This window comes from Phoenix dactylifera, unplaced genomic scaffold, assembly GCF_009389715.1.
Source record: "Phoenix dactylifera cultivar Barhee BC4 unplaced genomic scaffold, palm_55x_up_171113_PBpolish2nd_filt_p 000715F, whole genome shotgun sequence".
Classification (NCBI taxonomy): domain Eukaryota; kingdom Viridiplantae; phylum Streptophyta; class Magnoliopsida; order Arecales; family Arecaceae; genus Phoenix; species Phoenix dactylifera.
The window spans coordinates 173,911-245,275 of record NW_024068094.1 but is presented as its reverse complement, the minus strand read 5'-3'; the positions used below and the strand labels follow the sequence as shown (position 1 = coordinate 245,275).

At 39.6% G+C, this 71,365-nt stretch overlaps 6 protein-coding genes and 1 non-coding gene across 9 annotated transcripts; 3 read left to right on the top strand and 4 right to left on the bottom strand.

Annotated features, from left to right (window-relative positions):
* The first annotated feature begins 8,447 nt into the window (after positions 1–8,447).
* LOC103721683 (ethylene-responsive transcription factor ERF071-like) lies at positions 8,448–9,579 on the top strand. The gene is made up of 2 exons (XM_008811986.4): positions 8,448–8,712; positions 8,817–9,579. Exons 1-2 carry the CDS (start codon positions 8,601–8,603, stop codon positions 9,311–9,313), a joined length of 609 nt encoding a protein of 202 aa, XP_008810208.1. The 5' UTR covers positions 8,448–8,600; the 3' UTR covers positions 9,314–9,579.
* Positions 9,580–13,318: 3,739 nt separating this feature from the next.
* Positions 13,319–16,460, top strand: LOC120106980 (subtilisin-like protease SBT1.5). The gene has a single exon (XM_039120122.1). The coding sequence runs from the start codon at positions 13,341–13,343 to the stop codon at positions 15,726–15,728; it is 2,388 nt and encodes a 795-aa protein (XP_038976050.1). The 5' UTR covers positions 13,319–13,340; the 3' UTR covers positions 15,729–16,460.
* On the bottom strand, positions 16,336–22,122 carry LOC103721684 (probable acylpyruvase FAHD1, mitochondrial). Of its 2 annotated transcripts, XM_039120123.1 has the most exons (7): positions 21,820–22,106; positions 21,519–21,684; positions 20,447–20,499; positions 19,257–19,319; positions 18,756–18,806; positions 18,511–18,628; positions 16,336–16,703 (listed from the first exon to the last, which is right to left on the bottom strand). In XM_039120123.1, exons 1-7 carry the CDS (start codon positions 21,940–21,942, stop codon positions 16,588–16,590), a joined length of 690 nt encoding a protein of 229 aa, XP_038976051.1. In that variant the 5' UTR covers positions 21,943–22,106; the 3' UTR covers positions 16,336–16,587. The 2 variants fall into 2 exon arrangements, with proteins under 2 accessions (XP_038976051.1, XP_026666055.2); XM_026810254.2 differs by lacking the exon at positions 19,257–19,319 and having other exon boundaries at positions 21,820–22,122.
* A 1,320-nt stretch (positions 22,123–23,442) lies between these two features.
* Positions 23,443–29,372, bottom strand: LOC120106974 (60S ribosomal protein L18-2-like). Its single transcript, XM_039120108.1, has 5 exons — positions 29,306–29,372; positions 29,131–29,220; positions 28,868–28,996; positions 28,575–28,757; positions 23,443–23,873 (listed from the first exon to the last, which is right to left on the bottom strand). Exons 1-5 carry the CDS (start codon positions 29,306–29,308, stop codon positions 23,715–23,717), a joined length of 564 nt encoding a protein of 187 aa, XP_038976036.1. The 5' UTR covers positions 29,309–29,372; the 3' UTR covers positions 23,443–23,714.
* On the bottom strand, positions 26,910–26,990 carry LOC120106981. Its single transcript, XR_005508959.1, has one exon. It is a non-coding gene; the product is annotated as a small nucleolar RNA snoR53Y (small nucleolar RNA).
* Positions 29,373–37,060: 7,688 nt separating the features above from the next.
* Positions 37,061–38,521, bottom strand: LOC103721694. The gene is made up of 2 exons (XM_008811999.2): positions 37,587–38,521; positions 37,061–37,523 (listed from the first exon to the last, which is right to left on the bottom strand). The coding sequence occupies exons 1-2, from the start codon at positions 38,519–38,521 to the stop codon at positions 37,061–37,063; spliced, it is 1,398 nt and encodes a 465-aa protein (XP_008810221.2).
* A 2,972-nt stretch (positions 38,522–41,493) lies between these two features.
* LOC120103819 (FCS-Like Zinc finger 5-like) lies at positions 41,494–42,515 on the top strand. Of its 2 annotated transcripts, none has more exons than XM_039120117.1 (2): positions 41,494–41,768; positions 41,895–42,515. In XM_039120117.1, the coding sequence occupies exons 1-2, from the start codon at positions 41,551–41,553 to the stop codon at positions 42,091–42,093; spliced, it is 417 nt and encodes a 138-aa protein (XP_038976045.1). In that variant the 5' UTR covers positions 41,494–41,550; the 3' UTR covers positions 42,094–42,515. The 2 variants fall into 2 exon arrangements, with proteins under 2 accessions (XP_038976045.1, XP_038976044.1); XM_039120116.1 differs by having other exon boundaries at positions 41,498–41,768; positions 41,886–42,515.
* The last annotated feature ends 28,850 nt before the right edge of the window (positions 42,516–71,365 follow it).

Here is a 71,365-nt window from a genome sequence, read left to right as displayed (position 1 = left end):
GTTGGGGTCGGCCCTCTCAGTAAATTCCAGAGACTTATTTTCTTGAGGCTTGAGCTCGGGTCGACTCAAAGCATACTTGGGGTCGACTCCACTACTGTTCATCGCATCCGAGCCATTTCGCAGAGGTGTGCCTGATGGTTTCATGATGTGCCAGGGTCGACTCATTCCACACTTTGCTGCATCTTAAGGTTAGACTCATCCATACAGTCAACGAAATATATTTCAAGCAATTTTGAATGTATGCCATGGTAGTGCTACATACTCTTAACAATAAAAATTACTATTTTGCCCTTAAGAGTATGTTTCACTTGAAACTTTGCTGAATTAGAATTTAGAATTCACTATCCCTTTTCTATTACAAATTTATATCTCATTATTAATTATTAAAAGACATCTTGATCTCATTCTTCTAATGTATCGAGAGTGTCAACTCAGTAATGATGTATCATGTTAACTTGTAGTACTTAATTAGATATTTCCTCAATGGTTGCGTTAATCATCAAAATAACACTATCATCCTCATTATTTAATAAAATTATAAATATCACTGTGCATTTATATGGAACTAATGGGAAGACAACTTATGAAATATTTAGAGTTAATAAGAAAACAATTATCTTCATGGTATCTGATCATATATAGTAAGATTTTTCTATTTTGTGAGAAAGAACAATGTTATTAAAGCATCATATCAGAATCTCATATCTCAATTTTCTTAGTTTCTTATGATTTTCTGATGGATCACTTTTATTTCTTCTCAAAAATAAGTTCAAAGTATTATATGAGCTGGCTGTTATCAAATTCCCCAATTATATATTTTCTGGCTTGTCTTTTCATGTGAGTGATTGCAATCTGTATGAGAATGGGCTTCCGCATAGGCCTCAGTAGAGGCCTACCAAAAATCTTAAAAAATGGTTGGCCCAAGCTATTAGAATCAGGCCAACTAGGTCTAACTTGGTCCAAAGTCAGCAGGGCCCAGCTGGCTTTAACTCAAATTTTGAAAAAAAAAAAGAAGAAAAGATTGAAATAGAGGATGCAATCGCGATCCTCTTGCTTCCTCCCTCTTCTGTTGAGCCGATAAGCACAGTAAACGTAGTTGTTGTAGACTTATGGGGTTGTTGAACCTGTCATTGGTTGTTGGATTGTGCACAACCGCCGTTAGGATCTATGGATGGAAAGCAACGACCGTTAAGTTTATCCCTCCCAAACCTCCTATAAATTCCTCCTCTTTTCCTCTTCTTAATCCACCATCTGGCTTCCTTTCTTCTTCTTCGTTGTCTCCAATGGCCAGCATGCCACCTCGATCAACCACAGCTGGCCCAAAACACCTTTCCCTCCTCTCTTTAGATCTCGGTTGCTTGCCTCCTCTATTTCGAGCGCCATGTTCCTCTCTTTTAGCCAAGACTGCCAAAATCGCCACTGTCGCCGAAATCCACCGCCGGCCAAAATCCACTGCCTCCACCCCCTCGCTGGTGAATTCTCCACCCTTATCACCATCTTTGGTCCGTGAGGGTTGCTACCAAGGCAGTTAGGGGCGTTGCCCTTTTTCTTACTCTCTCTTTTTGGCCGAGCACGACTGTTCCCTTTGGTTGTCGCCGCTTGCTTTCCGCCGCCACCACCACCTCTGGTTCCACCCGTCGGATCTTGACCACGACAGCCACCATGAACTACCCTCTCATCCTTTCCCGACTCACCAAGAAAAGAAGAAAAAGGAAAGAAAGAGAGGAAAGAGAAGGAAGAAGAAAGGAAGGGAGGAGAGAGAGAAACCGTATCTCTCTCTTCCTCTCTCTTCTCTCTCTAATCTCCCTATTAAGAGAGGTCCCATCCTTGGTTTGTCCTTTCCTCTCTCTATTTGATTTGTAGATCCTAGACTGATTTACCCTAGTCAAGACTTGAAGCCTGCTCAAGTCCATTTTGGATTGCTTAAAGCTTTTTAATATGTATTTAGATTTCCTAAAATAATGGAATAGCAAGTAATTTATTCTTCTTAAAGGATTTTGATAGGTGCAGCAGATTTTTCCAACTAAACATTGTGATTTTTGGAGCGAACATAAGTAAGTGATCTAGCACAAACCTTACTAATTTTTGGATTATTGGGTTAATTTAATATATATGGAATATAAAAATATAAACTATATTGATATGATTGGCTTTGCAACGGGATTAAGTATACGATTGTTTTTGCTATTCATATTTTTATAGCATTGTCTCATAGATGAATGATTTCCAAAATTATAAAAAAGTGTAATTTCCTATGAAGGTGATACATATAGGTCTAATTATGAATTATGAATTTTTATAAACATAGTGGATTTATGGGAAAATAATTTCATAATAGTTTTATTATCAAAGATTTTTAGTATTTTATTCATGTATGATTGAAGAAAATATATTTTACGAAAATATGAAATGTTTTATAAGCTCTTAGATTGCTATGACCACTTCCAAAAATGGAAGCCAATCAACACTTTGGAGCTAGCATCCAATGAAAACGACCCTCTGCCAATGGATTAAAATTGGTAACAAATACGAACTATGATATCTTGTCGATTACGAAAATGGCCCTATCATGGATTATAGGGATCGTAACGTAAAAAATCTACGAGCACTATTTTAATTAAAGTATGGATAAATGACAAATATTTGATAATTATGAATATTTTAAGTTGCACTTTCAGCTTTACGAACTTGTATGATTTATGCATAAATGATTAGTTTGCTAGAGCACTGCTTATTATTATGATTATGAAATATGTTATTTTGCAGTATAAATTTACTTTCCAAATGACGCATTGAATCATGTAAAGAAATTTATGCTCGATCCAGTAAGGTAGTACATGGTTATTTACTAAGCTGCAAATCTCTTTTTTTTTAGATAATTAAGGTTGTTAGGAGCAAAAAAAGAATAAATGAATGAAGAATGAAGGATGAAGGAATAAAGCTCGAAGCATTGATGCAAGTTATCAATAAATGCAACTACGACTATAAAGTTTTGGTTATGTAGTATTGAATATACAAATATTAGATTTAGATGCTCTGTACCTGCTTCTCTTTGATTAACAAATGAAATTGGGCTAAATTTATTATTCTATAAATTTTTATGAAGAATTTTTTTATTGTGGGCAATACCTAAGGTAGCACGGCTATGTCATGCTCCGATTTTGGGGCATGACATAGGCTGAGTTCCGACTCCATGGATAGCTTGTAACAATATCAAAGAGCTTTGTTGGAAATTGAATATGCGAGTATGGTGCACAAAGAAATATTAATAGGAAAACTTTTTTTGGAGGAGTTTTACCATCTTTTCCTCTCCCTCAATTTTTCATTCTTGATTATTCTGTACATCAAAAAAAAAATTAAATTACAAAAACATCCCGAGATTAGAAATAAATTATACTTACACCACATAGTTGTAAAAAAATCTATCTATATATCCTTGAGTTTTATTTTTATCGAGCACTTTAACCTATAAGTTAACAAAATATTTATCAAACCATTAATCTTAAATAGGATCCAAATACCACATCAGAAAAACTTCAAAAATGATCAAAAAAAAATTTAAGTAATATAGCAACCACATAAGGATATAAGAAAATATATGTATTCTTCTGTCTACTTACAGGTTCAACCTTTTATATGAAGTAAACATTCAATTTTATAAATTATTAGATATAAGTGGCATAAATATAAATTACTGGAATGTGTTTGTAATTTACTAAAAAAAAATCAGCACACTAAACTACCACCATACAGATAAAGAAGAATATTTTTTTTTTTTAAGTCTCTCATGTTGTCCCTACGAGGGTCTTATCCACCTGGGAGTAGTACCGGCAGTTTTGGGCCCATCTAACGATATGGCTAAGTCAAATGACTTGGACATCTTCTTTCAAGAACCAAGCTTCCTAGAAAGCGATCAGCAAATCTTCCTCCTTTATTCTCATGGACTTATGGTTAATTTAGATTATGGTTAGTCAGGTCCCAGTCAATGAAATGTCCTGCGAGTTGGCAAAAATCTTGTCCAATCGCTACCATTTGGGCCCCATGGTTTTGACTCTTGGTGTTTGACCTATCCATTCCAAGATTCCATGCAGCATGTTTAAGTCCAAAAATCCAGTCATTCTTCATCGAATCTAAGGTGATTCATGCCGTTTGTAGAACCTAGGCATCTCCATTGTGAATGAAACTTGGCTGTAGGGGCTGAACCTATTTAGGCCATGGGGCAGACCTTATCAAAAATATTAGATAATCCTTGGCTTGGATCCTAATAATCCATTGGAATGTCTACCTACCGAGTTAGAGCACGTTGGAAACCAGTTGCTGATTTTGGTTTATAAGATTTGGCTACTCGATTACCACTGCATGCATGCATGGATTGGCCTAATAAAAAAACCCTCGATATTCTTTGGCTAGTCTCTGCCCATTAGCATCCCTATCTTCTCCATTTTTTTTCTTTTTTTTTGGCAGCTTAGTGACTCAGACACCAAAGATACCTGAATGATAGAGTGAAGTTGTATATTTTATTTTATAATGTCTTACAATTGTAGCTAAGGCTTACTCCGTTCGAAATAAGTAAACTAATTGGTAAACAGAAATAAAATAAGAAAGATAGCTTGTGTAACTCTCATGAACTTCGTATTCCCTGATGGCCTAGATTCAAATGTAGTCTCGTGGGATTGGGCCAACAAGCCAATAGTTTGAACCTAGGCTCTAAGACTTGACTAGACTATTTATGTCATAAAGTTGGGTCAGCATGAAAGATTGCTTGAGTAATGAAAATGAACGCTCAATTGAGGATTAGAATATTGTAAAGATTTGAATACGGACACAAAAAGTAACAATAAATTAATGTTAATGCTAAATTAGTAAAATCATAAGTAGGAAATATCATGCCACCTATATACATACATATATATATATATATATATAGGATCTTAACATCAAGATCCTAAACACATCTTTGCCTATTTGTTAGCCAAGAAATGTTTTATTGACAAAAAATAGGCAAAGATGTGTATAAATGTATATGTCTCTCTCTCTGTGTATAAGTTGTTTTTTTTATTTAAAAAAATGAACAGTAAAATTGAATACTTCCTTGCTACGGAAGGAAGCATTAACATTGATTTTTCATGCAACTTACTGATCTCCTTGGGATGTCATTTCCTTGTTCTGCATTTTCTGGAAACATAAGAATGTCAATCCCTCCATTTCTTTATTTTAATCTATGTCAAAATCTTTGCAAAGTAGAAGTAAAAAACAAAAGATCACATAAACAAAGGTAAATGGTTACAAGATTCTAGTGCAAAATGAATGTAGCATTGGTTACTCTCGCTATATCTCTCACATGAAATGGAAAGAGGACACTTCAAGGGAATTATATCCATATCCAAATTTTTAGAAAACACTCTTTAAATCTTAGAACTTTGCAACTCCTCCAAATGGAGGAATGCGACTGCTGAGCAATCATCCAATTTTAAAATGAATTTATCTTTACATGGCCATATTAGGATCCTTAATTCAGGTGTGCTAATTAATGTTCTTGCTCCATGCATGATAGAACTATTATCGTGCCACAGTATGCTACTTAGAGTGTTTAAATAGATGATAAAAAACTTATGTAGTGACATTATGGTAATGGATTATTTCTACATCAAATTTTGGCATAAACAAAACGTACAGCTGATTAAAAATGCAAGATCTAATTTTTTAACAAGTCCAATATTGGGTTAAAGCAATCAATGCCAAGTTACAACCACGTCTATATATGCTTTATAGCTGTCTAACCACCTTCACCTAACATGCATTATTGTCAAAGCAATACCAATTAAACAATACTTTCTTTACTTTGAAGGCCTCCACAATTATTTGAATTATTTTCTTCTAGTGATAGAAGAATTCTTCTCCTTGACATTACACTGGTCATGCATAAATATTTGCGTATAACTGTACGGTCTCATAGATTTGGTCTAATTAGCGCACACATAGAGAGCTAGTATTGGGTCAAGAAGTAGAATAAACCTCGGGCCGATCAGTGAAAGCTAGCCGCCCTTCTCCTTGCCGTCACAAACCCACGGCAGCTGCGTAATACCACGTGCTCTTATACCTCGGAGAAAGTTGTCATATCTACTGCACGAAGAAATTATATAGTACACCATATGATGGTGCACCATATCAATCACAGACATTCATTTGTATGATGATGTACCGAGATAAGTGCTTGATGAATGAGGCTCACTGTCCGTTATTGGCATGGTGCACCGCCATATAGTGCTTATGATGTGGGGTATAATTTCTCTTCTAAGACATTATCCTATAGAAAATAATGCCTTAAGAACCTCCTAGCAGCACCAATTACAACATTTGTGAGGGTCTCCAATAATGTCCATATTATATATATATATACACACACACATATTTATGAATATGGACATTTATAAATTATAAATAGCAGTCCTTGCTGAACAAGTTTATTATTTATTAAATATAACATTACTAAGTCTTCATGTGACCCTGCCAAATTTGAATTTGTTATGGAGTGATAACTTTCTTTAGGCGCAGAATCCGTTGAGCCTTAGGTAATTGCTTAACTGGACTTTTTTCACTGAAAAAATAAAACAAAATAAGAAATAATTGGGTTTTAACAGCTTAAGGCTATTTGCTTTGTAATATACCACTCCATAATTACAATCGCCTAATTCCCACAAATTCTGCCACAGTTACTACCATCAAGCAGCAGATACTCTACAGGAAGTGGATTTTTTTACAACCTTAGGAGCAGGATATTCCTAAACATATTTAGGGAAATATGACAAATTTTAACAAATCAATGAAATAATTGATGAGAAATTTCAACACTACTTTTAAGTATCAACCTCCCTAAAGGACTGGATGCAGACAAAAAAAAAGCCAATAAAATTATAAAACGAAAACTTTGATTGTTGGATTTTCTCTTGCTAGGACTAGAGTAATAAATGTAATAACATTAATGCAATGAGGCATGATGTTGACACAAAATGACTCTAAAAGCTATTAAATTATATTCCCCTAAGCCTACATGACTATGGCCAACTGCAAAATTCTTCCCTCGATCACACATAAAAATTGAGTTGTCAAGTAACGTCTCTCATGATAACGGGAACGGGGAAGGCTGCATATAATTTTCTTCGCGTCATCCATGCAAAGCTTCTTGATTGTATGGTAGCTTCATGGATCTCTCCATCTTCACAAGCTCTTCTCATTTCTACCATACAATTCACTATAGTTTACTCTTTTTTTTTAAGAGAAAAAACAAAATAAATAGTTAAAATTCAAATAATTTATCGAATTAGTTGAATAACAAAAGCTATCTTTTTAATCAAATTAATTTCAAGAACAATGAATAATCTAATCACAATCATCTTCAAATATTTTTTTCGCTTAAATATCCATTCGATATGAGATAATGAGTAATACTGCAGTAGTGGACTGTAGCGTCATCAGCAAAGTCTAATATTAATGCATGCAAAAGGCTTTGCATTCGACCATGCATGCAAGACTGTGAAAGTTTTACGTGCATTGAGACCAGGTGGCCGAGTAAAGCCAACCACAAAATCGGTTCCTCCACAACACATGGCCATGAAAGCTATCAAGCCATATTGTATCTCACAATCTCATGCTCAGATCGAATGAGGCCAAACTTCCAGTCTTCTATGTCTCGAATCACCCTACTCTCTATCTCTAATATATATGCATGCCTCAGTTCACTTCTTAATTTTTTTGTTTTTGGAAAAAAAAAAAAACAAAGAGAGTGTATTTTCCGAAACCCTAAATATATCTATCAAATTAGATGGTTAATAAAATTAATCATAGAGGTGAAAGTAGATAGGATCTGTTTATGAATAGAATTTAAAGCATCCGACTAATATTTATATTATTTTTTAAAAATATAAATAATTGTCTAAATATTTAATTCTATTTATAATTCTATTTAGTTTTATATAATACTCAAAATTTTTTGAGAAAAATAAACAGCCACAATAATATACTATTAATTTGATTTATATTCACCTATCCGACTTAGTAATATTTTTTATTTTATAATCATAAAATTTAATTAGTCAATTAATATTAATATTTATATTTATATTTGGATTTTTTTTTTCTGAAGGAGCAGCTGAAATTTAAACTCTCTCTCAAGCTCACGTGCATGGCAGGTGATATAGAGAAGGAGGGCAGCGGCCAGCTGGGGCCGGTCGGGGACAAGACGGCATCCACGCGCCAACCATCTCCAGTCCACCTGCGACGCCATGCAAAAAATACGACGCGGATCCCAGAAGTTTCCGCCACCGATCTCCTTGTCCCTCTCTCCTTTTATTAATTAATGGCCGAAAAGATTCACCTACCCCTAGTGTTAATGAATAAAAAGACGAGAGAAAAAGTGAAACAGAGCACCACGATATAAACCCCCCCAGTGCCGTTTCTTTTTGCCATTGCGTACTTCTCCCATCTCTCTCTCTCTCTCAACTCTGTTCCTCCCCTCTGAGCCCACTCCCCTCCTTTCTCCCCTGTTCTTTGTCTTGGCTTCTCCATCAGTAGTCTGAGGAGCGGCGAAGAACAAAGGAACCATGTGTGGCGGCGCCATCATCTCCGACCTCCTCCCTCCACGGAGCCAACAGCACCACCTCGCCGCTGCCGCCGACCTCTGGCCTTCTCCCTGCGCCGATTCAACCCAAAAAGGTGACATCTTTATCCAATTTCCGCTTCTTTTTCTTCCCATTTTCTTCCTTCTGCCGTTTTCCAGAGGAGTCGAGTACTGATGGTGGGCTCTTGGGGTGGTTCAGAGACGAAGAAGAGGGAAAGGAAGAACCTTTACCGCGGGATCCGCCGGCGGCCGTGGGGGAAGTGGGCGGCGGAGATCCGTGATCCGGCGAAGGGGGTCCGGGTCTGGCTGGGGACCTTCAGCACCGCCGAGGAGGCCGCCCGGGCCTACGACCGGGCGGCCCGCCGGATCCGCGGCAGCAAGGCCAAGGTCAACTTCCCCAACGAGGACCCGCCGCCGCCGCCCGCGAAGGCGGCACGCCAGCGCTACCGCCCTCACTGCGTCGGCGGGGAGGCTTGTTCCTCCGCCATGGTAGCGGTAGGCGGCGGTTTGGAGACCGGGAGGCTGAGGGAGGAGGCGATGGCTTCCGGATCGTGGGCTGATCCCTTTGAGATGCCGTTCATCGAGGGGAGCGCGGCGGCGGCGGCGGCGCAGTCCGGTGCTAACGCCGGGGTTCAGATGGGCGGCCCTTCTTCCAATGAAGAGCTATTCTGGAATTTTGAGGACCTTCTTTTCTAAGCTCAAGCGCTCTCTCTCTCTCTCTCTCTCTGATGCTTGTAATTTGAAATTTTCCTCTTTTCTTCTTATTAAGGTTTATTTAGGTCTGGTAATATAAGTACTTAAGTAGTGGCGCAGGTAAAGTACCAGCTATAGTGTAGTTCTTTTCATTTTGCTTCCTGCCCTGTTGCTGTAATCTCTCAACATTTGCTTATGAGATGTGGACTTATGTGTTTGTGATTTTATTAGAATAAATTTATGGACTCCATAAGTTGGTGATGCATTCATTGGAAATTTTTATATTGGATCCAGGAGCTCGAGCATTCCTTCTGTTTAATTTTCTCTTTTATCTTTGCCAAGCTTAGATTAATGGATGACAAATGAAGTATAATAGTCAGAGTCATTACAAAACTCAGTTATATGATGGCAGGTGGGTGACAAGCCATTTTAAAAGATTAATAGTCTAGTTAAGCCTATTTTGGACCTCATGTAGTAGTTTGGTCACAGAGAAACTTCCTGACCCTGGTGCTTAAATTCAGATACAATCAGAATTTCTCACCTTTCCTACAGAACTTTGTTGTTAAGTTGGTACGGTAGAAGAAAATTCCATTATGTTAATTTTAGAAACATTGAACAAAAATATCAGCAGTTAGAATGGTTTCTCAGGGCAATTCCCAGCCAAAGATCTGAAGCTGAATTCTATCAAACTACACAAATCATCTCAGAGCTAAAACCTAATCACAAAAAGAACAACCATCTTTTAATTTTAAACAGGTCTTAATCAGGATCGATATGCCATTTTGCACCACAAGAGTTGTATTATTTGGCATAATGGCAATTCCATTAATGCAACCGCACCTATGGAATCTTGAATTACTGCTCTCTCTGAAGCCAGACGCATGGAAGTAATGGCTTATAGCAATTATAATATTACTGCTATAAAAAAAAAAAAAAAAAAATCCCAGAGGCACAGACTAATAAAGGCTCAAGGAAAGCAAGAAACTATGACCTAAAGAGGCCATTACATCAGTAGAGCTAGATCAATGTCAAACTGCACCTTAAACCAAATCAGACTACGACACACTGAACTAGACTGCATTCAAAGGTCATGTGGGGTTACACCAAATATAGCTCCAAGGAACATGGAGTACAAGAAGTATCTATGCCTATTCAGTAGAATTCTCATTTTGAAGATGAATTTCCAGTCCATCTACCCATGAAGCCTGATGAATTAACTTGCCAGATTTCACAGACTGCAGGTCTAAAATCAATAAGTTTTTACTTATGGGAGAAAGGGATGAGGAGAAAGGGATGAGGAGGTTACAGAAAGTGATACAGTACAAAATCAACAACAATGCTCATCTATATTTGAAAGAATGACCAATTATACTTTGATTTTAAATGGAAAAAAAAAAACATGCTGTAGTGAGGTTTGAGGAAATGCATTGATTCTTGAATAAACTAGACAAATAAGAGTACAGAAAATGCTAGAAGAAAAGAAAGAGAGCACTATAAAATCCAACTAAGGATTACATGAATCTAACTGAGAAAATAATGACTAGGGTAATACATTGTGATTGACTTCTGCAAGTGTTGCTTCAATTGCACCAGCAAGTGATTACTATTACTTCATCAAATTCAGAAACTAGCATGTCCATAACTTCCCTAAAAGAATGCAGCATTCGGTATACGGTATAGCATACATGATACAGTGTATACGGTATAGGATATATGGTATAAGGTATACGGGAAGAAGAATGATCTATACGGTATACGGTTTAGGGTATATTGTATACTGTTTAATGATAACATGGGTATTTCATATTGGGAAGAAGAATGACCAATATTTTTCATTTTTATGTTATAGCCTATGGTCAAAAAAATTCTACTTTAATTTCGGTCATATAGTTGGTCCCAAATTAGATGGCTAAGATTTGATACTCTCAGCAATCTAATAGACTAGAAAGATCTTGGCAAGAGGTCTTGTTGTGGTTCAAATCTGGCCCGAGGGTGACCATGCCAGTGGAGCCGATGGAGCCTCCGGTGTTGAAAAGAGGAAGACGGAAGCCACCTCCTGCGCAACGGCCGTGCACCTGCACAAAGCCTTACTGGTGTTTCCGATAAGGACCCTCCGACGATCAAGTTAAAGTGGGTAACTTTGGTCCAGTCAAAGGTTCCTTAGAAATTATCTGAACGAGCTATTTATAGTCTCGGTGGAGTGGCCCAAGTGGCGGAGGTACTGTCGGCTCTCATCATGAGGGGGGTGTAGCTCTGAGCCGGATGGCGCGCAGCTCAGGCTGGCTGGTGACGCGCGGTACAGCCCGTTCTCGAGAACGGTAGGGTGTTGACAGTCACAGCAGGGTATGGCCGGAGTAGTTAAGGTGTCGTCTGACTCCTGTTGGAAGGTTATGGAGATATGACACGATAGTATGGCGAAGTACAGCCATTTAGGTGGGCGTAGGCCCGCACATGGGTGTGGCCGTTGGCGAGGCCGAGCTCGTTAAGTAGTCGCGTCATGTGTTTGATGAGGTCGGCTTGGCGGGTACTAGAAGTAGCTCGGTTTTCCGGATTCCGAGATGTGTTTGGTGGAGCGCCTCGAGTTCAAAGGTTGGAGTGTATCGCTGGGTTGGCGCCCCGAGCTTAGCCGGGGCGGGTCGGCGATTGTCTAGAGTTGGTGGAGCTTTCGGCGGAGTTTCGAGGACAAGCTGGCCCTGTGCCGAAGTAAAGATTCAATCGATTGTCGTTGATGTTTACTGGGCCGAAACTAGGCGGTTTTTTAGTTGTGGGCTGGACGATCCTTTTTTCCCCCTATCAGATCTCTTTAGTCATCACCCGAGATTAAGACCTCCCTCACATAGGCCTAGCTGAGCGTGGAACAAATGACCTACGTGGCCAAATTTACTGGACTTGACCGTTGTCTCTTGCGCGATATCAACCATAATTTACAACGTCCGTTTGGTGCGAGCGACGAAGACAACCAAGTCTTGCTCACGAGGCCAATGTAAGCACACTCCGATACCCGCCATTAGGTTTTCAGCTTGCCTGCAGCTCTCCATGCGTGCGTTGCAAACTCTTTTGATTCTTGCGACTTGCATGAACCTACACGAAATAAATAGATCTGGCTCGAGAATTTTTGTACTCGGATTGGTTCTTGGTCGATCAAAAAGTAACCTGATTATATATAGATAGGTTTTGGTTTAGCCCTCCAACTTGGTGGGTCACTCGGAACGATCCAGATCTAATAACTCCTTTAAAAGATTTATTTTATTTTAAAAAAAAAGTTACAGAAGGTGATCGATAAGATCGGCCACAGAATTTTAGGATACAAGATTGTATTTTATTTAATTTTATCATGTCATACTAAATTTTTTAGTTTGGTACGATTGTAATGGCATATTTAAGGCTATCTTTGATTTTTATTATTTGACATTTTCAATAGTATATTTTGCTTTATGTTTTAGTTATATATGATTAATAGATAAAAATTTAAATATGTTGATGAGTTGTATAGATTTATATAAAATAAATAAAATTAAAAAAAATAAAACAAGTAAAATGAAAGAAGAAAATACTTTTGTTCACGTAATTTTTTTTAAATAATGGGCAGTAAAAGAGGCAATCTAATTAGCAGCTTTATTTGTCATCTAAAATGTATGTACAAGTCCGGAAAACATCACACTCTGGCTGTAACCATGGGACGCCCTCTAAAAGTGAATGGTCGAAAGCCCACGACCTTCACGTAGAATCTACTTAACCACATGCACTGAGTCGGCGCCTCCCGGATGATGCACCGGGAATCCCAACCTTTTCAGAACCCCCAGTTTACACCTCTCTTTCTTCTCCTCCTCGTCTAGTATTGCAGCCATTTCATCACATTCCGCCAAAAAAAACCCGCCACCTTTCTTATTGTAACGTCTGAGATCCACCAAAGACCTCCGCCATGTCATGCATCACCTCTTCTGCCGACCACCTTTACTACTATAAAAAGAACAACCAACTCTTCCCTCTCTCCGTAAATTGCTCCCCAGCTCTCTCTTTACTCACTTAAATGGCCTTCTCTCCTCCCTTCCTTCTCCTCATCTTCTTAGCCTTCTTCCTCTCCCTCTCTTCCGCTCTCGGTGATGCTGCTGCCGACACTAGTACTCCGAAGACTTACATCATCTCTGTCCGGAATGACCTCAAACCCTCTGTGTTTTCCGACGCCGAGAACTGGTACACCTCCTCCATTCTCCATGCCCTCTCCTCTTCCACCGACTCTCTTGAGAGTTCCTCCCGACGGACACATGGCATACGTAAGCCCCTCCACGTGTATCGCACCGTCTTCGTCGGCTTCTCCGCCGTGCTATCGTCGGCCGAGGCCGACCTCCTCCGGTCCGATCCGGCGGTCCTTGCCGTCCTGCCCGACCGTCCCCGCCAACTCCACACCACCCGCTCCCCCCTCTTCCTCGGCCTCGTCTCCGCCGACTCCAAGCCCAACCGCCTCCTCGCTGCTGCCGACTCCGGCTCCTCCGTGGTCATTGCCCTCGTCGACACTGGCATCCGCCCCGATCATCCGAGCTTCGCCGACGACGGCCGCCTCCCCCCTCCTCCCGCCCGCTGGAACGGCTCCTGCGACCACGGTCCCCACTTCCCCGCCACCTCATGCAACCGAAAGTTGGTCGGCGCCCGCTTCTTCGATCACGGTTACCTCGCCAATACGCAAGGCGGCATCGGCAAGGGCTGGGACGTGTTCTCTCCCATGGACTCCCAAGGCCACGGCACCCACACCGCCTCCACCGCAGCTGGCGGCGCCGTCCCCAATGCCTCCCTTCGAGGCTACGCTGCCGGGGTCGCCTCCGGCATTGCCCCCCGTGCCCGCATTGCTGTCTACAAGGCCTGCTGGGCCTCGGGGTGCTACGACTCAGACATCATCGCCGCCATCGATGCGGCGGTCACCGACGGCGCCCACGTCATCTCCATCTCCCTCGGCGCCGGCGTCGTTCCTCTCCAAGTTGACCCAGTCGCCATCAGCACCCTGGGCGCAGCCGAGCGCGGTGTCTTCGTTGCTGCCTCCGCCGGCAATGAAGGCCCCCTCGAGTCGACAGTAGGCAACGTCGCCCCTTGGGTCACCACCGTCGGCGCCGGCGCCATCGACCGCCGGTTCCCCGCCGACATCATTCTCGGCGATGGCACCGTCGTGTCCGGCTTTTCCATCCACATCGGCCGGCGTTTTTCTCCAAAGCGTTCATTCCCGCTCGTGTACGCGGCGAACGCGTCCCAGTCCGACTGGGAGGCGCCCATGGCCGCCTTCTGCGGGCACGGGTACTTGGACCCCAGCAAGGTGCGCGGCAAAATCGTGCTCTGCGATCGCGGCGAGCTGTCGCGCGTCGAGAAGGGATGGGTCGTGAAGCACGCCGGCGGAGTCGCGATGATCCTCGCCAACGATCCTACGGACGGGGAGGGCGCGACCCCGGACGCCCACATCCTCCCCGCCGTGTCAGTCGGCTACAAGGCCGGGAGGGCCATCAAGGCGTACATCAGCGCCAACGACGCTCCACGTGTCCGTTTATCCTTCCATGGGACCCAGGTCGGGGTCAAGCCCGCGCCGGCGGTTGCCGGGTTCTCCGCGCGCGGGCCCAGCTTGCACACCCCGCACCTCATCAAGCCGGACCTGATCGCGCCAGGCGTCAGCATCCTGGCGGCCTGGCCGGACCGGGCGAGCCCCACGGGCTTAAAGGCCGACCGGCGCCGGACGGAGTTCAACATCATCTCCGGCACGTCCATGTCGTGCCCCCATATCGCCGGGGGGGCGGCGCTGCTGAAGGACGCGCACCCGGACTGGTCGCCGGCGGCCATCCGGTCGGCGATGATGACGACGGCCTATGCCACGGATAGCATGGGCCAAGACTTGGTCGACGAGAGCACGGGAAACAGGTCCACCGAATGGGCCTATGGTTCCGGTCACGTGGACCCAGAGAAGGCCGTCGATCCTGGCCTGGTCTATGATCTGACGGTGGACGATTACTTGGACTTCATGTGCAGCTCCAGTTACAGCAGCGCGACCATCGAGATGATAGCCAGGAGACAGGTGAATTGCTCGGAAAAGATCGGACGGCCTTGGGATCTCAATTACCCATCAATTGCTGTGACGCTGGAGCAATCTGATACCGGTAAGCTTGAAGCCGTGGTTCATCGGACGGTGATGAATGTGGGAGAGGACAAGGCAGAGTACACTGTAAGCATCAAAGAGCCGAAAGGGGTGCTACTGGCGGTGGAGCCTCGGAAGCTGGTGTTCGGAGGCAGAGGTCGGAAGCAGGAGTTTGTCGTCAAGGTTTCGACGGAGCCCATGGAGCTGCAGCCATGGAATTCATGGACAGAGTTTGGATCGGTGACGTGGAGCGACGGGAAGCATAAGGTGAGGAGTCCAATCGCAGTGACATGGCAAAGGAAAGATTAGGCAATATAAATATAAATATTTAATAAGCATGTCCCACCTGGAAGTGGAACGGTTGTATTGATATATTGCTTGCTAGATTTGTTTCGAATCTTGTGTTTCTTGCCTAGATTTTGAGTTTTATACATTTGTCGAGAGGAAAACCACGCTGGTGATTGAAGCAGGAGTTCTTTTTGTCTAAATAAATGTCATACTATTGCGGCAGGAACCTGGAGCTGTGGAGTCTGAATTTACTTGGCTTGGAACTGCAACAGTCCTAATCAGCATATTGCATTGCCTTCTTGGTTCTCAAAAGAAGACATCAGCTATTTTATGAGCAAATTTGAGAAGTCTGGTTATACCGGACAGATCGATTATTACTAATTTTTTGACTTGTAAGTTCTCTGCAGCAAGGTTTGGAAACTCTGTTTTGGCTCGGTTTATGGAGGTTTTGTTTCGGCGGTTTTGAAATTATTATTGGAGCCGTAGTCAAAAGATCACTAATCACATCTATGATTTTATCCAGGTTCTGATTTGATTTGGTGCGTTGTTTCCCAAGTTTTGTAATGGTGAAATCATCTTTAGTGTTTCCACAAAAACTTTATTTCGAAGAGAGAAATGTTTTTTGTGTGGGAGAAAATCCAATAGAAAAGAAAAAAACAGCAAATGAATGGAAAGAAGACATCTCTTCCAATGCCACTCAATTCAAGCTTTATACACTCCCTGGTCCTCACTTCAAATTCCATTTAACAGGAATCCAAGAAAAATCAAAGTTTTGTTCTTGTAGATATGTTGCGCTAACTAATGTACTCAAGCATAAAATCCAGCTCAAATCATTGAGAACAGGAAATTTATTTGTAAATCTTCTTATCATACTACAGCCTCAACCACTGAATGGTATTCGGCGCCTCTGGACATCAAAGTGGACATCTATTAGACCTGTTATTCCAGCCGTAATCTTTTGCTCTGCTCTAACGGGGCCGACGCCCTGAGGAGTACCTGCATAGAAAGCATCGGTGGCATGGCAAGGCAAAGAAATAGTAATGTACAAACTGCTAAAATGCCGACAGTTTAATATGGTGATTCTAACATTAATTTGACAGCATAATAGAGTGAACTCTGAAGAATTAGAGTGCTAAAGAGTAAGGAAACATATATAGCAGTAGTATTTACTGAATCAATGAAGAGACGGTGCATATTTTTGGTATACTTTAAAGACGTACCAAGAATATGGATCCAGAACTAGTCAGATGAAAGAAGATAACTAATTACCATGTGCATAGCCGCATGCAAGCAAACTTTTTGAAGATATTCAGGCTGGTATAATTGCATGAGTTGAAAGATTTTCAGGAATACTGATACATACAGATTAAGGGAAGGGGGATGAGATAATGTCACTCACAGATTAGTGTTGTGGGAGATTTTAGAAGACAATTATAACTAAGGTCATCATAATTATGAGGAAATGTAAACTATTAAAAAAAAATTGAGGTTGCCTATAAACAAAATGGACTTAGCAAAAGAGGACCACATTGAAGTGGGGGTGTAATAAAAACAAAGGAATGAATCATATTGGTCAGAATGGAAAATAAACTTTTAGCAGTAATCATAATATAAACCTGCATAAACAAAATATGCATGCAGTCAGCCAGGGTCTCCCATCCAATTCAATTGCTTATATATCCACTCCTACATGATGTGGAAGGAATCTGACACAGTACAGGCACTAGAGGGACCCATTTTAAAAGTTTATGGAAGATCCTCGACACACGCAAGGACCATTTGGATATGATCAGTCTTATTTTCGAGAGGAATTACATATTTTCTGCATAGGCCAAACTGAAGGAACAGAAGATCAAAGAAAAAACAAGACTTGAGAGAGAATTGCTAATTGACAACCTAATTCTATAGTGAAAAAATGCGGAAAAATGATCCATAAAGACCATCCAAATTGATAGATAAATTTGCTGGCTATGTGATGGCTATGGTAAGGTCAGCTTCTTTGTCTAGTTGGTTACGTGATGTTGTACAACTGTTGGGCACAAGATGCAAGCAAGCTATAAGCACTGGAGCATTTATACATCATGGTCATACATCTCTGGGGGGCCACATTCATATGAGACTATATTAAGACTTGGTACCATATTGGGCACTAGATCATGACATGTGTGATGCACTAGTGAGGAAGAATGGATGGCTGTGATCCCTCCCCATGTTTCAAAAGATTAGTAAAGGGAGAGAGAGTCCATCGAGATGACAATTCATTTAGATGTGGGAATTCTAGTTTCTTCTTCTTCTTGAGATGACAATTTCTTTGGATGTGGGAATTCTCGTTTCTTCTTCTGATTCTATGGGTCTCCCTTCTCACGTAACTGCAATAGATCGTTGAACACATGACTGACAACCATCGCGAAAGAGTTTGCTATATGTAGTAGTATAGATTAGTAAAAAGTACCCTTTTAAAACAACTGTATATTTAGTTGTTTGAATTGCCCATGGCATTTTCAACACATATAACCAAATATGTCAATTTATATCTTCCGATGGATGCCAATAATAACATATGCAACTGAATTTTAAACCAGCCTCTCTTTTTTGCATGCTATAGGCATCATAGACGCAGCAAACACATCTTTAAGTCTTTTGAATGGTAACTCATGCTGATACCTCTAGCTTGTTTCTTCTACTTTGAATAATCCATTGATCTCAAAGTTGATTCACATGCAACTGCTTCTGGCTTCTAATAAGTCTAAGAAACTACAGAATTTGAGTGCAAAAGGGTCTCTGAATAGAAAAGTGAAGTTACCAGTTAAAATCACATCTCCTTCCATAAGTGTCATAATTGAACTGATATGACTGATGAGAAATGGAATCTTGAAGATCATATCTTTAGTTGAGCCTTTCTGCCTAAGTTCATCATCTACCTGGGTAAAGAATGCTGGCAAGTTATTACTTCATAGAAAAACTATGAAAAGCATTAATAACTAATTATCAGATACTACCACATCATGCGGGATAATGAAATTCTGAGCAGACAATTCAAACAAGTACCTTTAACCATAACTCCAGATTGTCAGGATCCATCACAGTTGACTTGGGCAGCTGCATTCAAATAGGTAAGTAAGTGGGTAAAATAACCACCTTGAACTTTCAAATGTCCTTGTCGAATGCTTAGCAGTGAACCATGTCTCACAAGCAGAGAGGTGCAGATGATCACAAACCTCATGAAAGCTAAGGAAAATTCAAAAATTTGAATAAATGAGTGTGTGTTCGCAATCTCAATAAACCGCTTGTCTACCTTGGGCCATAACTGTTGAGAAGGTTATATTAACATCAACTTTTTCTGTTACGTTTTTGAAGAGAAACTTCTCCTCTCCAAAATACCGCAATTGGGTTTAATATGATTGCTGCTTCAAGATGTACCCAGATATGAAGTGTTCATTGAACTTTGAGATCTCACCCTTGTGAGTAAGATCCAGCTACAATTTGATTAGAGGAAAAGATGCCCTTCTTAAGAAGATAATTACAGACTAAAAGTACAGGGTTGCTTACAACTGCACTGATTGGAGTGAACGTGTCCTGCCCTTTGGCCACTGTCCATGGGAGACCTGCTGACTGCAAATAACACGATACTTTCTCAGCTATTGGAAACATCAGTTTCTCATAAGCACAATATACAAACGTGCACAACTATGTCGTTATTCCAGAAATTTAAACAATGAAGTTATCATATTGTACAACACAAAATACTTTTTCAACTCGATAACATTAATACATCATTATTTCATCACTCTAACAAAAAAAAAAATGTAGAACAAAAAAAGAGTATAATATCATGACAAAAAATCCAGAAAAGTGTATCCTTGCTTTACTTCCCCCTGGAATCTTTATCCATAAAGTTGCTAGAAAAAAGAGAGGCACATATATTTGTAATTATTTTTTTAAAATCTCAGGTATAAGGAAAAAAATTAAGGCTGGCAATTGCCCAGGCCACCATGGAGCCCACTGTTCTTGGTATGGTGATCAACAAACGAAATTTAGCATACAGCAAGCTTAGATTTCGATCCCCAATAGAACAGTTCCATCTTTCATAGTAAATATCAAGTGAACTATATCCCAATTCCTAAATCCGTAACCTAGTCATATAACTTAAGTTGATCTTATATAATGATAAAGGTTATATCTCTTGAAACCAATCAAGATAGTGGTGACATTATGCTTTGCATGACATTATCCCTCCATTACTATATTACGAGAATTTATGATCCTTACATTGCAACAAACTCATACTTGTGCATAATTAAAGAGTATGTTGAGCCCAAAATGATTGCAATAATATGATCCCATTTTTGAGACCTTTAGAGGCAATCAGCAAGGAGATTGTGGATTGGAATTTTCCGTTCTTAGTGAAATAGTAGATCAGCAAGGAACTCAAATTAGATTTTAGATAAGATAATCTAGGTAGCTGCATATTCAACAATAGATGGCCCCCCCGAACAAAGCTTGATGTGTACTTGCAATTTTCTGATCCCCTATTACACCTCACCTAATCTTTAAGATATTAGGCAATTGATGTGGATATTTGTATGACAAATTATGAGATTATCAAAAACAAGGAAAACAAAGAGAGGTTAGTGGACACATGTAGAGACCTATATATAGAAATGTATATATAGTGACTGTACAGAAGATATCGCCACCTAATTATTTTTACTAGAAAAAATAATGCTGAATCTTTGCACCTTTGCAGAAGATTGGATTTCTCTGGCAGTCATATCCAAAGCAAGTGCATAGCCTGCAATTGTTCACAAGCAATTAACTTGGTTATCTAGAATCAAGTATCTGTTTCAGTTCAGCTAATAGCATTTAATTTAGAACCAGAGAAGAGAAGCACAATCCCATATATTATGGACATAGTCTCCCTATTGGGTAGATCCTAGACAGTACAGAATGACTGTAACCACTGTTCTTCTAAGGAATCATGATGAGCAAACACTTTTATATACAAAGTTCCACAGGCACAGTTAGTGCATGTTGTTCCATGTCAAAATGAATATATGCTAAATTTCCGCTCAAAAAAAAAGAAGATGTCACACAAATCATGGTGAATGCTATCAAAACATACAAACATTCAGCAGTACACAGTCCATATCACATCAACACATGGATTAAGCAAATGTCGCTTGCTTTACATACTAAGAAGAACTATAATGACCATTATAACTTAAAAGAGAAAAAGAACGATTATATTCAAAAAGAAATTGCTGAACACGTGCAAGATATTAGCAATAAAATAAAAACATCTCTTGTCATTTCCCATTAAGTAGAAATATTATGTAAGAGTACTTTAGTAAGCCAATGCTTCAACACATAAGCTAATCCAAAGTGCACTATAACACTGAAACAATTCCTTGAAGAGTTCCTATGATAAAATAAACAAATAACGACAATAATATCATAATTATTTGCCTACTTGCAGCTTTCATGGAGCTGCCAAGTGCAACCTATCATTGCATTGCAATGAAAAATTGAATTATATCCAAGCATTCCAGTCCGGGTGAAGGATTAATTTTACCAATTATCAATACAATATTTGCATGGTAACCAACACACACACACCCAGAGAGAGAGAGAGATGCCACTTCAGAGTAAGCTGACAACTGGTATTAAGGCCTAGCCTTAACTACTACTACTATTATATCCAAGATATCACCTTTAGTACGCCGAAATTCTCAGAAATCCAGCATCACCAGCATGTATTAAGATTCAAAATTAACTTCGACAAGGAGTACTAATGTTGGAGTTGATGAATACCTCCAACGTAGTCCATGGCGGTGGACTCCGCAACGTCGCGAGCTTTCTTCCCGATGACGACGGCCAGCTCCACCTCATGATCGAGCGATTCCAGTGGGTGCGGGATCTCGATGGTCCCTCCATTCTGGAGGTAGGACGAGGTGGGCTTCAAGAACAACACCGGCGCCTAAGTAAAAACAAAGGAAAAATCAAACAAGCAAACAAACAAACATGACATCGGTTGACGGAAAGAAGAAAGAAAAAGAAAAAGTAAGAATACAAGATATGTGACTCGAATTTGAATCAGAAAAAAATATATAACCTTGGGGACGGCGTTGCAGAGTTCCTTTGCGTGGGCGGCGTAGTTGCGGCCGACGCCGACGATCTTAGTCCCGATGCTGAGGAGCTTCTGAGATGCCGCAGCCGCCGCCGCCGCCGCCGCCATGGCTACACGTCAAGCCTCTGCAACCCTAATTTCCCGATCGATCCAGGAAAGATGGGGAAGGAATAAGGTGACGACTGTAGTTAGGCTAACGGATTAAGGGTGTTTCAGTAAGCTCGTACAACGTTCTTGCACGTGCCATGCACTTGATTCCCATCTACTCTTTGTTGTATTGTCGCCTGCCTGCTTCGGTGGAACCGGAAGCAGGGTCTCCATTCATGAAACATATTAATAATGATAATTGTTTTAGCCAGCTTAGCATATAACAAAAACAAAATCATTATTTAGCATTGGCACCAAGGCTTGCAGAACCATTTCGAACTGTTCGATTCGGAGCGTCCAAGACCATACCGGGCAATCAGAACGGTTCCGCCTATGAAACCTAGATGGCCTCTCTCTCTCTCTCTCTCTCTCTCTCTCTCTCTCTCTCTCTCTCTCTCTCGTTCTCCTTCTTCTCCATTTCTTCATGTAGGCTTGGCACAGCAAAGCATGGGCTTATACTGACCCATCCCACCGAACAACCGATACAGTGCCCGTACTGATTCTGCCAATATTGACCGGCACCACTGTTTTTAATAAAATAGTATTTCAGAATTGGAACCTGTGTGTCAATCGGAAAGGATTATTTTTTTTTATACCAGGTGAGTAGAGGATTGAGCAGATGGTATCATTATTTTTCTGCTATTATATTTTGGTGCAAGAGCAAACAACAATTGCTATACTAGTATACCACTAATTATTTTGTTCCCAAATGAAGCGGATAATAGAATTAAGTAATAAACAACGGCCGCAAATCTCATCATAACAATGATGCAACATTGCCCTTTGGTTTCTACTAGACAAGCTTAACTTATGGTGATTTCCTATTGTTAATAAAAAAGACTAGTCTTTTGAAAAGGTGCTTACGTGGCATCATTTATTAACATTAGCCCGCAATATCTTGCTTGATTTTAAACTTAGTGATTCCAATCAGTTTGACCGTCTGAACAATAATGGCATTCTCCAGCCTTTAGGTAAACAAATCCCACAGGATTCCATCAGGCGAGAACCCTATGTTCCACTTTGGAGTATTTACCTGTTAATGGGAATGGAGTGATGATCATGAAGACAGCACCTTCTCTCAAATTACCATTGAAGAACTCATTTGCTGAAACAGATTTCACCCTAAATTCATGATGCATTCCCAAAACTGAAGATCAGAATCTAATTTATGTCTACCATTTAAACAAATCAAGCAAGTTCAAAAATCATCAGCACATCTTTTCAGCAAGTTTAACCCCTAACTTTATCAGATGCATATCAGAAGTATTACATCTTAACAAGAACCTGACAAATCTGTTGCGGTGCTCTTAAACCAAAGTAATCAATCACAACTGAAATTGGTACCAGAAATCTGCTCACTAGAGAAAAAAAAATTATATTATCGGCTCAGCTTCATCTGATGATCCATCAATGAATTAAGCTTACCATGTCGAGAAATTAAGTAGCATTTCATATTGCCACTTTCAAGCACCTATATCAGTTTAGAAACCCAAAGTCGCAACATATCCCTTGACCAACTTGACTCCAAAGCAGACCATCAAATATTTCTAATTAAATAACAGGAATGTAAATGGTTCGAGTGCGGAATCAAATGGACAAAAAAGCTGAGGGTCGCTTCACTTTCCCATGTTCTAACATCTGGAACATAACAAGATATTCCAAAGGAAGAAAGAAGATCCTCGCTACTCAAACAGTAGAGTTTAGGTCTGCCCTTGGAATAACTAGGATGAGACTCAAACCCTAAATCCCCTGCTGTTCCTTCTTCCTCTGGCCCTCTCAAATTTCCTTCCCTTGGAACGGACATAAGGCTTTGTGTGGCTGTGTGGCACACCAGGGGCCAGGCCAAAGTGTTTCACAGCTTCCCTGGCATTCTTCGGACCCCTCAAGAGAACCTGTGCAAACAAAAGTTTTATTTGAATTAGAAAATGGCACATTGTTTAGGAGAATAACACATTTTTTGAAATCATAATAGACAACCATAGCATACAGATGATAAATGTTCAAGTATCATTAAATGCTATCTATATATCTGATAAAACCAATCCAGTGAAGATATGTGCTTCCATCAGAAAATTTTAACACGGTGCTCAACGCTAAAGCAACAGACAGGCCTTGTATTGTTCAGTAATAGCTGAAACAGATAAAAATAAAGAAGCATAACCTGCCTCACATAACCATATGAATACTTTCTATCCACCATATATAGAATTTTCCTTACAAATTTTAATTTGCCAACAAAATGTAAAATGTGAGTTGCATAAGGACAGAATATGGAAGCAGGGTATTCAACAAACCAGTGAAAGATACTTAATTTGCCAACAATAAAACAATGGCATCAAAGGTTCTGAAGTCTCCAGACAAGCAATTTCATTGTGGAGGGTGGACCAAGTTGTTTTTCATGGATAGGTATCGACTTGTTATCATTAACAACATGACAGTCAAAAAAGAAGATGAGATAACAGACCAATGCAGCAACTTATTTTAAGGAAGAAAGTCTTCGCTTCATCTTAGAAATTTTGACAAATTAAGCTTAATTTAAGATAATTGATATGATTTACAGAGCTTGGATGAAATAGGTGAAGAGTTTACTATGAGTTAACAGCCTGTTGAATAAATAATGTTAATGAGATGAGGAGTTGCATGTCAAACTAAAGAACAAAGGAAAGCCAAAAACGAAATACAGGATCAAAAAACAATAGGATAAAAATAGAGTATAGAAAAAACTAGTCAATTACAGCATAATAAAAAGAATAACTTGAAGATATTCTCAAAATTGATGGCTAAAATATAGCAAGGATAAAAACTTTTATTGTTGTGGATCTATTATGTTAAAGAACTGCAAGAGGTGAAGACATACATAATACAATTGAATATTTTACGTGTTGAATTCAATTTGGTCAGAATCAACAAAATGGCACAGCGTATATGAAATGAGGACTTGAGTGACTGGTAAATAAAAGAATCCAAAAATGTTTTGCTAGGCAAGATGGAGGAGGGAATTCGAAGATGAGATGAATGTAAGTTGTGAAAAGGAATTTGATAAAGGAAGTATACCTTGATAGAAAAGCAAAAAATGGAACCAACTGCAAACCCAAGCTAAGACAGTTGGGATCAACATTGTTAAGATCTGAAGCGGTTGTAAATCATAGAGGGGGCTAGATCAGATCAGTTCGTGGATTGGAACATAGGTCGTAAGATTGTTTCCAATTTCTTTCCAATTTTTTTAAAAAACAAAAGAATTGTGAAAATTGAAATGAGTAAACTATAAAGTAGAAGAATATAGAATTAAAAAGCCATACATAAAACAGAAGTCTAAAGAAACAAATATTTTGTTTGGCTATTCAAGAATATTATAAATTATCTATCAATATACTTATCCTTTTAGGTGGAATGTTTCAAGAATAGTTGGATAAGTAATTTCAAAACCACATAGTCACATAAATTATGGAAAATGGACGTGCTTATGATTCACATGTAATCAACATAATCAACTTGGATCTCAGTATCCAAAGGAATGTATCATCCATCATATAGATCTAAATGTTGTGATCCTACACAGATCAATCAAAGGATGGGATTCAGATCATTTACGGCCATTTTGATCTGGACCTTAAGATCCAGATCGTGAACCATAAACTTTTAGCAATATTGGCTGGGGTAATATCTGATGTTTATTATTATCTTTACAGGTTATTTAGTATTAAATGGATAAATTTTCAGTTCAAGTAGCATACTACTGATCCGAAGGAGATATTTTAGATACAATGAATATAAATTTTGCTTCTTAGGTTCAAAAATGAATTAATCTAAAACACCAAAGCATACATGCAACTATCTGGCAAATATTATAGTACTTATGAGTAAATATAGTGGTTTTGGATGAAATTTGCCAACACAGCCCTACATCTTCAGAACTCTTGGTTGTCAAATCTTTTATAAACAAAAAAAAAATTGTTTAATTGAAGAATTTATGTACTCCATCAAATATCAACAAGCTTTCAACACGTGGCAATGCTAACAATAATTGAATGCTTGGAATTGGAAGAAAATAAAGAAAAACCAAACTTATTCTTAATGATTTTCACCAATATTACCTCTCAGCATGATTTCCGACCATACCTATCTAGATTGATTGATTGATTATACAGCCAGATTGTAGCCGCATTGTTCTTTAACATATACCAGATCAGCAATGATCATGTAATCAAGCACAAAAAAAATAAAAAATGAGAAGCAAAAACTGTAATATTCCTTTAGAATATAACAATGTACACCATCAACCAGCACACCAACAAAGAACAGTTTGCAGAGAAATTTGAACGGCGAGTAACAAGACCTACCAATTAAGATTGTTAAAAACATGCACCTATGCATAGGTACATGGTTTCCTCACATATATACACACCAATAAAGAGGAGAGAAATAAGACAACAATTCGAGTATTAACACACCTAGGCACTAGAAGACATCAAAAATAATCAAAATTTGAATGCACAAGACGATACAGAACAACAAAAGATCAATAATAAAATTTTGCTCAGATAATGTCGTGGTATTTATTCCTTGATGTTCCATACAATGGAAGGTCTCATAATGAGCTGGGTTAAAGACAATATCATCACAGCCTTAAATCATCATAACAAAAGAAATTCATAATCAAATACTAGACGTGCAAGCCTGAAAATTGAGGTTGCAAATATGAGAAGAACAAATCGAACTATTGTCAAACTCTAAATTGTCTAAGACACGAGGCAAGTTAATGCTATGCCTATAGCACTGCAAGCCTTGATCACATGAAAATCAACAGTATTTTCAAAGCCCAGACTCAAATAATAGTGGTATTCAAGTTTTTAAATAAAACAAACATTGGATCCCAAACTAGATAAACAGTATTATATCATCAAAACAAAAAAAAAAAAGAGTGAAAAAGTTCCCTCAAAAAAAACATAATGAGTTCTTCAGCAAATGACCTCAGCATTAGCATGGTTGGTATACGCATCATTGGGAACCAAGATTGGATCAAAATTTACATATATATAAAAGGAAAAGAATGAATTGGTATTATCTTTTATAGCTAAACAACACAGAGATGCAGAGTCGACCTAGAACTTACAATTGGTGAAAACTCTAATATAATACTATGTGTATTTAACTATATATATATATATATATATATATATATATATATATGCAAAAACAAAAGTTGAACTAGAATCCTTTTAATAAAATAGAAGGCTCGTTCTTATCAGTGTAAAATGAATGATGGAACATAACAAATTAAAAATCTGTATTGTCGGATGTGAATAACAGTGCCAAAAATACTGAGAAACCAAAAAATCATATATTTTCAGGTTTTCCTACTTCATGCACTTCGATTGGTCACAAAACGTGACATACAAGTGGCATGACATAATGTCTAATCTGTTTCAAGTGTTCTAAAACATTTAAAGCATGATGAACAGTTTGGATTCTAAACTAATATAACTTTTCAATTATCCCAAAACACTTTTTGGTACAACGCATTTTATATCCACTTGATGGACAGGTAAGAGACATTAGAAGGATTTTTTTAGCTGTTGATAATTAAAAATATTGTAGATCAGGAAAGACAAAATGAACTCTCAGTTTATAAGGCTTAAAATCTATCCTTCAGAAACAATAGATCCTTCAATCCCAGTTGTTTGGTTCAAGCTCATCTCCCCCTCTTTGTCTCTCTAGCACCCTCCCAAGACACCCCCATCTTCCCTTTACCATTCTCCACCCGTACATAAACTATATTGCAAAGCAAAAGTTGGGGCTTGGGTAATCAAACTTGCCCTTACGTAGACCATCAGTGGGGCATAAAGGGAGAAATATTGCAATAGAGTTTGAGGAACATGGGATGTCAAGGGAGAAATGTTAAAATAAACTTGGAGAGAGGGAGAGAGATTTTGGAAGTTTATGGGCATAAGGGAGAAGAAAAGATATACTTTATCTATTTGTGACAAATCAAGTCTTGACAATAATTATCATATAATGAAATTAGACATGCCAATCCATATATTTCTTACCTAGGGAAACATTGACAAACCCAAATCCTCCTTAACTCATGCCCTCTAAATATAGTATAGGTCAGTGAAATGAACAAGTGATTAGCACAAAGACTTACTAAACAAAGATATACTAAGTGTTGCACAAGAACCTTGTTTAATTTATGAAAAATCCACAACTGTGCATATGCACAGTGCCGTCCAAAATTCAAGCTAGTTAAATCATCAAGATACCATGAACCACCAATAAACCTATCATTCTCCACAGTTAACAATGTAGACATTCTCATGTCTCGTGTCTAATTGTAAAATTGGTTATATGTTGCAGTAGTCTATCTTCTGAATGATGCACTGTTTAAAATTAGCCATATAGCAGACAGACTGTGGTGATTGCTAACAGTTCCAAACTATCATACCATTTACAGAACCTCACAAGGCAAAATATAACGCGGTTGCAATTTTCGGCATCATCAAACTAAGAATGACTACACCCAATCCATGACATTGGCGAATAAGAAGAAATGGAATCAACTCAGGATGATTTTGAGATAGCTCAATCCATACCGTGTTCTGCCCAAGGGGAGCACGGAGAGCGAGCTGGTCAAAGGTCAAGCACTCTCCACCAGCATTCAGAATTCTAGCCCTCGCCGTCTCCGTGAACCTCAGAGCCGTCACCTTCATTGCCGGGACCTCATACACCCTCTTATCATCTGTCACAGTCCCCACTATGACCACAATCTTGTCCTCCTGATTCAAAACAAAAGAAAATCGATACACAAATACAGAAACCAAATCCTACAAACGAAGATTCTGAGAACCAGGAAGGATTACAGAAACGAACGGTGGAAAAATCGAACCTTTCCTTCCATGAATCTTATGAGCCTCTTGAGGGAGATCGGGGGCCTGTTGATTTTGCTCATAAAAAGCCGTTTGAGGATCACGGCATTGAACTTGCTCCCGGTCCTCCGCACCAAAAACCGGTAGAGCTGATCAAAGAACACGACCCAATAGATCATTCATCAGTTCACGAAATAGACCAAAAACCCCAACATATGAACGAAATACAAAAAGAGAGGACAAGAAGAATGATCAAATCGGCTGGGATCTGATTGGCCCCGACCTTGACGAGGAGCTTGAGGTAGACATCGTCGGATTTGGGCGCGGTGCGCCTGGCCTTCTTGCTCCGGCCGCCAGCGACGAGATCAATACCCTGCCAAAGAAAGAGACATTAGGATTTAGCCAGGTATCCGATCGCAAGAGAGATGGAAGAGGAGAAGCAGGGAGATGAGGGTTACCATGGCCGCTAAGGTTTGCTCGACCCCGCGGCGGGCTTCGGTTTTGTAAGAGGGATTGGGGACTAGGGTTTAGTCGCTCTTGCTCTCTAGCGCTTTTTTTAAGAGATGATAATATCTGAGCCGTCCAATAATTGGACCCAAATCATAATACATATGTGATAATTGGAGAAGTTTGATGAAATTTTTTAGCACAAATACTTGATTGCTCCATTTGTACATTTAACATTAAAAAAAATAATAACAAATAAACAAATTTAATTATGCAAATTGAAAGAGGATATGTTTATTTAAGATAAAATAATTATAGCAGTTATATGAAAAGGGATAGGGATGGAATTGGACTCTCATATTTTGCAAAGATTTTCATTATGTAAGTGGTACTTATTTTGCTAAAAAAGCTTAAGTTGTTCTTCGACATGCTGAAACTTTTCTTTACTTCCATCCCTACCAATTTACTATCAACTATATTGAATTCAACAATGGCACAACTACATCCTTATGCATGCAAGCACTCATTCAGTACTCTCTTCAGGAATTTGGAACATTTGCATAGAGATATGGTGCATTGCTAATTCAAAGTAAAAAATAGTAATAGTACAATTCCATGCATAGTGGTAAAATCTCTTCCTTCATCTTTTGTATGGGATATGAATTAGGCTCTCAGAAGCAATTCATGCTTTCAAAATGAAAAGCCATGATGTAGAGAAACTCATTAGGTTCCATCCAAGAATGTCTCATCACCCCATTCTCATTCTCAAACTTATACTTCTTATGACTTGGAGGTGGGGATAGGTCTGAATCTCAAGAGTGAATAAATTTAGTATAAACATATATAAAAGTTTGATGAGCTGCCATACGTCCAAAATTTGTCCAATTTAAGCGAGCTTTCAAATCTCCCATAGTGCTACTACCATTTTCTTTTGATATATAACTCATGGGATGGACTCAATGTCCGGATCTATGGATGTTAGTATAGAAATAGCAGAATGGAAACAAATAATACCATATTGATATGAGATATTCAGGTTTGATGTTAGTGAGGAACACATGACTTTGATACTAAGAAAAAGGCCAATATTCAGTGATGGTGCTCACAGAATACCATGTGTTTTTTTTTATTTTCATTCATCTCTACTTTTATACCTTTCGATATGATAGAGAGATTGGCCATGTGATTTTTTTTTTTACACCATTTATTTTTTTTGGTAAAATTTTTCAACGTTTGTTTAATAATTAACCCTTGAAGCACAAACGATAATCCTTGCGATCATTATTTTTATAAGAGACAACAACTTTGATATAATCAATTTTTCCTCAAATTTTTAGTTAGTCAATGATGTATTTTTAGATCATAAATTATTTATAACCATGATGCAATAGTGATTAATAATTCAAAATTATTTGCTAATAATATTGTAGTCGGAATATATAAGTTTATGTCGAGCACAATTATTTTGCTAACAATTTAGAAATTTAAATTCTGCAGAATTACAAAGAAAATATAGGTTTAAATATACTTTCTGAAAGTGCATGCACTTTAAAAACTGGTCATTTTTGCTCTTTAGTTTATCGAGAAAGAAAGATTATTTTAATTACATTTCCATCACTTTGGATATTCAATTGTTAGGTAAAAAAGTCTTCTAACACATAATAAATGAAATTTTTTTCTAATTTGTATTATTATTTATTTTATTGATATTTAGATATTATTATATATTATATCATATAACCACATGCTGATTGAATAAAATAATATAGATTTTAATAGTAGTAATTTTCAATTGATAATAGTAATAATGCTTCCAATAGTAATTAAATCAAAAATAAAATACTGTTAAAATATAATCAATGACAATAACTAATTTTGATTAATAATAGTGAAATTTGAAGAGGTTGAAGCTTCCTTTCTCCTACCTGTTTAACAGATATATAGAGGTATCCCTAAAGAAGGATACAAATAGAGTGGTTGCAGTGAAGTTTCAGAGGTTAAAAGCTTGCACCCCAGCAAATTAGCCTTCAAACATTTGAGAAATTTAAGCAATCCTGGGGCTCCTTTGGGTTTTTTCTGACTATAATATTTAGACAGTGGAGGTGGTGGAGGAGATCTCAAGACTAATCGAATGGCTCAACAGAGGAGGGTCAATTCTCTCTTTATTAGGAGTTTCCATGGAGTCAGGGGGGCCCTGGTCGTATGTGATGCACATAAGTATATCAGAAACCATATGTTTTGATGTATCATTATACGATCCAAGAGCTTGCTCTCTACATTGGACCATCAAATGAACCAAGAAGTGCCTAGACCAACTCTTTTCCAATCTTGATATGACATTAACACCTGCATCAAAGAAAAAAAATGACACTAACATCAAATTGTAAGATTTGGATTCCAAATTTAGACTCCAAAGCTTCAATTGAAGCAAGACTAAGATCTCGGGTTAGAGGTACAATCGGATTTGGTCTAGTTGGATATAGGTTGGATAAAAAATTTAGGTAACCGAATCCGATCTGTTTATTAAATAGATCAAAAAATTTGATCTGAATCTGACATATTTATTAAACAAGTAATCCAATTTGACCTGTATTGCCCGTTTATTAAAAAGATCATTTGAGGTTAAATGGGTTAAATAGATTTTAATTGGTTAAATGGGTTTAAATCGGTTAAATATGTAAATAGATTAAGCAAATTTTGAATAGGTTAAACCGGTCTTATATGAGTTAAATGAGCCGAGTTATGATCCAACACAATTATTAAATCAGTCAAAGGTCTAGACCCAAACTTTGTTGAAAGTGGATCGTTCGGAGGTCAGGTTGATGGATCGGATCATAAATTGCCACCCCTATCTTAGGTGTAGCTAAATCGTATCTAGAACTAAGCTAGATTAAAAAATCTAAAGTATATATGTTTTAACATGTTCGTGTTCGACACTTAACTATAGACAAGGCTGGAAATGGACTTGGGCTAGGCTTCAGACTAAGCTCAAAAGAGTTCAAATCAGGTTTGGACTTAAATGTAGAGTCCATTTATTTTTAGGACCAGGCTCGGATATGTCACTGGCCCAGCTCAAGCCCGAGTCCGAACGAGGCCCAAACCATAGCCCAAATTTAGATCTGAATTTTTGTTTTTATATTTCATTATTTAGAGAAAATAATGAGGAAATAAAGGACAAATTAAAATGAGTTTGGCTGAGAATAATGTATCATGTATCATTTACTTATATTACAGGAGAGAGTCTAATTTTTAACTGGTTTATTTTCTTATGAAGCAATATTATGAAATATGAAATTTCAATCGGACTCGAATTGAACTATTTTTGGGCCAGGGTCAAAAATATATATTTCCAAATATTTTCGAGCCTAAGCCCGGTGGCCTGAAGCCCGAAAAAAATCGTGCCGAGTTTGAATAGGGACATGCCAGCCCCACTTCCAGCCCTAACTACGGACATAGTCAATCCACAGCTACGGCTTTAGGAGACTTTTAACACCATACCCATGAGATAGGATCCTCCTGCCCTAAGTTTCTATTTAGAGCTGTTGGAGAGGGATCAAGGCAGCCTGTTGATCATAAATCTTTATCTTTTTGGGATAAGATAAATTTTGCGAAGAATCATTAAGAGGATTGAAAGACTTGACCAACCCTCTCCAACTCCTTTCTTTCCCTTCCTAAATTGGAGCTCTCCCTCATCAAATGTAATTTTCTACACAGTTGCTCAAGACATCCATGCAGGGTCTTGAGCCCTACATGGAATCTTAGATTATCCATAATAATCTATGCATCTTGTGAGATGAAGTGCAGGGATTCCTACCATGAAAGAGGACAACAAATTTAAAGAGGCCAAAGAGTTCGTAATCATTTAGTTTTAGGGATAATGTAGTCCTTTCTTGGGACATATTATCCCCTAAAATCAGGAATAACATGATCCATGATTCTCTCAACCTTGCAACTTCTCCCTCCATTTCATGCATCCTCCATATGTGAGGTTATTTGTGGATAAACCAAGTCAGCATGGCCCTGTTTGGATGCAGCTCTAGTAAATTGAAGCTAACTTGCACACCAACAGAGAGTACGTTGAGTCGTCTGATCAAAGAAAAATAAAAAAAAAGGGACAAATTATGGAAAGTTGAGGAACTTGTCAACCCTTAAGTTTAGGAACAATATAAACTATGATTTTATGAGCATCTATCATCCCTTAAAATCAGGGATAATGTGATTGGTAGCTCTTCGCCTCACTATTTTCCACCGACCTGCAAGGTGATTGGTCATTTTCCAAAGTTCATATATGTTGCATCCAGTAGAAAAAATAACGAAATAATATATATATAATATTTATTTGGTTTGATTTATTAATCTATGCCCATATAGGTAGAGACAATGCAAAAAAAATTACTATAGAAAACTAAGGATTATAGAATACAATATTTTTTCTCAAATCTTAGTTTTCAATACACTCAATCTCTAAGATATTCGATTGCTTTCTTCTTTAAAATTTTAATATTTATATATGTATACATATACATTAGAGTAAGTTAGTTTAGATTCGAAATGATGACTTATAATAATCATGTTAATCCGGCATAGGAATTCCACCCTGCATCTCCAGCTAACTAATCGTTTAGAATAAGTATATGCCTGCCAGGAAAAGTTTATTTTTCTCTCTAGAGATTATAAACTCAAGAGATACTCAATAATAAACATTGATTTAAAGTTTCCAAATATTTAAAATTAAAATATAATTCAATTTTTTCAAAATCGAGATGCATTGAACTCGAAACCAAGTCACATTTGTTTAAGTATTAATTAGTGCTAATAGAGAATAAGAAATGGGGTTCGAACCCCATCCATCCTAAGATAAAAAGAAAAGAAAAGAAAAGAAAAAAAGTCAAGCGAGCACTAGAAATGACATTGACGGGAGTACAAAAGGACACGGGGGTAGCTAAAAAAGGGCTTCACCAGAAAAGGTTACAAGATTTTTTAACATTTGGCCCATAATTTGGACCCCACGAAACCGAGGAATCTTGTACTACTACCCCCCTCAACGGAAACAATGCAGCGGGCGTTACACGGAGCCCAAGTGCTCGTACTACAGCTGGAAATGCAAGGAGACCCAAAACCAGGAACTCCACTTCCAACCCAACTTTTTTTTTTTTTTTTTTTGGTACACAACCCAACTCTTAATCCAGAGGATATATATATATAAAACTTATCCAAAAATTTATATATTTCTGGATAAGTAATTTCTAAGCAACATTCGGATAGAAAATATTTTATTTATTTTTATATATTAAAAAAAAGCTCTAGATAAGTTACCAAGATTTATTTATATTTTTCATAATATTCTTTATTATATACATATTATATTGTATATTATAATATATTATATTAGATTATCATATAATATAATGTAGATATTATATATTATATTATTATTATTATTTTAGGGTTAGGGGTATTTTAGGAATAAAATAAAAAATTTATATTATAGTAATATTACGTTATATTATGTTATAATATTATTATATTTATTATGGGGTTAATTGTATTTTAGAAATAAAATAAAAAAATATTATTTTGGCTGATGAAAAAATGACTTACCCATCTATTAAGTGAGTAAGACTTTTCCTCCATTTTATAGGTAAAAATTATTTATGGAAAAATAACTTCACCTAGAGAAGTATGAGAATATAGGTAAGCTAGTCAAAAAAAGTTGACAAATTTTTTTATGATATTTACCCACCAAAGAATGAACCCGAAGGTAAAGATCTAGAATTGAGAAAAAAATTGTCAAAAGTTCAACAATTATTTAGATCTTTAAAACTATAATAAAAGTAAAATTATTAAAATACTTGTAAAGCTTTAACATAAAAATAAGAATAAAAGAAATAAATGATAAAGTTCTCAAGAAAGAAAAAGCAAATAACAACAAAATAACTTGAGTTTGTTATGACGGAAGCATATAATGCTATAATTCATAAATGTTTTTCAATTTTATAAATGGTTTATGTACGAATTATAATTTTTTGGTAAAATAGGAGGGGATGTATGCTATAATTTTTTTGCACAAATAATTTTATTAATTTATTTTGAATATAAAAATTATTCATTTTGTTAAAATTTGACGATTAAAACTTAACAAAAATGTTCAATTTTACAAATATGTAAACTAAATAATATATATAAATATAAATACTTAGAAGAAAGGACTACATAACAATAAACCATAGAATTGGTATGTTGCTAATAAAAAAGCACAGTGCCATTGGTATACGGTTCGCAAAATTTTTGAGGTAATTATAAAAAAAAGTTAAAAAGCAAAATTTTCAACTAATTTGTTTATATAAATAATTTAAAGAAGCATTCATTCAAGATGAAAACAAAGAACAATCCAGAAATTTCACAATAACTCAGCTGGTGGTCCTTTCTTTTCAGAAATTCCCACCAAAATTTGTTATCTATATTAGGATGAAATAATAAGAATTAGATTGCTATGGTCCAAGTGAGCAATTTCTTCATTAGATGTGGGGCCCCCCGGCGTTAGTGATGTTAAATGGTAGGCGGTGTGGTGTATATTCATCTTGGAGTCTTACGTCTCTGTGGGCCCCATCGTCCTCGCCACGAGAAAAGGGCGCCGCGTAGGGTGTCAGATCCTGGAGTAAGCGTTCGGGTTCCGGTAGAAGTTGGTGGAGGTCAGAAACGACAAAAATCGGACCAGCTGGCACGGACACGTGGAGGCAGGCAACGGAAAGCGTCAATGAATCCCACTAATGCCAGCGTCCTTCGTTTTCGGTCAGTTTTGGGCCCCGCGCAGCACCTTTCTGCTGCTCCTCTCGCCAATCCCTTTCGCCTTAACCTATGACTGAGTCACACTGTAGGCTTTCTGATGCCAAGTAGAGATTGGATAGAGTTTCTTTGTGGTGAGGTTACCAATGTCTTCCTTGCATTGAACCATATATACTCCCATCTAGGATTTTTTTTTTTTTTTTTTTTTTTTTTTTTTTTTTTTTTTTTTTTTGCTAAAGAAAAGGAGTAGGGGGGAGGAAGGGACAAGCCCATCCCCGCGTAGCAGCCCCCGCCCCGCCAGGAGAATGTTCGATGCGGGCAGAAATGGCCGTGTGTTGGGCACCCCGACCGGTTTTACTCATACCCTCCCCACCCGTGGGCCCGGCTCAGCTACTCATCTAGGAATTATTCACTATTGGTAAAAACCACAAAAAAATTCATGTTTAGGGTTGGAGTTATGACTACACTCACTAGGCTAAAACTAAGAAATCATTTAAGAGAAAGACCTATTTTGGAGAGAAAATAGTAAAAAATTGATGCTCGCAATATGGTGGAGGCTTCATAATGAAATCTTGTTTGTAGAAATAATTATGATATCTCTCACATGGATCGGAAGTTAAGAGAAAGCATAAGAGAATAGACATGGAGAAGCTGGAGAGTGGAAATAAGACTATACATTTAAAAGTTTGAAATTCTTTTGGGTATTGCTATTTTAGATATATTTTGGCTATTATGAAAATCCTGAAACAATGGGATTTATGGCCTTTTTTGTTCCTCAAATTCTTCAATTATTAGTTTCGATCCATGTGGAAGAAAATATCATATAATATGATGTTCGGGAGTCTAGATAAACCTTTCGTACAACTTTTGGTTGAGCATTCATTTTTTATGCATTTAGGACAAAGTGACATATGTCATCTAGGCAATAGAGTGCCAAAATATTGACTCTCTTTTTTTTTTTTTTTGGTGAAAACGGCAATTCATATAGCTCTAACCTGAATACATCCTGCCAAGTCAAAAGAAAGTAAAGAGTACAAAGGGTGCGGGAGCTCTGCTATGGATGTCCACAAGAACTCCCCGGAATGTCGAGCAACATAGGAGGCGACCCAGTCTGCAGCCCTGTTCGCCTCCCGAAAAGCATGTGCAGCCTGATGCTCGCCTAGCTCAGCAACCAGCTTGCGAATATCGCAAATGAGTGGGTGGCCATCCCCATACCGGTCAGCACACCGAATCCACTCGATCACCGTCGATGAGTCTCCCTCAATGTGCACCCGCTCAGCACCGAGCACCCGTCTCGTATAGGTAATCCCCTCCCAGGCAGCTCGAAGCTCTGCCCCAACTACAGTAAGACCTGGTACATGACGGCCCCCTGCTGCAACCAAGCTGCCATGATGGTCTCTGATCACAAAACCAACCCCTCCAGACCTCCCATCTGCCGCCACGCTGCCATCAAAATTCATCTTGAGAAAACCAGGGGGTGGGGGCACCCAAGAAACAAAAGCAAACCTGGGCGCTGTAATAGCGAAACGAGTGCCCCAGATGTCCCCGGCCGTCCCAAGAGAACCCGTAGCAGCGCATGAGATCACCTCTCTAGCCTGAAGCACTGCTCTAACCACCACCAACCTCGGCGAGGACCTCCTGCCCTCAAACAAAACCGCATTCCTGTCCAACCAAATGTGATAGGCCAGGTATGCTCTGAGAACCCCTACCTCAACAGAACTAGGCTGCCGGAAAGAGTCTCTCACCAACTGCAGCAGATCCTGTACCGACACAACCGACAGGGGAAGAGGAACAGGAGACCTCCTCCAAATCTCCCTAGCCTTGGGACACTGCAGAAGAACGTGCCCAATAGTCTCCTCACTGACCGTGCACACCTCGCAGCACTGCAAGATCCGCATGCCCCGCCGGACTAGCACACTCCTAGTTGGAAGGCAGCCCCAGGCCACCTTCCAAAAAAAGAGCGCCACTCGCGGATGGGTCCGCATCCTCCAAATCCACCCTCCCTCTATCTGCCGAGCTGGCTCCCCCCTGAACAAAGCCTGTAGATCCCTAGCGCGCACCTGCGTTCGCCCCGTCGGCGCCCACACCAACCTGTCAGTCTCCCCTCGCATCGGCACCGGGAGGGCAAGAACCATCTCCGCCAAGTGCGCCCCAAAGACCTCCCTAATCATCTCCTCCCTCCATCGGCCCTCCTCTGAGCTCATCAGGTCACTAACTGTGTGGCCCGCCAATCGTCCCGAGTCCACCAAGGTCGGCAGACGACTGAGCGGCTGTGCAGTCACCCAACTATCCTCCAACACATCAATAGAGCGACCATCGCCAATAGCCCATCTGATCTCCTGAAGGACCAACATAGCCCTGGCGCACATCTCTCTCCAAACCGGAGAATGATAGCGAGTGGCTCTCACTCCAGGCACCAACACCCCATACTTCGCCCTCATCAACGAGGACCACATACTGCTAGGCTCCAGATGGCGTGATTGAGAAAGGTCTTAAAAAGAGTTTAACGAGTTATAAGAGGACAATTGTAGTAATTCTCAGTTAATTTTCCAGATATCTAGTTTTGTCATACTATTGTTATATCACTATTCTATGCAAACAATCAAAAGTAAGCATGAATTAGGTATGGTACGAAGGGGATGTTTATTGATGAATTTTAATCAACTGATACCATTGCCTACCATTTTTCACCTTATAGAAATAGAACCATTCAATTTATGTCCATATTTTTCTTGTTGGTTATGTTATGCTCCTCATAATTAAGTACCTTCTTTTTCTTTGCCATCCATACTTTTCAAGTAGATAGCTAGAGTTTAAACTTTGAACCGGCTACCATTGGTTATGACAAGGAAGTACTGGTGAAAAGAACCAACTAAATAATAAATATATCTAATCTTCACGACAATAGTCAATTTAAGTTCTTGAAGCCCTTTCCCATTGTCAATGAACTATTCTCCTTGATCAATTTTCTATATCAATTTATTGAAGAAACATTACCCCAAGAATTGTTCCTCATCTTTCTCATCTCTCTCTCTCTTTCTAAACCTCCTCTCCAGTCTCCAATAACCATTGAAGTAGCTTGCTTGACACTAACAAGCTATGGCCAAATATAGTTGATGGTCCTTGTTTGGTGGAAGTGGGTGGAAGAGAGAGGGAGGGAGTGTATAGATGAATGCTTGGAAATACCAACGAGCAGAAGAGAAGCAAGAGAGAGAAAAGTGAGAAGAAAAGTGAATGGTAAAATCTCTAACTATTCATCACATAAGCAAGTAATAGTAGATCACTTGCACTAGTAAGATGATCAATTCCTCTTGTTGACTAGCTATACTAGTCAACAAATTAAACAATAATTTTACCTTATTGCAAATCAAGGTTAGGACTACTAGAAATGTATAATGGAACCAAAGAAAAACCCATACTGTTTTTTTTAATGCAATGCTTGAATTTTGCTTTTTCTCTATTTTATAATCGATGGAAGGTTAGTTATTACCATAAAGTTGAACGAAAAATACAATTATACTTGTAGAGAATAGACCTTTTGTTAAAAGTTGTAATGGAAACCTGTTTAACTACCCTATTATATCCAACCACCGTTACATTGGCATATAAAATATACAATGATTTCACAATATTTTCATTAGCTAAATGAATTGGGAATGATTACTCCTAAATTTTCTCACAAAAAAAAATAATATATGACAATTTCTTTTGGACCTATTGTTGTGCCAAGCGATATTCATTGGAAAATTTGAAGCAAAAATAATGCCATCGCTCAACTTTTGTCCACCAACTAAACACATGTTATACGATTTAGAATGTGGATTATTGACAAATTATGCTAGCTCTTCATTTTCAATTAACTATTTTCACTACTTTTCTTTTGTGCCAAGCATATTTTCAAACTATATATATTTATCAAGAAGCAAGTGATTTTGTTGAGCACCATATTTTTGTTCTTTAACTATTTCTAGATTTGAATTGTAGAGAATTCAATTTATACCTAATGGGAGGCTAGGAGTTATACCAACGGTTCATAAATGCTTATTCATGTATCCAACTCTGTCTTATCATGATAAATGTTCTTAGAAGCAAAATAAATAGCAATTGATAACTCAAGAATCATAATTAATTAATGTCACTGCCAACTGCACTTCCATTGAATACATATCCACGATTTTGGTAATTGTAATGCCTTCTCATCTTAATTTAGCTTATTCATTTATTTATATAGTGCTATGCACATTTTCAACCAGCATTTTAGCTTACAATCAAGTCCACTTTCATTTAAAAGTCTAGCTTTGTTTCAAGGTCTCCACTTATTTCCCAACATAAGAAATCCTCATATTATGAAGAAAAAATTATATAATAGTACAAGCGCGTGGTTTGCTATATATCTTAAGCGCAATATAATTCAAATTTTAGTTTTATTTCAATGTCTTCATTTATCATCAGGCTTAATATAAATATAAATTAAAACTCAAAAGAAGGCTAGTCGGAATATATTATTGTGTCTAGAAGCATACTCCAATTAAATGCTCCAAACTACTTATAAGCAAAACCAAAAAAATACCCCAAAAATAATGCTATGGAGAAAATGAAAATGAATGCTGAAACATGCAATACAAGGGTGATACATGATGCATGAACCATTGGAAAACCAGGTGCCACAACCTCCTCCTTTTTTCTTTTTTGTTTTTTTTGGCTGAAAGCGGGTATTTCATACAATGCGTGTACGAATACATCCAAGAAAATCAAAATACTACAACTCGCGGAGAGCATGTGGCAGCTCCTCCTCCCCGACCAAAGGGTGTACCCTGAGTGATAGGCCGCATGGGCCGCCACCCAGTCGGCTGCTCCATTAGCTTCTCTAAATACATGCTTAGCCTGAAAGATCCTCTCATCTCTCATCATCATCCCTATGTCACGGATCAAGGGGTGGTCTATACCATCACCCGTCGACCCCTTCTGAATCCATCCGATAACCGTGGTCGAGTCGCCCTCCAAAATGATCGAACTGGCCTGCAGGATCATCCTCGCATGGCGAACGCCTGCCCAGGCAGCTCGAAGCTCTGCCTCCGGAACCGACGTGTCAAACAGCTGGCAGCCACCTGCTGCAACTACCCTGGAGTGCGGGCCTCGTATGATAAAGCCTGCACCACCCCGCGTGCCGCCATCCAGCACCGACCCGTCCCCGCCGTCCAGCCACAGCCTCTTTTTTAACCCTGCATTTATCAACGGAGGTTTCACACACGTTTCCTTCACTATTTGGAGAACTCTCCATGGTCCAAACAAACCACGCAGAATGGACGTTCACCGGGAGTGACCATATCCCTTCATTAACCATCCGAGTCCACCACCTAAACCGGTGCCTGCGGAGCACCAGACAAAGCCTCTTCCTTTAAAACCCACCCTCTCGCCACCCTTCTCGCTTCCTCAGAAGAAAAGAAGAAGAAGAGGAGGATTGCTTTAGATGGCAGGTTTGAGCGTTCTTTTGGAAGCCCAGAAGAACCTCCCTAGAAACACCCAAATCCTCAGCAAGACCTCCATCCTTAGAAACTTTTCTCTCTCCTCCATTCCTCCTCCCATCCCCCCTCCCTCCCCTTCCTCCTTCCCCACAAGCCCTTTCCTGGAATTCTGCTACCTCTGCCGCAAAAGACTCGAAGAAGGGAAGGACATCTACATGTATAGGTGAGCATACCTTCCATTCCCTTATCCTCTTCCCCACTCGGCCCTCCACGTTGGTATTTTGGGAATACAAGCTCTTCTCTCTCTAAAATGCTTTTTTTTTTAATATTTTTACTGTAGAGGTGACAGGGCGTTTTGTAGCGTGGAGTGCCGGTGCAAGCAGATATTCATGGACGAGGAGAGCGGGAGGAGGGACAACTGCTCCCTCGCCGCCGCCGCCGCCGCCGCCGCCTCCACCGCCATCGAGAGAGGCGGAGCGGCGGCGGCGCGTCACCGGGGGCGGGTGGCCGAGAAGGGGCCGGCGGTGGCCGGCAGCTTCGCGTACTGAGAGCGGGGAGGAGCCCATGGTTTTGAGAAACAAGTGTGGGTTTGTCTCTTGTTTAGACGAAAATGCCCTCCTTGTTTTTTTTTTTTGTGGTGGAGGAATAAGCGCGGAAGGCTCCTGGAAGCCTGAGGCTATTTCGGTCTTTTCCGTGATCCTGTTGCGTGTCGTCCAAATGCATTGAATCCGTGGCAGGATAGGGTAATAGATCGCTGGATTCCGCTGGAGAAATGTTTGCATAAAAGGAAAAAAAAGAAAGAGAGAAATGTAGGAGTTGTACTTAAGAGTAACAATAAGAAGGACATTCATTAGATTCAACTTTCTTTTTCTATTTTTGTGTTATGAGTTATCTTTCTCCCTCTATGAATAAATATAATTGTTTTGTGTATAAGATTGCAAATATATGGGCAGTGTTTCTGTGGATTCTCCTTGACTGTGGTTATTCTTATCTGGTTCTTTGTGCCAACAGACTTACTCTACTTGGATTGAGAAATGCAAAGAAAAAAAAGAAAAAAAAGGAGAGGATAGAGAAGTTATTTGTCTCGAAAATTATAATTTTTTCTCTCTAAAAAAATAAAAAGATTTGAAGATAAAATTCGCTATTGAAGATAAAATAATTGTTTTTCTCTCTTGTGTATGGAAACAAGAGTGCTCTTCTCTTCTTTTTCTTCTTTTCTCTTCTCTCTCATGTGTCCAAACTAAAATGAAATTGTACCATGTGTCTATGATCATTAGTAGATTATCTTGTCTTTTAAAAGCAAGAATCAGTACTTTCATTTGGTTAATTCTTGAATTTGTTTGTAAAGACAAAGGCTAGTAGATTGTTTTGAGTTGTGTTTTTTTTAAAAAAAATTTAAAATCAATGATATTGTTTGCTCATCATTGGTTCTCTTAAACAGGTACCATATAGAGAGGAAGATGGTGAGGCTTATGCATTTTTTTTGGTAATAACAATGTTAAATAATCTGAATGGATGTTGTATTTTGGTGCACGATTTTTTTTCTTTTTATTTTTTTGGTAAGAGAAATTCATTTACTTTAGTAGTGTTAAGACAAAGGCCTTTTGGCCGTAGGCTAGAAAGCAATTTCCGTCCCTCCAAAATTTTTTTTGATAAAATAAAAGTATTTTGTGGTAAAAAAATCGGAAGATGTTTTAGTTTTGCTAGAAAGCTGTTTTAGATTTATAAATTTTTTTAGACCAAAATACTTATGATAAAATCATACAAATATAGAAAGTGTCCTTTTATACCATAATGCACAAAGAAAGAAATCTGCAAGAAAGTATTAAAAAGAAACGAATCGTAACATCTCATTTTTGCAAATATGATTGTGTGCCTTTATATTTTTTTCAAAAATTAATTTCTAAAAATATTATATCAATAAAATATTAATATATAATGATAATAATTATAATACTTCATATCAAAATATTATATTATATTATATCATAATATATTGATATATTATGTTATATAATATCAAATTATATTATATTATTATGCTTTAGTATATAATATTATATTAATTATATTAGAATGATATTATATTATATTGCAGTAATATTATACTATATCATATATTTATGTATTAATACATATTATACTATATCTTATATTATTTATTTTTTATTGTATAATACTATGTAATGTTCTTAGTGATCATTTTATCATATCAAAAGTACTTTCTTGGTTTGTTTACCAAATATATATTAAAGTCCTACGACACTTTAGAAATATAGTTACCAAACAACAAATAATTTTTTATAAAAGCTCTACTACCAATATTAAATGAAAGAGGACAAAGAACTTCATAAGTCAGCCAAGAAAGTAATAATTTCTCTGCCTTTTCTTCTTCTTCTTCTTTTTTTTCCTTTTTACTTTAGGTTCTTTTGTTTCTTATTTTATTTACTTATTAATAAAATATGATATGATTTGTCATTATTTTATGCAAAAATCGAAAACAGAGAGAATATATTTATATGACATGAATAAAGATGCCGAAAAAAAAGTAAATAAATTTATGCAAATAGCATTAGAAATGAGTAAAACATTAAATGAAGTTTGTTACATTCAGTGCATCAAGTCTATCTATGAAGAAAACAAAAACTTCTAAAAATCACCAGAATGCCAACATAATTAAAGCTAGATTTCAAATATTTAACTACCTTCCTAGGCATATACAACATGATTTCTGCCTCATTATTCCCGTATAATTAATTGCCATGCTTTGAAGCTGTTATGGGCTACTATGACAGCAAGCAGGACTTATATTTATAAATAATTTTATGTAAACATTATTGCAAATATAAAACATAAAATGTAATTATTAATGTTCCAGCAAAAAGATAAAACAATAATTACACCATATTTTAAAATTATTCAAATCCTAAACAATTCTTGGTGGGGAAAAAATTCCTATGGTTATATGGGAGGTGGGGATTGGTACATGGCATGTAACTCCAAGAATAGCCTTCCAAATCAGCCAAGAGAGGAAATAGAAATTTATTCAGCCAATCAAATGCTATCACGTAGCCAAGCTGAAGAAAATTTATATAACTTGAGTTGTAGAGGATCCATTGTTTTATCTAAACCCGCATTGGAGAGGTAAAAGAAGCGGTGGGAGCAGCATTTTCTTTTGCCCATGGTTTTGGTATTGAAGATAGTCCAATGCTCATGTCTTCCACTATATTTTGGCTTCCCACTCTTGGATAAGGAGATAAAACCCTTTTAGCCTTAGGCTTTCTCTATCTATAAGAAGGGAATGGTATCATGGGAGTGATGTGATATCCTCAATGCTTAATGGTGTAGGATTGTAATTTGCTTGGCTTGCTCTGTTTGTTATGGAGGCATGACTTGGTGGTGACAATAAATGGTGTACTTTTTGCTTGTCGGGTTATGGGTCCGGATATCTCGCATCGAACCCGCCTGTTTACCCTATAAGGGTTTGGATTTGGTGACTCAAAATGACAAGGCTATGTAACTATGTAAGTGGGCCAGGTCAAATCCAGCTCTAGCTTAATTTCAATGTAATATGGGGGTTTACTATATGATTTTCCTGTTTGGGGGAGCTTTTGGAGGGCCAAAAAGTACTTTCGGGCCCTCCAAAAGTACTTTTAGATAAAAAATGGCGTTTGGTAAAATTTTCGGAAATCTGTTTCAGCTTTTGCGGGAAGCTGAAAACAGCTTTTGGGGAGAAGCTCCAATTTGGAGCTTTCCGAAAATGCTGTTTTCAGCTTTGTCGGGAAGCTGTTTTTTGGACCAAAATACCCCCATTTAAATCACTTTTTTTCCCCCAAAATGCTCATCCCGCCTCTTCCTCTCTCACCCATCCTCTCCCTCCCCCTCTCTATCTTCTTCTTCCTCTCAACGCCGCCGCCTCTGTTTCTTCTTCTTCTTTTCTTTTTTTTTTTTTTTTATTTTGGGAGCTCGTGGCTGCCACCATGCTGGCCACCACCCATGGCCGGCGACCCCTCTATATTTCAATGAAATAAAATAATAAATAAATAAAATAAAAAAAAATAATGAGTGAGTGGCAAATAATCTGATCCAAATAAATAAATAAAAATAAATATTAGTAATTAGTTAACCAATTTTATCATCTAGCTAGAAAATTTGTTAGAGAGATAAATGGTCATTAGAAGGATGAAAAATTAATTTACACTAATAATTATAATATTTTATATATATTTTTTATTGTATTATACTATGAATATAGTATTATATTACATTATATCATAATACATTGATATGTTATGTTAAATAATTTAATATTATATTAAATTATTATTCTATAATACATAATGTTATAGTACTATATTATAATAATATTATATTACATTACATTAATATTATATTATATCATATATTTATGTATTAATACATATTATATTTTATTATGCTTTGTTGTATAATACTGGTAATGTTCTTTATGGTCATTTTGTCACACAAAAATATTTTCTTAATTTATTTACCAAACATATGTTAAAGTACCACAGCACTTTAGAAATATAGTTACCAAACAGCAAACAGCTTTTTTATAAACGCTGTGCTTCAAACAGCTCTACTTCTAATAGCTCTACTTCCAAAAGCTCTACCACTAACAGCTCCCCCAAACAGGGCCTTAGGCTTGGCTCCCAACTATGTAAGAAAAGAGTTATAAAAAAAAAATTGCTATAGAAATAAAGAATAAGAAAATATAATAAAATATTTTTTGGCTAGATGATACCAAAAAAATCCTTTCTCTTTGTTAATTCTCTCACCACCATTTTATGAGAAGAGATAAAAACATTAAATAATTCAAAATTATGTTGCAATAAATGAGAAAAATATCATAATAAAAAATTATGAGAGAAACAAATTAGAAAAATTAGACATACCAACTATAGATGAATAAAATAATTAATCATGATACTTGTAATAGTAGATAAAAAAAATCTGCAAATATATAAGAAAATTCTAATTATTTTTAAGAGCATTTTTATAATTTATACACTATAACTTAAGTCATATATATATATATATATATATATATATATATATATATATATATATATATATATATATATATATATATATTCAAAATGTGCACTAGGTGCTAGTTTGAATAAGTATAATAACTGTCCATATTTCCCCAGTCCACATGATCTGCTATTAAGTATTAAATATACATTGCTAGCGCTGTAATGGTCATAATGACCATTTTTTGGTACAAGGTGTAAAATGTGTGATTTGAAATTATTTATTATAAAAATATTGACTATGATAATTAATATTATAATTATATTATAATAAAAATAATGAATAATATTAGAAATAATAATAGTGCTGTATTTTACTTCTTTCTTTCTTTTTTTTTTGGCTTAAAATGGGTGCTTCATACAATGCGTGTACGAATACATCCAATAAAGTCAAAATACAACAGCTCGCGGAGTACCAGTGGCAGCTCCTCCTCCCCCGATCAAAGAGTGTACCCTGAGTGGTGGGCCGCGTAGGCAGCCGCCCATACTCCTTCCTTCTCTCAAATGTTTCAACAACAGTTTAATTTATTTTATTATAATAGACCTTGCCAAAATTATTATTGAGTGTTATAATGGGTATAACGACCATTATTTATCCCAACCTATATGATTTTGAGTTATTTATTATTAAAATAATTACTATAATGCTGGTCATTATTATGATATTGTTATGGAACTTGCCATGAATCACACCAATCCTCTTTTGTCACACGGCATGGTAGTCAGCAGCTACATTTATTTTTAATAACCAAGATTGGACCATATGGTATTAGTACTTGTGAAAAGTATTGATTCAAAAAATATTGTCAAAATTTTTTGGCGAATACTACTTCCAATTACTACAATATTAGAATAAAAAAGAAATATAATTGCATTTTCAAAAATTATTTTTATGCTACAAAACTATAAAAATATTTAAAAATTATTTTTATGTGACTCTCAATCACCTTCTATTATCCACTGAAAATAAAAATTCTGTCATCTCATCATAATACTGACGTTGGCTTTAGAATTCTCAGCAGATATGATGAATTATATATAGGAGGCGACGACGGAGACGTCCAAGCTAAATCTAATAACCATCTACTAGGAGACTATATTTAATGGAAAACAAGACCATGGTTTAAGCATATCCATATTGTATAAAAATGTCTGTGTCTTGATGGATACACAACATTTGCTTTGTTACGTAACTTATCTCAAGCTTGTCAATCACATCATGATCATGACTGCAAAAAAAATTGACATTAAATGGTTATATAAAGGTAAGTTAGCTAGTGGCAACTGCAAAATCTAGGATGCTGCTGCTGTTCATGATAAGTGAGTGCACTGCAAAAAAGATAAAGCTGTGCCAAGTCTAAAAGCATGATAACGTCATGGTGGAAGATGGACAAGCCAAAGTTCTGAACATATGACAACATATGAAAAATAGCTAGATCTTTCTCATCTGCGCTCACAGTGTCATTGTGAAAGCAGAAGGTACAAACCTGCATTAAAATACCAAAGGTAACCTTATTAAAACACTGGATCAGGCATGAAATCTATGGAGAAGAAAAGGTTCACAGTTGAACCAGGAAAAGGACAACCTTTGTTCATTTTAATTGTCAAAAAGAAACAAGCAAAAATAAAATCCCGAAGAAGATTGTCTATATTACTGAAATTGCTCTCCATCTTCACAGCTAAAATTGTGTTTTTTATGGCTTGAAGGTGCATTATAGTATCACAAATTGACAAAAGATATATCATGCCAACTACGAAAAGAACTGATGAAGATATATTTATTTTAAGTCTTAGGCAAGATGAAGGCATGACCACTAGGATGAATAAGGGTGTCAAAATTGATGGTGATATGTTTACCAAGCAGACAGCATCTTTGAACCTTTTTCTAGAGGCCAAAGGTGAGAGAGCTCCTTTAGACTTTTAGATGGTGCAGACATGATGCCCACTTAAGAAGGGAAACATCAGGAAAGCAAAAGCATGAAGGTATGTCACCTGGAACTTAATTGGTTACGAGATCAACATATCCACAAAGTGACATAACATAAGTTCTAGGTAGCAATTATCACAAGGTAAGAAGAGGAAGACTCCACGCATGCTTTTGGAGTTGCAGGGATGAGAATAAAAATTTTCACGAACAAACTAGCATCAATTTACCTAAGAGAAATGGTCTTAAGTTTGCTCTGCCTATATATATATATATATATATTTCTAGTATTTTATTTTGATAGCTAGCACTCAACAACTTGTATTTGCATATCCAAAGCTGCATATCCGTATGATTAGTTCAAATACCATTAATCGCCCTTATATGCCATTTATCTCCGCTCAACTTTATGGAGATATAATCCATCAGCATGTTATGTTGTTCTACAACTAGCTCGCATTCGGTTGTCAGCCCTCTACAAACTGGTGCTAAATTCCTGATAGAAGCAACTCCATGCAAGAGAAAGGCCTGCCATGAAACCTTTAAAAGTCACAATTAATTAAGCACAAGTAGAAGAAAGCTGGCTTATCAGGTAAAAAAACTCACCAGGGAGCAAGCGTCACCTGACAAAAAGTTTAGATATAGGGGGAAGAGGGTGAAATCAGACAAAGTGAAAGCCAGGCCAAATTGAAACAATCTCATAGACTTTGAATGATTGTATTAAATGTGTTATAGACAACTCATGGAGAATTCACAGCAGGCTCTTGCAGTTCTTGATGTAAAATTATAGATGGAGAGAAGGAAGAACTTATCAATTGAGGCGTGATTTCACTGTCCTTAAGAATAGATCGCGCCCCTCGGAGAATGGATCTCGGTGTAGCAGTTGAAGCGTACACCCGCAGATGCAGTGATAAAACAAAACAAAAGACGCGACGTTATCAAACAAAATAATTCAAAAAATAAAACGGCAAAAAGAAACCTGGCTCAAGCCCACACCCGCGCGGGGGGTCCCCCCTGCGCGTGATAATCGCAACGCGCCCGGTTAAACGTTTCCGGATCGGATTCGCCAATTTTGGCTTGGACCTCCATTGGGCTTATGCGCGCGTGGGCTACTTTCTTTCTTTGCTTCACCAAGTTAAAAGGTTGAATACTATATAAAGATCTTTTGAGTTTTGTTCCTTTCCAATGTGGGACTAAAGAAAGTACACTAGACAAAAAGACAAAAGACAAAGAAGGGCAGACTCGGAATTTTGAAATATTCCAACAATCCCCCACATATTTTAAAATTCAATAATAAGTTAACGAGCGCGAGAGTTCAATGCATCAAATTGGTGTCTTTGAGACTATGAACCATTTTTTTAGGACTAGTAAGTATGACTTACAGAACTTTTGGTGAAACATGAAATTTCTATGAACCAAAAGTCCTTTATGTAAAACAGTGACTCATAGCCCACATTGACCTCTCAAGTTCTGGGCTTGTTCTAAACGGGTTGGTGCAAATAGGCCATGCACCTTATCTGGATATTCATGAGTGCTTTAGAGAACTGCCTAATTCTCATAGGAAGCGGCCCCACTCCCACACCCATATAGGTGGATCCATCAAGTGTGTACTGCAGGTATACACACCATCCTAAAGGACTATGGTATCCATTAAGAGCTTTGCCTTATCCTTATCTACTGCAGTTTGCACTATCTACACCATAGGGATGGATTTTCCAAAATTAAATACGATAGTGTACTCACAGTCAACTAGCGACTTGTTATTACCTATATGAACATGCTTCATGGGATCTCCAATCACACATGTTGGGTTTCTGTCGTTATTGACTTTGATATAGGCATTAGTCCCATCCCCCTCGATGTTTCACTCACTAGTTTTCTACCTAGTGGTTTTGTCAAAGGATCGGCCAAATTCAACTCTGACTTTACAAACTCAAGAGATATAATCCCATCATCAAGCAGCTGCCTTACAATATTATGTCTCAACCTTATGTGTCTATTCTTCCCATTATAAACTTTATTCTTAGCTCGATATATAGCAGCTTGGTTATCACAAAGAATAGACACAGAAAGTGTTGGTTTATTCCATAATGGAATATCTCCCACAAGATTTCTAAGCCATTCAGCTTCAGAACCTGCCTTTTCTAAGGCAATAAACTCGGACTCCACTGTAGACCGAGCGATGCATGTTTGCTTGGATGATTTCCAAGATACTGCACCCCCACCAAGAGTAAAGATATATCCACTCGTGGATTTCATCTCATCTGAATCAGAGATCCAATTTGCATCACTATACCCTTCTAGTACAGCTGGAAATCCACGATATAACAAACCATAATTAATGGTTCCTTTCAAGTACCTTAGTACTCTATGAACAGCACTCCAATGGTCCTTACTAGGATTATGAGTATACCTACTTAATCTTCCTACTGCATAAGCAATATCAGGACGAGTGCAGTTAACTAAAAACATTAAACTACCAATGATGCGAGCATATTCTATTTGTAAAATACCATTATCTTTATTTTTCCTTAAATGTATACTAGCATCATATGGAGTAGATACGGGTTTACTATCATAATGCTCAAATTTTCTTAAAATTTTCTCAATATAGTGTTCTTGTGATAGCATAAGTCCATTAGAACTTCTTGTTATTTTAATCCCAAGAATTACATCAGCTTCACCCATATCTTTCATATCAAAATTTGAAGCTAAAAATTTCTTAGTATCTATAACTATATTCAAATCAGTTCCCATTATAAGCATATCATCAACATACAAACATATGATCACAACAACATTATTAACAACCTTACTATAAACACACTTATCAGCCTCATTAATTAGAAAGCCATTAGATACCAATACTTTATCAAATTTTTCATGCCATTGTTTAGGTGCTTGTTTTAATCCATATAAGGATTTTACTAATTTACAAACTTTGTGCTCATTACCAGGAACAACACAACCTTCAGGTTGTTCCATGTAAATTTCTTCATCTAATTCTCCATTCAAGAATGCAGTTTTTACATCCATTTGGTGAATTACTAAATTATGAATGGATGCTAATGCAATGAGTACTCTAATAGATGAAATTCTAGAAACTGGTGCAAAGGTGTCAAAATAATCAATATCTTTTCTTTGTGAGTATCCTTTTGCTACTAATCTTGCTTTAAACTTATCAATTGAATTATCTGGTTTTAACTTTCTTTTAAAAATCCACTTACAACCAATTGATTTAGCACCTGGAGGCAAATCAACTAAGGTCCATGTATGATTAGACATAATAGACTCTATTTCATTATTAATAGCCTCCTTCCAAAAAGGTGCATCAGCTGAAGTTATTGCTTCTTTATAAGTTTGAGGTTCATTATCAACAAGAAAGGTGTAAAAATCATTTCCAAAATTTTTCTCTTTTCTAGTTCTTTTACTTCTTCTTAAATCAATTTCATAATTTTCATGTGCCTCCTTTTCTTGTTTATTATGAGACTGAGAGTCAATTTTTTCTTTACCTAGTTTCATAGGAAAGATATTGTTGGTGGAAAAATGGACCACCCCACAAATGTAATTATAGCACCCAAATCCATCAGCAAGCTCGAGCTCATCCCAAGTGATGGAGCTCTTCCGCTCTCGAGCTCATCCTAAGTGATCGGGCTCTTCCGCTCTCGAGCTCATCCTAAGTGATGGAGCTCTTCCGCTCTCGAGCTCATCCTAAGTGATCGGGCTCTTCCGCTCTCGAGCTCATCCTAAGTGATGGAGCTCTTCCGCTCTCGAGCTCGTCCAAGTGATCGAGCTCATAGGCCGAGCCGAGCACAGAAGGCCGAGCACAGAAGGCCGAGCACAGCAGGCCGAGCACAGCAGGCCGAGGCCAGAGGGCCGAGGCCAGAAGGCCGAGCACAGCAGGCCGAGCCCATGCCTTAGCCAAATATCCAATTTCCACCTAACCCTCTAAGGGACCTGACAACTCCACTATAACCTGCCACTATCTCCAAGCCATCAAGGCATAAAATCTTCGCAGGTATTCGGCACGACCTGCCATTAATGCACGAGACTCTCTCAAGTCTCCGATGCACTCAGTCATTTAATGAACACGGCCCAAGACGATCTCCGGATCACTGAACCATCAAAACGTATGGCTCTCCCTGACCGCCGGTTCATTCGGTAATAAATGCACTTACCATCCACGGACCCCAGGCCCACCACAGCCGGCGGTTCAACCACTCCAACAGGTCCGATCGACCGCGACAACTCCCTGATTCCGGTCTGATCCGGTCCCGTTCTCCATTACGCCATTAATGGGCCGAATCGTGCCCAATTATTACAAAACAGGACAAACCTCCTGTCACCTCCCAGGTAACAAAAATCCTCCTACAAAAGGAAACCTGGGGGGAAAAGGGAAGGGGGACAAAAACGGGAGGAAAAACCCGAAGCTCTCTCTGTCTTCTCCACATACTCTCCCCCCGCTCTCTCCACATATTTGCCCCCTCTGACTTAGGCATCGGAGGGCCGGCGCCGGGGAGCCCGGCCACCGGCTTTTTTGCAGGACAGGACAGGACTGGACGCACTCCCCTCCTCGGACGCTCCCACGCCCCGCGGTGGAGGACGCAGCCGGCCGGCGCACCGCCGTCCGCCCCCTGCAGCAGCGGAGCTCCTCCTTCCCCGGCTTCGCGGCGGCCCCCGGGTCCAATTTCCAGCAACAGTTGGCGCTAGAGGAAGGGCCCGAGTTCGCTGCCATGAAGCTAAGAAGCAAAGGGGCTTCCAATGCCTCTCGACGTCCTCCACCTAGCCCGGAGCGTTCCGTCCGAAACCCATCACCTCCGACCGAGTCAGTTCATCAAGTTCGGCCGAAGCAGTTTGATGCCCTGGTGCAACAAGTGCAAGCCTTGGCTACCGCTGTCCAAAGCTTGCAACCCAGGGGCATCCCAACGGCACCGCCTCCTCCGGCTCCAGTTCAATCGGAGCCCCCTACAAGCGGGTTTCCCCTTCAAGTATCATGCTCCAAGTCCCAAACGCTCAGTCCAAAATTCACCATCAAGATCTCCGGTAGATCAAGTTCCACAAGTCCAACTCGAGCACTTCGATGCGCTTGTGCAGCAAGTCCAAGCGCTAGCTATTTGCAGCCCAAAGCCTGCAACAAGTGGAGGCCCCTCCTGTGCCGCCTCCACGGAATCATGTTAAGCAGAGGAAGAAACTTTCTCCTGACTTCCGAGCCATCTCGAATCAGGCATGGCTCCCGCTGCAACGACGTATGTGGGGGCAACCAGTGAGAAGTAGTAGTCCAAGTCTCACGTCAACGAGTTGGGGGGAAAGAGAAATAAAAGCTGAGGTCTGGAGAAGGAAAGTTATGGAGCTTTAAAATGGGATTGTAAGCCTCTGTGACAAAGGGTACAGCCCCATTAAATCCCATTATCCTTCCAAGTCTTCTGTCTTCCGGCAGCAAGCAAGAAACCAGCATGTACTCCCTCCTTACGGGCGTAAGTCCTTGGGACGGCGCCCGCGACATTGCTCCCCTTTCAGAGCGTCGCCATCACTGAAGCCCCCGTCGAGCTCATGCAGACCGAGCTCAGAAACCCGAGCGCAAAACACCTAAAAAATCAAGCCAAAGAAGGCCGGTGCCGAACCAAGTCCTGAGGGACTTCGAAGCTCGAGAGCTATCAAAATATCTCCAAAAGATACAGGACGCCACTTTGGCTTCAAATAAATTCAATATTTTATCTATTTTCAGGTTAGCCAACGAGCTCGGCTCGTTCTCCTACCCTGACTACGGTCAGGATGCCCTGCCACAACGGGATGCCCCGATCTGTCGGGATGGCCCGAGACGTCGGGATATGAGTTAGCGGTCCTCTCTGACCGGACGAGCCCGGCTCGTGCTCCATCGGCTTCCACCGTCGAGCTCGGCTCGTGCTCTCCGACTATGAGTTAGCGGTCCTCTCTGACCGGACGAGCTCGGCTCGTGCTCCATCGGCTATGAGTTAACGGTCCTCTCTGACCGGACGAGCTCGGCTCGTGCTCCATCGGCTATGAGTTAGCGGTCCTCTCTGACCGGACGAGCTCGGCTCGTGCTCCATCGGCTTCCACCGTCGAGCTCGGCTCGTGCTCCCCGACTATGAGTTAGCGGTCCTCTCTGACTGGACGAGCTCGGCTCGTGCTCCATCGGCTATGAGTTAGCGGTCCTCTCTGACCGGACGAGCTCGGCTCGTGCTCCATCGGCTATGAGTTAGCGGTCCTCTCTGACCGGACGAGCTCGGCTCGTGCTCCATCGGCTTCCACCGTCGAGCTCGGCTCGTGCTCCCCGACTATGAGTTAGCGGTCCTCTCTGACCGGACGAGCTCGGCTCGTGCTCCATCGGCTTCCACCGTCGAGCTCGGCTCGTGCTCCATCGTCTTCAGCCAACGAGCTCAGCCCGCTCTTCTATTTTTGGATTTCTCTACCGACGTCCCCAAAGAACGGAGTCCGAGCAGAGAAGCGTCTTCAGTCGCCTCGGCGCAAGAACGCACACGGTACAAGGTACCCATTTACTTAATGTTTCTACATTAATCTCTATATTGTCTATTCTATTTTTGGATTTCTCTGCCGACGTCCCCAAGAACGGAGTCCGAGCAGAGAAGCGTCTTCAGTCGCCTCGGCGCAAGGACGCACACGGTACAAGGTACCCATTCATTTAATGTCTTTACATTATTTTATTCTTGGACTCTGTTGCCCAGATAGACAACCCAAGAGGGGGGGGGGTGAATTGGGTTTTTAATATAATTTGGCTAATTAAAACTTAGTGGATGATTAATTAAAAACTATAGCAAGTTATTTAATTAAAGCCTAGTGCTGTGAGTAATGTGCGGGGAAGAAGATGAGAGACAATGCACTACAAACACAAAGTTTTATAGTGGTTCGGAGCTAACCCTTGCTCCTACGTCCACTCCCCAAGTCTCACTTGGGAATTTCACTATAACCCCCTTGGATTACAGCCGGTTGTTTTGCAAGCTCACAACCAAACTTGTTGTTTTACGAGCTCACAACGAACTCGGTCGGTTTTCCCAGGCTCACCGACTAGAACCAACCCCGATTGTTTTCCCGGGCTCACAATCAAACCCTTACACACGTTGGTTTTAACTTGGCTCACCAACCAACCTTAAACCCCTTGATTCAATCCTCCGATTGAATCAAGTAAATACAAGAGATAGAAGAAAACAGAAAATAGCTTCTCAAAAAGCAGATTTAAGACAATATAATCGTAAAGGAGTTAGAAGCCCTCAAACACTTTTAAGCTGGTGAAGAGGTATGGCTTCTGGAACTCCGGTCTCCTCTTGAAAGAGTGGTCGACTTGAATGCAGGAGGAGGAAGCTTTGATTGTTGGGAAGAAGTTGTTGGAGCAGTAAATGCAGATCTCCCCTTTTTCGTTTAAGAGCACTTGGAGAGCTTGAAAACTTGAATGCTTGGAGTGGAATGTCTGTTCTCTACCTTGCTACAGTCCTCTGTGAATATTTAAGCCAACCCCCACGGAAACTAGCCGTTACTCTGCTTTTTCTGGCCGTTCTGCACACTCTGCACAGCCTGACAATATGACCGTTGGTGGGTTGGAGTCAACTCGCGCGATCAGGAGTCGACTCGGCTGTAGCAGGAGTCGACTCACGCTTTTCGGAGTCGACTCGGCAACTGTTCCAAATTTGAATTAAGGTTGCCGTCTTGACTGGGAGTCGACTCGTCTTGACCTGGAGTCGACTCGCCAACTTCTGGAGTTGACCTGGCAATTTTTGGAGTCGGCTCATCCACTGAAGTCCGTGGATCCAAATTTGAATTTTGTCCACTCGAGTCGACTCGACTGTCCTGGGAGTCGACTCGAATCTCAGAGCCCGAACTCTCGATTCTCTGTCGTTTGGCTCATCCAGTCTTGGAGTCGACTCGAACCTCCTTGGAGTCGACTCGGCTCTCAGTTTCCGAAAGTTGGTCTTCTGCCTTTTGACGTGAAGCTTGTCTTGGAGTCGACTCGAGCTGTCTGTGAGTCGACTCGAATCTCAGAGGCAGTAACATGGTCTTCTGTCTGTTGATGGTCGCTCAGTCTCGGAGTCGACTCGTGTACTGCGGGAGTCGACTCGAATCTCAGAGTCCGAAAATCGTTCTCTGACTTTTTCCTTGTGTTCCTCTGAGAGTCGACTCTTACCTTCTTTGGAGTCGACCTGCCAACCATCGGAGTCGACTCGCGTTCCACTGGAGTCGACTCGAATCTCAGACCCGAAAATTGCTCTCTGACTTTTCTTTGTGTACCTCTTGGAGTCGACTCTTACTACCCTGGAGTCGACTCGTTGAACATTGGAGTCGACTCGCGCACTTCAGGAGTCGACTCGTTGACAGGTTCTGAGATGAAGCTTTCTGTTCTTCTTTCTGTTCTCAGTCGGAGTCGACTCGTACTAATCTGGAGTCGACTCGAGTCTCAGACTTTGGTTCAGCAGACTTCTTAACTTAACCAATATACTATGAACCAAGTCTAGAGACACTTGGACAGGTTTTTCACTGAAACACTCAATTGAATTCATTAGTAATCACAAGATATACTCAAATGCTTTGAGCTCATCAAAATCACATGGGGTTTTAATCAATCACTCCACAATCTCCCCCTTTTTGATGATGACAAAACTTTGAGTATATGTAAAATGAATTGCTCATAAAACAATGAAGTAAAATCCATAAATGAATTCAAATGTCTGATAATTTAATTTATCCAAGTTTGAAAGGAGTGAAACATTAAATTTCGGAGTTAAAGCTCCCCCTTTCATTTGGAATTATATAAGCCTTCATATTATGCAATCAATTGTTTGGCTTATATGTCATTAATGATTTAGCTTGATTAAAATTCAGATTCTCCCCCTCAACATATGCATTCAACTATATTTTGATTTTCTGAATTTCCTCTTCATGCTTTGAAGTTTTTTTTTTGAACTGAATTTTATCTTTTTAGAGGGAAAATCTGTCAATTTGTTCTTGAGTAGGATTCAGCTAATCTCCGAATATCCCTTGAATAGATTCTGGAGATTACTCCATTAGGAGCCCCAAAAGAGAGATAATGAGCCTCGAGGTACCGAATCCACTTAGAACAGATTTGTGTGTGTTTTTAAGAGTTTATCGTTTTATTTATTTCCATTGATTTCGTTTACATATTTTTTTAATATTTCTCCCCTTTTACATATTTTACCATATTTTATACATATTTCTCCCCCTTTTTGTCATCATACCAAAAAGGAGGTAATCACACACAATCAATGGCACAATCAACAAATGGCACATCAAATGGCACATAATTGAAGATAAAATGTCTACTCATTGTATTGATATGAATGTGAATACATTTGAGAATACAATAAGTAAAGCAAAACAAGACAAAACACAAAAACATCTATGGCCTCCTCGAGGATGAGGCTCCCCCTCTCGAGGATGCATCTCCTCCTCTGGAGGATGTGGCTCCTCCTCTCGAGGATGTGGCTCCTCCTCTCAATCGGCTCTGCTCCATGAGGAGGGTGACTGCATCTGTCACATGGCCAAGCTGTGCGATGATAGACGTGGTGGCTCTGCTATGTGTAGTGGAGAGCTCTGTCACCGACGCCTGAAGCCCAGTCACCGATGTCTGAAGTGCGTCCAACTTGTCGATGAGTACATTCGACAAGCGCTCGGCCCCCTCGGTGGTGGTGTGCATGTCACGACCTATCTCCTCTCGCATCTGTCGAGTGGAGCTCGTGACCTCACTCATGCTGTGGAGCTGGGCCTGGACCAAACTCCGGATATTGTAGATCTCTTCCCGTACATGAGCCGTCATGTCAGTCACGGCTGTCAAGGAAGGGACCAACTGAGAAGATACGGGTGCAGGAGTGGGAGCAGGCACCGCACCTCGGAGCTCCCGAAGCAGCTCGTCCCTCAGATCTCGGACGATCTCCTGCCGCAGCTCCCGGAGCTGCTCTGGATCAATCCGAACCTCCATAGATGGTGTAGCTGAGGAGGAAGGTCCGGCAAAGGTGGTAGGAGCAGGAGGAGAGGATGGGAGGTCAGGATGGTCTGGAAGGTCTGGGTAGTCTGAATCTGGCTCAGGACTGGGTGATGGTCTGGTGGTCTGAGCAGTGAGAGTAGACTTCCTAACCCAGATCCCTTCTCTCTTCCGAAATCCCATCCTGTGCATAGTCCCCGTACACAAGCGATCAGTCCATCGCAAGGCACGAGAGGGTTCCCTCTCAGGAATGAGAATCTCGTACTGCCTAAAAAGAAGAGTGAATAACATCCCGTATGGGAGTGAGAGCCTAGGTCTATCTAGGGGCTCACACATATACCTATAAATGAGCTTTGGGAAGTTGATCGGGGTGTCCTGAAGGATATAAGACATAATAGCTAAGTCCCTCTCATTCACAAAATCAAATCTCCCTGTCTTAGGGAAGATGGACCTGGACAGAATGCTCAAAAGGATTCTCACTTCAATAGGAAGTGAGCTAGCAGATACCTCATCTAGGGGGGACTGAGGTGGATGCCCTAAGACGACCGTAAGGGCCGCAACTCTATCCTCAGGGTGTGCGGGAGCCACCCCTACTAATGGAAGGTGAAGGATATGGGCAATGAGGTCCTCTGTGACACGCAACGGGACACCTACTACCGTACCCTCGATACCTCCATCTCCCCGATGGACGGTACTGTAAAACTCTTGAACTAGGCCAGGATAGGTGGGAAGGTCCAAGGTGAGGAAGTACTCTAGGCCCTGGGCTCTAAGCCTATCGCCTATGGTGAACCCCTCCCGGGAGAGATAGTCGAAATCGACAAACCTCCCGGAGGTGACGGCCTTCCCGGCCAACGGCCTAACGAGAACCACCCTAGGCGGGGAACGATCCGGAGGTGGTTGCCTCGCGGGATCGTGCCGCGCCTTGGAGCGTCGCTCGGGACCGGCCTCGGGACGGGACCTCTTCCTAACGACGGTCTTACGAGGCATCTTGACTTAAACGGGAAGAAAAATACCTAGAGGACGGTGAAGAACCGACAGAGGAAGCTCGGGACGGACCGGAAATGACCTAGGAACGGACGGAAACTCAATGTCCGGCGAAGAATCGACGGGAAAAGGGCTTGGAGACGATCGAGGATGACCTAGGAGTCGGCTCTAGGGCTTTGTGAACAGTGGCGGCTTGAGGAAAAGTGTTTGCGAAACGACAAACCTAGGGTTAAAAAGTCGGATCCCGACTGCGAGTCGACTCCCCTGAGTCGCGAGTCGACTCGACCTCGAGTCGACTCCAGAATATGCGCAAGTTGACTCTCTGTTAGCGCATGTAGACTTCGAGTCGACTCCCGACAGTGTGCGAGTCGACTCCCCCTCAGCTGCCATCTTTGCGAGTCGACTCCCGCAAATGCGCGAGTCGACTCCCCCTTAGGAGCCGGCTCTGAAGCTTACTCGAGTCGTCTCTAACCTTGGCACGCACCTAAAAATCATGCTATAACCGTGCCAAATGAGGGAAAATCACCTAATTGGGATCTGATTTGATGATCATTGAATAGAAACTCTATTTTAACCACATTCTAATCATCAAAATCAATTAATCTAGTGGAAACTCCCACTAGGATGGATCAATCACTCCTAATCCCCTTCTAAGCACACTAAACCTCTCTTCACTTAGGGATTTTGTAAAAATGTCTGCTAATTGATTATCAGTACACACAAATTGGAGTGACACATCACCATTCAATACATGATCTCTTATGAAGTGATGTCTTATCTCAATGTGTTTAGTTCTTGAGTGTTGAATTGGATTTTTAGTTAGATTTATGGCACTTGTGTTATCACAATTAATGGGAATTTTATCTTGTTTAATGCCATAATCTTCTAATTGTTGTTTAATCCATAAGATTTGAGCACAACAACTCCCGGCTGCAACATATTCAGCTTCTGCAGTGGATAATGCAACCGAGTTTTGTTTCTTGCTAAACCATGAGATTAGGTTTTCTCCTAGAAATTGACAAGACCCGCTGGTACTTTTTCTATCAAGCTTACATCCAGCGAAGTCTGAATCTGTGTACCCTATTAAGTTTAGGCTAGATTCTTTAGAGTACCACAGCCCTATGTTCTTAGTTCCAATTAAGTATTTAAAGATTCTCTTAACTGCAGCTAGGTGTGATTCTTTAGGATTAGCCTGATATCTAGCACACATGCACACACTAAACATAATATCAGGCCTACTTGCAGTAAGATACAGTAAAGAACCTATCATACCTCTATAAAGTTTTTGATCTACAGATTTACCTGATTCATCTTGGTCTAACTTGCATGATGAGCTCATGGGGATGCTGATTGACTTGTTTCCCTCCATATCAAACTTCTTGAGCATCTTCTTGATATATTTTACTTGATTGATGAAGATGCCTCCTTCAGATTGTTTGATTTGAAGCCCGAGGAAATAGTTCAGCTCTCCCATCATGCTCATCTCAAACTCACTCTGCATCAAATCAGCAAATTCCTCGCAGAGGCGATTGTTAGTAGCACCGAAAATGATATCATCAACATAAATCTGTACTAATAACATATCCTTATTTTTCTTTTTCAGAAATAATGTTGTATCTACATTTCCCCTAGAGAATTCATGTTCTAATAGGAATTTACTAAGTCTCTCATACCATGCTCTAGGTGCTTGTTTTAGTCCATAAAGCGCTTTGTTCAGTTTATACACATGATTAGGATATTGATGATTTTCAAAACCAGGAGGTTGTTCTACATACACCTCCTCATTAATAAACCCATTTAGAAAAGCACTTTTTACATCCATTTGATATAGCTTGAAGTCCTTAGAGCATGCATATGCTAATAGAAGTCTAATCGCCTCAAGTCTAGCTACGGGAGCAAAGGTTTCATCAAAATCTATGCCTTCTTCTTGATTATAACCCTTTGCTACTAGTCTAGCCTTATTCCTTATAACAATTCCATTTTCATCTAGTTTATTTTTATATATCCATTTTGTACCTATTATTGGATATTCAGAAGGTCTCTCTACTAGATCCCACACTTTGTTTCTAGTAAATTGGTTTAGTTCTTCTTGAATTGCATTTATCCAATTTACATCATTTTCGGCTTCTTCTATATGTTTGGGCTCAAAGTGTGAAACAAAAGCTAGATGGTTATTCAAATTTCTAAGAGATGCTCTAGTCCTAACCGGTTGTGATGGATCATCTAGAATTAGTTCCTTAGGATGCCCGTGAGCATACCTCCAAGCTTTAGTTAGCCCATGATCCACTATAGGCTCTTGGTTTGATGATTCTCCTTCAATCAACTTTTGATTATCATCTTGTAATCCCATCTCATCTATCTTTTCTTCAAGTATTTCAATATCATCATCACAATTAACCTTCTTACTAGATGAGATGTCATTAGAGTCATCAAAAACAACATGTATAGATTCTTCTATAACTAGTGTTCTTTTATTAAAGACTCTATAGGCTTTACTAGTTGTAGAATAACCTAAGAATATTCCTTCATCAGATTTAGGGTCAAATTTCCCTAGATTATCTTTCCCATTATTATGTACAAAACACCTACATCCAAAAACATGAAAATAGTTAACCTTTGGTTTTCTGTTTTTCCACAGTTCATAAGGTGTTTTCTTTATGATGGGTCTTAATAGAACTCTATTTAATATATGGCAAGAAGTATTAATGGCTTCTTCCCAAAAGTACTTAGGGAGGTTACTTTCACATAACATCGTTCTAGCCATTTCCTCTAGTGTTCTATTTTTCCTTTCCACAACTCCATTTTGTTGTGGTGTCCTAGGTGCAGAAAAATTATGGGTTATCCCCTTTTTACTACAAAATTCATCAAATAATTGATTTTCGAATTCGGTACCATGGTCACTTCTAATGGCTATGACTGAAGACCCTCTAGCATTTGTTACTTCCTTATGGAACTTTTTAAACATGGAAAATGCTTGGTCCTTATGTGCTAGAAACATGACCCATGTGTACCTAGAGTAATCATCTACTATGACTAGACCATATTTATTTCCACCTAGGCTTGTTGTTCTAGTTGGACCAAATAGGTCCATGTGTAATAATTCTAGAGGCCTAGAGGTAGAGACACATTTTATGGGTTTAAAAGAATTCCTAGATTGTTTGCCAAATTGACATGCTTCACAGATTTTGTTCTTTTCAAATTTTAACTTTGGCAAACCTATCACGGAATCTCTTTTAACTAATTTAGTTATTGTGTCCATGCTTGCATGACCTAACTTACGGTGCCATAACCAACTAGCATCATTATCTTTAGTTTCATTAACAACTAAACATTGGTTATGTTTTGCAAGGTCTTCTAGGTCTACCACATATACATTTCCACGTCTAATCCCTTTAAAAACTAAACTATTATCATTAGTATTTGTTATAATGCATAGTGATGGTTTAAACATAACATCATATCCTTTGTCACATAATTGACTAATGCTTAACAAGTTATGCTTAAGACCATCAACATATCTAACATTATCTATAAAAGTAGAAGGGGTGATTTGAACTTTACCAATACCAATGATGTGACCTTGGTTGTTGTCTCCAAACGTCACAGCACCTCCCTTCTTAGCTTCAAGGGTGAAAAATTGGTCTTTATCACCCGTCATGTGCCTTGAGCAGCCACTATCCAAATACCAGCAGTTCTTGTTGACCTTGGCTGCAAGACACTCCTACACAAGCAAATCATGTCATCTTAGGTACCCAAGTTTTCTTGGGTCCTTCATGGTTAGTCAAGTTGGTTCCTTTTGGAACCCATACCCGTTTAATTTTTCTTTTAGTTTTCCTTTTCCTATAGTCACATGCATTTGCCTTATGTCCTATATTTCCACAACAAAAATAGGTCATTTTCTTAGTTTTATTTTCCCCAGCTTTGACAAAGAAGTTACTAAGAAGTTTTTGTTTATTTTTCGGTTTATACCCTAAACCCGCTTTATTGAATACGGCTCGTTGACTGTTAAGTATCATGTTTAACTTTTCAGAACTATATGTGAATTTTTCAACTAAGGGTTTGTATTTGTTAAGTTCTTTAGTTAATGTTTGATTTTCGGCTTTTAGATCATTTAGTTCTTTTGTTAGATCCTTGTTTAAGATTTGTTTATGGTTTTTAAGTTCTGAAAGTTCCTTAGTTAGTTTTTCATTATCTTTCGTTAAGTTGTTAGTCTTCTTAATTAAGAGTTGGTTGCTTGTCTTAAGTTCTAGATTTTCTTTGGTAAGATTATCTTTATCCTTAATTAATGAATCATGCTTATGAATGTAAGTTTGGTTAGTTACTTTTAGTTCTCTGTTTTTAACATTTATATTCTTATATTCAATCATTAATTCATTAAACGCATCATAAAGTTCATCAAATGTAAAATCAAAATGCGTATCGGAAGTTACCTCGTTTTCGTTTGCCATGAAGCAGAAATTGGCCTTCTCTTCTTGTTCTTCATCCGATGATGAAGATGATGCGTCGGAGTCCGATAGGGTGGTGACAAGGGCTTTCTTCTTCTTCTTGTACTTGCTGCCCTTCTTTAGTAAGGGACACTCAGCTCTGATGTGTCCCGGCTTTTTGCACTCATAGCACCCAATCCCCTCATTTTCTCTTTCCTTACCTTTGTCCTTGCGGTAGGAATTTGAGGGGCCTCTCCTTTGATGATAGAACTTCTTGTGGTTGATGAATTTCTTGAACTTGCGCACAAGAAGAGCCTCACCACCATCTTCCTCATCTTCTTCTTCTTCACTGCTGCTGCTGCAAGACAAGTCCTTGTTAGAAGAAGTAGATTTTAAAGCTATTACCTTTTTCTTATGGGAGGACTCTTCCTCGTTGTGTTGTTTCATGGTAAGCTCATGCGTCATAAGGGATCCAAGGAGCTCTTCAAGTGGAAGCTTGTTCAAGTCTTTAGCTTCTTGGATTGCCGTCACTTTAGCTTCCCACGACCTTGGTAGACACCGAAGGATTTTCCTGACAAGTTCACTGTTAGTATAGTTCTTGCCAAGGCTTTTTAGGCCATTGACAATATCAGTAAACCTAGTGAACATGCATGTAATTGTTTCGTTAGAGTCCATTTTAAATAGTTCATATTTATGAACCAAAATATTTATTTTGGACTCCTTCACTTGATTCGTGCCCTCATGGGTCACTTCAAGTCTGTCCCAAATCTCTTTTGCAGAATTGCAAGTAGAGACCCTATTGAATTCATTACGGTCTAAGGCACAATATAGCACATTCATAGCTTTAGAGTTTAATTGTGCCTTCCTCATGTCATGTTCATCCCAATCCTTTTCTAATTTGGGTACCTTAACACCCTCTACATATGTGGATGGGATGTATGGGCCATTCACTACAATGGTCCACATCTCATAGTCTTGGGCTTGGATGAATATTCTCATCCTAGCCTTCCAGTATGAGTAGTCGGATCCATTGAAGAAAGGGGGTCTTTGGGTGGACTGACCCTCAATGTGAGAAGATCCAAATGGGGTTGTCATTTTGATCTTTTAACTCTTGAGTGGAAGAGTTTTTGGCTCTGATACCACTTGTTGCCCAGATAGACAACCCAAGAGGGGGGGGGGGGGGTGAATTGGGTTTTTAATATAATTTGGCTAATTAAAACTTAGTGGATGATTAATTAAAAACTATAGCAAGTTATTTAATTAAAGCCTAGTGCTGTGAGTAATGTGCGGGGAAGAAGATGAGAGACAATGCACTACAAACACAAAGTTTTATAGTGGTTCGGAGCTAACCCTTGCTCCTACGTCCACTCCCCAAGTCTCACTTGGGAATTTCACTATAACCCCCTTGGATTACAGCCGGTTGTTTTGCAAGCTCACAACCAAACTTGTTGTTTTACGAGCTCACAACGAACTCGGTCGGTTTTCCCAGGCTCACCGACTAGAACCAACCCCGATTGTTTTCCCGGGCTCACAATCAAACCCTTACACACGTTGGTTTTAACTTGGCTCACCAACCAACCTTAAACCCCTTGATTCAATCCCCCGATTGAATCAAGTAAATACAAGAGATAGAAGAAAACAGAAAATAGCTTCTCAAAAAGCAGATTTAAGACAATATAATCGTAAAGGAGTTAGAAGCCCTCAAACACTTTTAAGCTGGTGAAGAGGTATGGCTTCTGGAACTCCGGTCTCCTCTTGAAAGAGTGGTCGACTTGAATGCAGGAGGAGGAAGCTTTGATTGTTGGGAAGAAGTTGTTGGAGCAGTAAATGCAGATCTCCCCTTTTTCGTTTAAGAGCACTTGGAGAGCTTGAAAACTTGAATGCTTGGAGTGGAATGTCTGTTCTCTACCTTGCTACAGTCCTCTGTGAATATTTAAGCCAACCCCCACGGAAACTAGCCGTTACTCTGCTTTTTCTGGCCGTTCTGCACACTCTGCACAGCCTGACAATATGACCGTTGGTGGGTTGGAGTCAACTCGTGCGATCAGGAGTCGACTCGGCTGTAGCAGGAGTCGACTCACGCTTTTCGGAGTCGACTCGGCAACTGTTCCAAATTTGAATTAAAGTTGCCGTCTTGACTGGGAGTCGACTCGTCTTGACCTGGAGTCGACTCGCCAACTTCTGGAGTTGACCTGGCAATTTTTGGAGTCGGCTCATCCACTGAAGTCCGTGGATCCAAATTTGAATTTTGTCCACTCGAGTCGACTCGACTGTCCTGGGAGTCGACTCGAATCTCAGAGCCCGAACTCTCGATTCTCTGTCGTTTGGCTCATCCAGTCTTGGAGTCGACTCGAACCTCCTTGGAGTCGACTCGGCTCTCAGTTTCCGAAAGTTGGTCTTCTGCCTTTTGACGTGAAGCTTGTCTTGGAGTCGACTCGAGCTGTCTGTGAGTCGACTCGAATCTCAGAGGCAGTAACATGGTCTTCTGTCTGTTGATGGTCGCTCAGTCTCGGAGTCGACTCGTGTACTGCGGGAGTCGACTCGAATCTCAGAGTCCGAAAATCGTTCTCTGACTTTTTCCTTGTGTTCCTCTGAGAGTCGACTCTTACCTTCTTTGGAGTCGACCTGCCAACCATCGGAGTCGACTCGCGTTCCACTGGAGTCGACTCGAATCTCAGACCCGAAAACTGCTCTCTGACTTTTCTTTGTGTACCTCTTGGAGTCGACTCTTACTACCCTGGAGTCGACTCGTTGAACATTGGAGTCGACTCGCGCACTTCAGGAGTCGACTCGTTGACAGGTTCTGAGATGAGGCTTTCTGTTCTTCTTTCTGTTCTCAGTCGGAGTCGACTCGTACTAATCTGGAGTCGACTCGAGTCTCAGACTTTGGTTCAGCAGACTTCTTAACTTAACCAATATACTATGAACCAAGTCTAGAGACACTTGGACAGGTTTTTCACTGAAACACTCAATTGAATTCATTAGTAATCACAAGATATACTCAAATGCTTTGAGCTCATCAAAATCACATGGGGTTCAAAATCACAGACTCTTTTCTGCCGACGTCCCCAAAGAACGGACTCCGAGCAGAAAAAGCGTCTTCAGTCGCCTTGGTGTGAGAACGCTCACAGCACCAGGACGATCGATGACCGAACTACTTCCTTCGCCCGAGCCAAAAAGCAGCTCGGACTCGGAAGTCGGGGGGTAGTGTTGGTGGAAAAATGGACCACCCCACAAATGTAATTATAGCACCCAAATCCATCAGCAAGCTCGAGCTCATCCCAAGTGATGGAGCTCTTCCGCTCTCGAGCTCATCCTAAGTGATCGGGCTCTTCCGCTCTCGAGCTCATCCTAAGTGATGGAGCTCTTCCGCTCTCGAGCTCATCCTAAGTGATCGGGCTCTTCTGCTCTCGAGCTCATCCTAAGTGATGGAGCTCTTCCGCTCTCGAGCTCATCCCAAGTGATGGAGCTCTTCCGCTCTCGAGCTCGTCCAAGTGATCGAGCTCATAGGCCGAGCCGAGCACAGAAGGCCGAGCACAGAAGGCCGAGCACAGCAGGCCGAGCACAGCAGGCCGAGGCCAGAGAGCCGAGGCCAGAAGGCCGAGCCCAGAGGGCCGAGGCCAGAAGGCCGAGACCAGAGGGCCGAGACCAGAAGGCCGAGACCAGAAGGCCGAGCACAGCAGGCCGAGCCCATGCCTTAGCCAAATATCCAATTTCCACCTAACCCTCTAAGGGACCTGACAACTCCACTATAACCTGCCACTATCTCCAAGCCATCAAGGCATAAGATCTTCGCAGGTATTTGGCACGACCTGCCATTAATGCACGAGACTCTCTCAAGTTTCCGATGCACTCAGTCATTTAATGAACACGGCCCAAGACGATCTCCGGATCACTGAACCATCAAAACGTATGGCTCTCCTGACCGCCGGTTCATTCGGTAATAAATGCACTTACCATCCACGGACCCCAGGCCCACCACAGCCGGCGGTTCAACCACTCCAACAGGTCCGATCGACCGCGACAACTCCCTGATTCCGATCTGATCCGGTCCCGTTCTCCATTACGCCATTAATGGGCCGAATCGTGCCCAATTATTACAAAACAGGACAAACCTCCTGTCACCTCCCAGGTAACAAAAATCCTCCTACAAAAGGAAACCTGGGGGGAAAAGGGAAGGGGGACAAAAACGGGAGGAAAAACCCGAAGCTCTCTCTGTCTTCTCCACATACTCTCCCCCCCCGCTCTCTCCACATATTTGCCCCCTCTGACTTAGGCATCGGAGGGCCGGCGCCGGGGAGCCCGGCCACCGGCTTTTTTGCAGGACAGGACAGGACTGGACGCACTCCCCTCCTCGGACGCTCCCACGCCCCGCGGTGGAGGACGCAGCCGGCCGGCGCACCGCCGTCCGCCCCCTGCAGCAGCGGAGCTACTCCTTCCCCGGCTTCGCGGCGGCCCCCGGGTCCAATTTCCAGCAACAGATATGTTCAAAGAAATCAGCATTTTTAGATTCTACTATAGTGTTGGGTTCCATAATATTAGATTCACATTTTAATACCAAGAATCTATAAGCAGCACTATTTAATGCATAACCAATAAATAAGCAATCAAAGGTTTTAGGTCCCAACTTTCTTTTCTTTGGTTCAGGTAATAGAACTTTGGCCAAACACCCCCACACTTTAAGATATGTAAGGTTAGGTACATGACCTTCCCATAACTCATAGGGTGTCTTACCAATTTTCTTATAAGGTATTCTATTTTGAATGTGACAAGCAGAGAGAATAGCTTCTCCCCACAAATAAAGAGGTACTCCTGAGCTTATTAACATAGCATTCATCATTTCCTTTAGAGTTCTATTTTTACGTTCAGCAACTCCATTAGATTCAGGAGAATATGGTGGGGTAATCTCATGGATTATACCTTTATCTTCACAAAATTTATTGAAGAGATTATACTCATATTCTCCTCCTCTATCAGTCCTTATTCTTTTAATTTTCTTATTAAATTTATTTTCTACTTCAGTAACATATTGCTGAAATTTTTCAAAAGTTTCATCTTTAGTCCTAAGTAGATATACCTTAGTGTATTTAGAATAATCATCAATAAAAGTTATGTAAAATCTTTTTCCTCCTCTAGTTGGAGTGTTTTTCAAATCTCCTAAATCAGAATGTATTAATCCAAGTAATTCAGTTTCTCTTTCTATTGACTTATGACTCTTTTTAGTAGATTTAGATTCTACACACACTTCACATTTATCATTCACATTTCCAAAGGTAATATTATTTAACAAGCCTAGGTCTTTCATTTTCTTGATATAAGAAAAATTAACATGTCCTAATCTACCATGCCATACATCAACAGAATCAATCAAATAAGCAAAAGATGATACATTTTCATTCATAGTTTCTGTTACATTCAAGACAAATAAACCATGGTTACAATAACCCTTCCCAATGAAAATATTGTTCTTAGTCATTACAATTTTATCAGACTCAAAATACACTTTAATTCCAGCTTTTCCTAATAAAGATACAGATACTAAGTTCCAACGGATATTAGGAACATGCAACACATCATTCAGGGAAAGGACTTTTCCTGATGTTAGCTTGAGGAGTACTTTTCCTTTGCCAACCACTGGCGAGGGTCTCGAATCACCCATGAACACTTGTTCTTCGCCTTCATTCAATGGAGTGTAGGAAGTAAACACACTCCTATTGCCACAAATATGTCTAGTAGCCCCAGAGTCTACCACCCAGTCCTTTGCTGCCATAACCATGTTGGTTTCAGACACAACTGCTGCAATAATATCTGTCTCCACCAAATTAGCATTTGGTTTAGCAGATATATCATTCCTTTTTCTAAACCTGCATTGATTAGCATAATGTCCAGGTTTTCCACAAACAAAACAAGTTCCTTTTCTTTTAAAACCAGGACCTTGGAACTTAGGTTTCTTATTATTTTTGAGATAAGGCTTCTTGGACTTTGAATGAGACCCACCTGGTTTGCTGACTATTACATTGGCTTTGGAAGTCATTTCCTTGGCCAATTGTTCTCGGTCTCTAACTCGATTTTGTTCTTCAATTCTAATATGAACAATAACATCTTCAAGACTCATATGTTTTCTTTTGTGCTTCATGCTATTTTTATAATTTTTCCAAGACTCAGGTAATTTTTCAATCAGACAGCCGGCTAGGAAAACTTCTTGAAGTATTATGTCTTCATTTTTAAGATCAGTAACCAGCCTATGAAAATCATGGATTTGTGATGACACATCCCTATCCTCAGACATTTGAAAGTGCAGAAAATTTCCTATAGCATATTTCTGTACTCCAGCATCTTCTAACACATATTTTTTATTCAGATTTTTCCAAATTTCTGCGGCTTCTTTGTATGAACAGTAGACATCAAAAAGTTCATTTGACAGTGTACTCAGAATTGTATGTCTACAGATTTTATTTCCATGTTCCCACTCTTTGAATTTAGTGTCAAAATCATCAGACCCTTCTATCGGTTTTGACTGATTTAAATACCGAGCAAAATTAAGCATATCCAATGCAGAATAAACACGTTCTTGCCATCTCTTAAAATACATACCATTGAAACTTTCAATTTTAGAAGTATCAGGAATTGATCTAGCAGTAATCATAGCAGAATCCATGTCAATCTAAATATTCTTAAGATTGATGTAAAATTATAGATGGAGAGAAGGAAGAACTTATCAGTTGAGGCGTGATTTCACTGTCCTTAAGAATAGATCGCGCCCCTCGGAGAATGGATCTCGGTGTAGCAGGTAATGGCGGCCTATCCTCCAGGATACAACAACTGGATCACTCCAAGCGTACACCCGCAGATGCAGTGATACTATCGAACAGCCCAGAACCGCTCAGGAAGATAGAACAGAGAAGTCCTCTTCGGGAACACAGAAAACAGAAGACTCTCGGGAACGCAGGAAAAAACAGAGAGAGAGGAAGATAAGATTTCTTATCTTAATCCTCGGATCTGATAGGGTTTAAAAAGAAAGGAAGAGGCGTTTTGAAAAGATACGGGCGTTTTTAAAAGACGCGACGTTTTATCAAGAGATAAAACAAAACAAAAGACGCGACGTTATCAAACAAAATAATTCAAAAAATAAAACGGCAAAAAGAAACCTGGCTCAAGCCCACACCCGCGCGGGTGGGGGGGGTCCCCCCTGCGCGTGATAATCGCAACCGGGCGACCTCCATTGGGCTCATGCGCGCGTGGGCTACTTTCTTTCTTTGCTTCACCAAGTTAAAAGGTTGAATACTATATAAAGATCTTTTGAGTTTTGTTCCTTTCCAATGTGAGACTAAAGAAAGTACACTAGACAAAAAGACAAAAGACAAAGAAGGGCAGACTCGGAATTTTGAAATATTCCAACAGTTCTGATTGTGCAAACTAGTTATTTAAATCATCATGAAGGCATTTGATAAGAAAGGTAAGGAT

Excerpts from the sequence above, each read along its gene's own strand:
- LOC120106980 (XM_039120122.1), top strand. The coding sequence starts at position 13,341 with ATGGCCTTCTCTCCTCCCTTCCTTCTCCTCATCTTCTTAGCCTTCTTC.
- LOC120106974 (XM_039120108.1), bottom strand. Across the intron at positions 28,758-28,867 it reads TAAGATTCATGGAAGGAAAG|GAGGACAAGATTGTGGTCAT; the intron begins GTTCGATTTTTC and ends GTTTTGAATCAG. Across the intron at positions 23,874-28,574 it reads CTCCCCTTGGGCAGAACACG|GTTCTCTTGAGGGGTCCGAA; the intron begins GTATGGATTGAG and ends TTGTTTGCACAG.
- LOC120103819 (XM_039120116.1), top strand. The coding sequence starts at position 41,551 with ATGGCAGGTTTGAGCGTTCTTTTGGAAGCCCAGAAGAACCTCCCTAGA. Across the intron at positions 41,769-41,885 it reads AAGGACATCTACATGTATAG|AGGTGACAGGGCGTTTTGTA; the intron begins GTGAGCATACCT and ends TTTTTACTGTAG.
- LOC103721684 (XM_039120123.1), bottom strand. The coding sequence starts at position 21,942 with ATGGCGGCGGCGGCGGCGGCGGCTGCGGCATCTCAGAAGCTCCTCAGC. Across the intron at positions 21,685-21,819 it reads TCTGCAACGCCGTCCCCAAG|GCGCCGGTGTTGTTCTTGAA; the intron begins GTTATATATTTT and ends GTTTTTACTTAG. Across the intron at positions 18,807-19,256 it reads TCACTCCAATCAGTGCAGTT|CTGCCCAAGTCAACTGTGAT; the intron begins GTAAGCAACCCT and ends ATTTGAATGCAG.
- LOC103721683 (XM_008811986.4), top strand. The coding sequence starts at position 8,601 with ATGTGTGGCGGCGCCATCATCTCCGACCTCCTCCCTCCACGGAGCCAA. Across the intron at positions 8,713-8,816 it reads CGCCGATTCAACCCAAAAAG|AGACGAAGAAGAGGGAAAGG; the intron begins GTGACATCTTTA and ends GGGGTGGTTCAG.
- LOC103721694 (XM_008811999.2), bottom strand. The coding sequence starts at position 38,521 with ATGAGGGCGAAGTATGGGGTGTTGGTGCCTGGAGTGAGAGCCACTCGC. Across the intron at positions 37,524-37,586 it reads TTCGCTATTACAGCGCCCAG|CGTGGCGGCAGATGGGAGGT; the intron begins GTTTGCTTTTGT and ends TTTTGATGGCAG.